The following is a 72,089-nucleotide window of genomic DNA, read 5'->3' as shown; positions in this document are numbered from 1 at the left end:
CAGAAAAACCTCCTACACCAAGTTCTCCTAGGGACCCATGGCTCACACCCTGCAGAAGATTCAGGGTGTGGTATGCAATGGCCTTGATTCACTAGGGCACTCTGGGTATGAGTGAGAGATTCACGATTCTAAAAAGAGGGCTGGAGAAGAGGCCTGCCTGGGAGAGTGTTTGTCTTGCGAGAATGCAAACATGGCTTTTAGACCCCCATTGAAAAGCCAGCATGGGTAGTGGGTTGTTCTAATCCTGGTGCTGGAAGTACAGAGGCAAGAAGATCCCTGCAGCTGACAAGCAATCATGCAAGATGAGCTAGTGAGCTCTGGTGTTAGTGAGAGACTCTGTCTCAGAAAACAAAAAGGATTTTGGAGGATTTTTATCTCACAGTGTTTTGTCTGGGCGTTCTCTGTTTTTTTTTTTTAATTTACATATCATATTATGGTTTCTGACTTTGTTTTTATGTGTGTGCCTCAATATCTATGTTTCTTCTGTTTTTTCTTTGGCTATTTTGTTTTCTGCTTGTTCATTTGTTTTGTCCTATTCTACCTTTTTTATTTTATTATTATTTTTTAGATGTCTGTTTGCATTCTAACTAGAGAGAGACTGAAAGGATGTGGATATGGGTGGGTGGGGGAAGTGAGGAGGATTTGGGAGGAGCTGAGGGAGGGGAACCCATAATCAGAATATAGTGTATGAAAAAAACCTTATTTCCAATTTAAATAAAAGAAAATAGGAAGTAATTGAAGAAGACATCCATCATCCATCTTGAACCTCCACAAGCACATGCACCCATCCATATATGCACATATCTGCCATGTACACACATATCTACATACATATACATACACCCATGTACACACATATGTGTATACTTATATCCGTGTTCACATGTATATGCATACATCTACATACACCCATGTACACACATACCTACCTGCACATGCATACACCCATGTACACATGTATCTGCATTCACACATATACATATACTCACAGAGAGAAGGGGAGAGAGATTCAAAGAAGAAAGCCAGTGCCATGTGATCAAATACCCCTGGACCACCACTCAGGAGGCATGAAAGTAAACACATGACATTCAAATACCAAACTTAGAAGTGACAAAAAAGAAAACAACTACCCAAGGGACAAATGAGACTAAAGTGTGTGCATGTTATTGAAAATGCAAATCCACTTGCTTTATTCTCTTAACCACACTGAGCTGAGACAATGGCCAGTAGAGGTTACCTCACTTGGGTTCAAACCTCACCGCCTTCAAGGCTCCACTGAACATCTGGTGACTGATGGGCACGCACAGAACAGAATGCATCAACATGGTTGCCCTGGGGATGCTTGAACTGCACAAAGCTGTCGGCATGGCTTCAGAGCATGTCTGTATCTAAGTCTAGTTCCTCTTCAGCGCTCTGGACAGCCACTGGCATGGGCAATTCCTGTAAATCTGATCTTGGAGCAGAAATCTGGGTGCTGAATGTGCAAGATGAAAAAGAGAGTGGGACCTCTCAAGCTGAAGCTGATGTCATGAGCAATCAAATGTCTAGTTTTCCTCCCCAAAGAATCTCTGTACTTTCCTGTCAGGTCTCTCACAGGATAATTTATACTCCCGTAAATACTTCCGTCATCCCTCACAATGATGCTGGACATCCCAACATCTTGGCATGCTTCTTATTAGCTTCATGAAAAGCCAAACGGGCTGTAGTGAACTACATATATGCTTGTCTGGGAGTACAATGCTTAGCTACCCTTACCCCTTTGTCTTTTTAAAATTATTTTTATTGATTTTTATTGAGCTCTACATTTTTCTATGCTCCCCTCCCTGCCTCTCCCCTTCTCTTCAATCCTCCCCCAAAGTCCCCATGTTCCCAATTTACTCAGGAGATCTTGTCTTTTTCTACTTCCCCTGTAGATTAGATCTATGTATGTCTCTCTTAGGGTCTTCATTGTTGTCTAGGTTCTCTGGGATTGTGATTAGTGGGCTGGTTTTCTTCTTTAGCTGTTCCCTCATACTGTCCCTCCTAGCCTCAGAAGCTCTAGCAATGGCTCAAGAGGGACCCACAGTTGAAAAGCTGAGACCTCTGTTGCTGATGGAGCTACTGGCACTGTCACCACCACCATCACCACAAACCAACAAACTCCTGTTCTATAACTGGAAGAATTCCGAGACCAAGCCAGAAGGACCCATGAGAGGCCAGTCGGGCTCTCAATGTGCCACAAAAATCTATGTTTGTCACGCAAATAAAAGAGTGCACTCAAGGAACACAGGTATTTTAATCATAATGATTTTTCTCATAGATCTGGCATCTGCTAACATAAACAGACAAACCAGTGACAAGATTTTGGAGTCCCTGGGAAGTCCTATGACCATGGTGCTACCGGTTAGTTTCTCACACATGACATTTCAAAAGCTATCTGATTGGAAGTAATTTCTGATAACCTTTATTAAAGTGTGATATAAGGCAAGGGTCAGAATAAAGCTTTAGCATTCTGACGTGATTAAAGTATAACCTTTGCTAATGCTGAGTAATTTACCATCAATTTCATTTCTTGTGCAATCAAGACATGAATTATTAAATTCAAGACCTCATGGGGAATAGAACAATAAGGTGCTGACCTAAAGAAGATTAAAATCTAGGTGAAAAAAATTGAATATGTAAGACAAAAGACTCAGCAAGATATGGTGCATGACAGATTCCACAGGAGCCAAGAGGAATTAGTAACAGTGGTGTCTGGGAGAAAAAAAAAAAAAGCAAAAATATCAAACAAATTCAGACACCTGCTTTTTCATCTCTCAGTAACACTGAACCCTTTCCATCCACACACACAAAGACATGTTTGTGTTCTTTATCGATTGGTTCCTGATTAATACAACATCAATCAATAATTCGTTTTCTGGCTTAATTCTAGTGCCTTGTCAAATAGCCAGACCTATGACTTCAACAACATAAGCAGGCCACTTAAACAGATTATGAACGAGATATTCTGGAGGCATTACAATCCCAGAAGACAAATCAAGACCTCAAGACAAAAGGCGCTTGACTTTATAAGACCTTAATCTTGCTGCCTTATATGTAGCTGACAGCATTCATGGGCAAAATGCAAGATGCTCTGAATGAAAATTTCATTCGTTGAATCTAACCTCAACGCTGAAAAATGCATAACATGAAGATAAACTCACTAGTCCGGGTCTAAACCAAAGGCCATTTGAAATTCAATTCTGCATGTAGTAAGTATTGGTGATTGAGAGAAGAAAATTCCTACACATGTAATACAACATTTTACAGCTTAGACTTGCCAACACTGTTGTTCCCTCCCGTAATGGCAGGACATTCTTAACTGTTACACCTGCTGCTAAAAGCGGAACTCTTGGAATGCACACGCCTCAGCCTTACCATGGGGCATCACTGTGTTATCCAAGTCCTCCCTAGGGAAATCACTGCTGGAGAACCTGGAGATGCTTAGCCCTCTTTCTCCTATTCTTCCCCCTTCTGGCTTCTCTCTTTTGCTTTCTCACACCAAAACCATCCAGTCCCCTCCTTCCAGATATATTGTTTTTAATTCCTGGCAAACTGTGTTCCATTAAGAAACCTCTAGATACGCATGAACCTAACCTGGCTCAGGCCATCAGGTGGGAAAGCCAAGGACAGAAATGACTGTGTATAACCTAGCCATTACATTTGCATAGATTCATTGGCAGAAAGCCTGTTCCTAATGTAATTGGACGTGACTCAACCACCAACGACTGACGAACACTCAACACTGGCTACACACAGGCTACTGTACCCACTGATGGGCACAAATGAGAGTAAAATATGGTGCCTCCACCTGTAGACACACTGGGACATTATTATGGAAGATTGTTTCCTTTTTCATTGTAAATTTTATTATAAAATTTTATGGAATTTAATATGATCTCAAATATCATTATGCCTCACTCTGGGTACAATTTAGGACATCTACACAGCTTTTATAAAGTTTTTTTACGATTTGCAAAATATATTCAATAAATATTATACCATCTGCAACAGGAATATCTCTTTCCATGAATGTAACTGTAATATTTCAATAATTATATATAGTAGTGATTTTATTTGTCTTTTGGCTTCAGCGCACCTCAGGAAAGTGACAGTTTTCCTACCTGTGACCTGAGCTTGTCACAGGTGTATTTGACTAATGCCCTCATCTGGGCTGAGACTCCACAGTAGATGGGAACCTATATTAAAGAGTAACCAGAATCTACTTGAGCATGACAGGTCATTAGTTGGGTGACTGTCTTTCTACTACAGACAATCTTTAAGTAATGTGTTCTTTCTTTTTTTTTCCTTTTTTTATCCAGTGTATTCAACAGAGTAAATATATAGTCTTAGTTCTAGTGTGGCAGATCTTGCCAGAAAGACTAACACAAGGAAAGACCAACAATCAAACAAGTCATGGATATGTGTCCCTTAGCCCATTAGTGTTGATCTTTGTGCCAACTCAGTTATTTTCACTTTTATTTCCTCAGTTATGTTCAAGGGTGTTTCTTCCATATAATAAATATTTCACTTACTGCATTTCCTTCTGTCTAAACCATTGTTCTAATTCTTAATGTTAGAAGCAACTTTTTTTTCTGGAAAATAGGAGAAGCAGCAGCTTAGAGTGCATGGTAGAGCATATGGCTTCTGACAGCCAATGGCACAGGCTCCTATCACAGGGCACGGGTCCCAAGAGGAAATGGGACGGTTCAGGGGAATGTTACACCAAGCCAGCCCTACTTTCTGCACAGAAAACCACAGACCTCCAACACAAGAAAGGGAAATTCCCCAACCTCTGTGCCAGTTTCCAAAGCTTAGAAGATGGCCAGCCATTCTACACCAGCTGCATTTTCAAAGACCTTTTCAAGCAGGCCTCACAGCTCTTGAATAAATCAGACCATCCTCAGTTCACAAAGGAAGGTGCTGAGTCATAAGGGCTTGGCTAGCCAGCTAGGGAAAGTCCCTTCGTGAGAGAGCTGAAGGCAGAGAGCAAAGATCCTGAATTCTTGTCCTGGACAGAGGAAAAGAGGCCACCCTGCTTCTTTATTGAGTCTGTCAAAGGAACAGAAAACCAATTGTGACTCCCCAGCTCCCACAAAAGAGCAGTTTGCTGCACTGCCAACAGCAGGATCAGAAGAAACCAAGCCTTGTGCTGAGAGCTTGCTGACCACGGTGCTGCGCTCCAAGGTGAGAGCACCCTGACAGGATGGCCAGGCCACAACAACTCAATTCCCTGCTTGGTGGGCAGTCGTCTAAGACAAGGCTTGCCAGTGGAAGGGGGAGTCAGTAGGTCAGCCATTCAGGCAGTGTTCAAGAAGAAGGTACCTTGCATTAAAGCCTTTTCTTGAGGGCAAATTAACTCTTACTTCTGAGTCACACATTTGGACTCTCTAGAGGCTTCCAAGCAATGTCAACACACCTAGTGACATAGTCTCAGTTGCTTAATGTAATTTTGACATAATATCCATGCAGAGTTGGGGCTATACTAATGATACCCATGAGACCATGAATTGGACAATGAATTCCCAGAAATATTCTTTAATGAAAAAAAAAAAAAAAGCCAAGGACCCAGTTTTTAAATGCTATTTCTTATTTCACGTCAAACAAAATAAGGAGGAGAAAGAAGTCCTGCCTGCTGCAAGTTTTTTATGGCACTAGCTTTCACGTGTCTACTTGGAAATTCACAGCAAAGAGTATGCAGCACCAGTTTTGGGAATGGAGCTAACTCTTTAAAAGCGCTTCATCTGAAGTGTCCAGATCATCCCAAGCAAAACAGCATCCATCCTCTCCTCCTCCGCAGCCTGAGACAGCATGGAAAGCTCCTGGTATTTGGCAGCTCTCCCTATCTCCCATTGGCTATAGACTGCATCTGCTGCCAGCAAGCAACCTCACCTCTACCCCACAGGAATACATTCCAAAGGGAATGTTGTGGTTTCCCTTAGGCTCCCAATAATCTAACTCTTGCATGCACACGATTTCCAGAAGGGCAGATATATGGGTGATACTACTTGCCTGCTTGCCTGCTTGCCTGCTTGCTTGCTTGCATGCTTGCTGGCTGGCTGGCTGACTGGCTGGCTGGCTGGCTGGCTTAGCCATTCAAGGCTACGGCTGCTGCTTCCCTTTGCTCAGTCCAGTCCCTCCTGTGCGATGCATTAATATAATCCATATTAACTCGTTGCCCATGCTCCAGGATAAGCGTCAGGATGGTAGCTCAAGAATGAAAAAGACAAACTCCTTGTTCTGGTTGAGCTTCTTTCCTAAGAGAGAATGACAATAGACAAACAATAAAAACAAAAAGAATCAAGTCATGCCAGCTGACAGTCCTGTTAAGGGCTTTATTAAAAATGAAAGTGGGTGACGTGAAAGAAACTTATGCTACACCAGGTAGGTGCCCAGGAATTTGACAGTTGAATTTTCTAAAGCAGAGCAATGAAGGCAGAAGACACAAAACATGGAATGACCTCAATGTTAGCATGGGCAGAGGACAAAAACACTTGGGGCTGTGGACAAAGTTCCATTATAACCCATCTCAGGCTGTCAGGGTACGGCAGAATTGGCCTAAGAGACAAACTTACCTTTGGGACACCTGAGGGAAAGCCAACTGTGGCCCTGTAGAGCATCTCATCCAGCCTCTCATTTCACAAGAGCTCAGAAACACAGCTGGATTTTCTTTCAGCCATGTGCCTCCAGGTAATAACAGCAAGCTCAGCAGGCAGGGTGGGGGCGCTGAGGATCTGGCAGATAGTCTGGCCTAGGCTAGCCTTCCTGAAACTTCTAAAAGCATGTGTTCCACAACAAAGAAAGATTGAGTTATCATAGAAGCTAATATAAATTGCTCGGGATTAGCTAAATTTTGCCGCAATAACAATTCCAAATCATACTGACCTCAAGCAATTCTTGATCCTTATCATCGATCAATAGAATGACTCTGTTATAATAGTTAAATCCCTATTTGAAGTGTTCCCCCAGAGGGAAGGAACAACTCTGCAGGGTCTCTCCCACCGGCACAAAACAGTACAACTTGGGGCTGACCTGTGTCACTTTGCTCAAAATTCATTGTCTGTATTTTCTTGCATGATCTTTCTCAAACTTAAGGGGACTAAAATACGCAGACCACACATGTAACTGCAAGAGAAAGCTGAAATGATAGTAGCAAGTATCCAAAGTGCTAGTATTAGTAATACCCAAAACTATACAGTGTGCTCTGTAATCTAGAGGCTAGGTCCAAAAGTGGAGAAACCCTCCATAGGTAAAGGGACAGTCCTAAAAAATCTAAAATGCATCCAGGAATAAAGCAACCAGAGAACATGATGAGGGCTATCCAAGAAGTCACTGATAATTGTTTTGACAATGGTGTAAGGAAGGGAAGACATAAAAGTAACTAAAGAGGAGCCATATGTGAAAAAAAATGCTGAGAGCCCAATGCCAGAGCGTTAGGTCCTAGACCTAAAGAACCTGTCCTAGTAGGAATAGGGTCTTTTGTTTGTCTGTTTGTCTGTTTATTTGCTTGCTTTATTTTGTTTTCTCTGTGTAGTCCTGGCTGTCCTGGAACTCACTCTGTAGACCAGGCTGGCCTCAAACTCAGAGATCCGCCTGCCTTTGTCTCCCGAGTGCCGGGATTAAAGGCGTGCGTGACCACTATCCAGAGAGGAATTCTTAAAGGTGTTTGAAGTGTAGAAAGTGAAAATCTTTGTTATTTTGGAAGACAAGTCCAATGGTGATGGCCTCAGTGAAGGTCTTATTTCTAGGAGATAATCTGCTCGCATCAAACCTTCTAGAGCCATTTCCTTGCCAGGTAAAACAGGCTAATTCAGCCCCACACATCTCCTAAAAACAGTTCAGTAGAACCTACTTTACCCCCTGATTTATAGACACCTACTTAGCTTTTGCCTTAGAAATAGGAGCATACAGGTTTGCCAACTGTAGACACCTCAGACATCTACAGCCCGTTCTCGTTGCCTGCTTCTCTTGGTCTTCTTGATTGTGTGCAATATGACTACAGGACCTGGTGCAGTCTTTAGAGAAGCAGCAAAACCACGAGTGCTCTCCAGCCAGAGCACCACCTCTGAAGCCAGAATTCACGTGAATATTGAGGGACCAAATGATCTTCTGTTCTCTCTTTTTCCTAGCGGAAACACGCATGTCGGAGGGACAGTGCTGTCTCCAAAGCCCACAGTGAGATGAGTTTAGAAACTCAGTCCAAGGACACAGCACTTCAAAGAAACCACACAGCAGTGTTCTGGTCACATGAACCCCAGGAATATGGTGGCTATTTTTAGATCTTCAAAATCTTCCCCCTTTTCCCAAATTTATCAGTCCTTTGGGATCTTCTTTACCCAAACACCCCAGCTTGAGGAAGTATCCCAAATTCACATGAACCACATGGACTTAATGGCAATAGATTGTTTCACCACTTTTCCGTGAAAATTGAAAAAAAAAAAAAAAAAAAAAAAGCTTTACAGCAAGATGCCCAAGCAGCCCCATGCCACTTGTCCCGCTGTATGAAACACTGGAATCCTTCCTTCTTAAGGAAGTTCTACCCAATGACCTCTTCCAGCACATAATTGAAGTGTGAGTTTTTCATAAGGCGTGTGCTAAGATGTTTCTCGTCTAAACCCATAAGAGATCTGAAGTCTCCTGTGATTGCCGGAGATTGCTATGCCACTTCTCAGAGTTCAAAAGCTAAGCAGTCGCATACCATGGGGCTTCGGAGACACACAGGGCCCATGTGCTTGCCAAGCTGAAATGCTTTCTCATTAGAACTGCACACAATCTGCAATTACTGGCCTGGGGAGGCTGTTTAGAGACTCCATATGCCTTTCCTTCACCTCTCAAAGGAGTCAGAGCTCCGAGGCCATCCCTACCCTCCTCCTGCCCCCTGCCCCCATCTGGTTCCACTTGGTCAAGGTTGTTTTAATCCTATTAAAATGTCACATCTGCGTGATAAACCTTTCCACTGGGACCCATGTATGGCCTTTGGAGGTACTTTTGTGCTGACTCATGAAATGCCCCCTGCTTGAGACGGAGGCTCAGTTCTGCTCCTGGCTGATGCTTATCCACTGGTTCTGCCCTGCTCCCCTCTTCTCACTCCACCTCATCCCTCGGGTTCTTCCTCACGGCCTCGGATTGCAGCTTTCCCAGGCCGTTGCTGCAAAGGAAATGTTCACTCATTCTCTTCTGGCAGCTCACTTTCTCCACTAAACCCTCCCAGCATGTCCACCTTCTCACCTCTGAAGCAATTACTCAAGGGCCATGTGCTACTCCAGAAAGCCACTCGAGACACCTCAAAGACATCCCTGTACGGTGAATCCTCTCTGCTAATGAGAACATGGGTATCCCTGGGTTAGTGGTATTAACTGTGCCAACAGATCAAAAAGGTTCACTCTTCTAAGGCATCAAGGGTCTCATGTCAAACGCTACTCTCTCTTCCTGAACCCAGATGCAGGATGGGACAAGGACAGGACAGCTACTATGAATCCTATTTTAGAGATGATTACACCAAGGATCATGGGGAAGTAATAACTTCCCTGAGAATGCATGCCAATTAGAGATGGGAGCAGGAAAAATATCTCAGCCTGTCTTCAGAGGTATTTTTTAATGGACAACTTTCTAAATGGCCCCCAGAGAAGGATGCTCTACTGGTCATTATTCTACCCGTTTTCTTTCTTCCTATGGGACAAAAGAACTCACCCATGAAGTAGAATGGTAGGAGCTGAGAGAGCAAGTAGCTCATCCTCCATTCAGCACAGAAGTCTGTTTCTTGAACTCCAAACCAGACTGCAGCATACAAGGAAGGCAGGCATGGTCCTATGCTAGTACTTCCCATGAGCATATCTGTAGACACTTGCCTTAAAAGAAGCAGTAACCATCTTGTCCTATTATGCCAGTATGAGGCTTAAAATACCCTCCATGAGGGATGGGAAGGCCACTGACTAGACCAACATGTCCAAATCTTAATGCCAGTGTTTACAGAGTTGAGATCTCTCTGGAATTCAGTTCTGTGGTAATATATCCATGGGCACAGAATGCCATCTCTATCACGTACACCCTGCATGTTTGGACTCTTTCTGCAGACTGCAATCCGCCCTCCCTCATTCCTTGCTGTACTGAACCATACGACAAGGATCTCAAAATCCCACAGCACCTCAGCTCCCAAGTGGTCAGAATTCCAGAAGCTTCCACACCCTCCCCGGTTGGCACTGGGTATTTCCTCACCCCTGACCTCCGCTTCACCTCACTCTCTCCTGGCACCCAGTACTCCATCCCTGATTACCCTTGCCCTTGGCTCAGTCTCACAGCCCCCAGGGTGTGAGGGTGAGGACTGCCCTGCATTGGAGCCCACACTTGTGTCGATGCCAAAGCAAAATTACTAAGTAGGTGATGTGTCTCCATACACCCACCACATGTACCCAATCTGTCCCACTCCTGGCTTAGTCCCTGGACAAATCCTGGCCCTGGTCCCTGAGGCACACTTGGAGACCTTGAGTAACATTTTATGGCTCGTGAAATGAGTTGCAAGTTCTCCAAACCCATTCCAATCCTTTCCACTAGCCAAGTCTGACCTTTGCACTCACTACACCTTCTACCAAACCCTGTCTCTCTCAAAAGAAGGTATCACCACCTCCTCTACGACCACTGCTCTTGGGCTAACCTCTTCACCTCCTAAGATTTCATATTCATCTATCAATTACAGTTCTCCAGGATCTCTTTCGGAAAATTTAGTTGAGAAAAAAAATGAGGCTTTTTTTGACAGTAACTAATTTAGGCAGCAGAACACTCTGTTTAACCTTGACGAGAGTTGGAATTGTAGCTACATCACCTATGGAAGTATATTTTGGCTGTGGAAGTAACTTTGTGGTAGATCAGTGCCTAGTCTGCCAAAGCCCTGGTTTGATCCATCTCTTGCAACAAGTAAAATAATCCTTCCTGGTGCATTCTCGACCTCTTAACAATAGTTGCTTACTTCTAGCTTCAGAAGGACTCATGCTGTGAAGATGCCTCTGTGGATTAACAAGCACACTCACATCTTTCTGGACCAAAGACTCCATCAGCCTCCAGAAGGATCCAGAAACGAGAGATTGCTACGAGTGCCAGGACATTTATGAATGAGATTTTTCTCACTGCCCTAACGAGAGGAAGTGAGTCATTCTACTGCCCACCAGCCAGAAACCCTTTTCTTCAGATCTGAAATATTTCACCATTCAACAGCTTTCATGTACAGTTGGGGAAGGGGAAGACAGTTACCCTTCTGGCGGGTATTCAAATAAACAGACATCTCACAGACGGCACTGAAACAGAGACGGAACGGTTTGGACAGAGCATTTCATACACCAGCCTGCTGTAGAAATCAAACTCAATTTACACATTAGGGCTTGAGCACTAACAGTCACTTTTATGGAGAGCCCCAAGCCCCTCTCTGCTCCTTTGAGAGCTGACACCACTCTTCACTACACACAGAAATGAAGACAGGGAGGCTCCATAGAAGCTGCAGATACTGCAGGTCCCACCCACATCTTGGTTCTGCGGCGGGGGGGGGGGGGGGGCACCCTTCTTCTTGGCTCCAAGTCAAACGCTTAGCCGCTTCTAGGAATTGCTTTCCTCTTTCTTTTACTTCATTCCTAGAGGTGGGACTCAAAGGGAATGTGAATCCCACATACCACGTCCCTGTATTTATGTGTATATTCAAAATGGTTTAGAAGAGAACTCACATTTCAATAAACAATGAAAAATTTCCGACAGCCACGTATTCACCATTGAATAGACTATCCCCACCTATCTCCCATAGCCAGGAAACAGATCAAATCCATTGATGTATCCCTAATCTGATATCCCAATGGAAGGGGAATGAAGGTGGGAGGTGAGACCCTGCATGGAGGAAAGTGGTCATGAAGGGGACTATTTTGAGGAGTATATATTGTCCTCAGCGGCTTCTTTAAGTTCTCAGGGCTTCCAGAAATGAGTGGATTTTATTGTCACCTGTGCCCACGCCCAGCTGTTCTGCCTACCACAGGACTGTTGGAATGGAAAGGGCAGCCATGGAGTGGAACGTCAGAAGCTGCCTTCCCTCCTTCAGGCTGTTTCTCACAGCCTTTCTCGGGCACTTGTCACATGGAAGGAAACTGAAGCGCATACCAGCCTTGCTGATTTCGTTGGTCTGCTCTGAGGCCTCCGTACTGATTTCTGAGATTCCCCAAACCTCTGGCACCAGAATCCATTGTGAGTCCTAATCCAGCTTTCCTAGCTTGCTGAAACAAGCTGAGCTGGTTTGAATTCGCTCTCCCCTCTTTCCAGCAATTTAACGCACTTGTCGGTACTGGTCTCAGGTGGTAAGTTTGCCCCTCCAGGCTCTGGCATTGAAATGCTGTTGCTACCTTCCTGGCAAAGGAGAGGAGGGTGCCAGGCTCTTCAAGGTTGAGCAAATTTTACTCACAATAACATTGTAGCCCTCCTTTCTCTATATATAGTCAGTGATGTGGCATCAGATCATCTCTCTGAAGACCAGAGAACTGTTTAAGGCCACACCAAGGGCTGTCATCTCCCTGTCCTTCCCTTGTCCCTCCTGTACCTAAGCCCTGTTTGCAACACCCTTTTATTTCTTTTTAAATGGGTGCTCTAGCCAGGAGGAACCACCTCTGAACAATTTTATTGTACCCTGGAATTAGCCAATCAAATGTTCTCTGAAATGTTGACACTTCCAGTTCTAGAAAGCTGACTCCCCAGATGGCAGTGAACACTGCCTGGTGCGGTTGAGCCTTTGCTCCTGGATGTTCCAGAAGCAGGTGGAACAGCAGAGTCAAACCTAAGTTCGGGCACTAGTGCTACCTCCGCCATCCCTGTGACTTGGAATCGCAGTTCTCTCCCCTGGGAAGAGGGCGAGCAAAGCTGACCTAATGAAATTTTTGTTTTACATGGTGAGGTACAGCAGATGGAGATGCATGTCTGCACAGAGCCGAGGGCCAGGCTTCAGCAGGTGCCCATTACACAGAGATGGTTAGCAACCTAGATGGGATTATTCCCAGCAATTTACATCACCAACTGAGGTTTTGTTTGAACACCATTCTAGATGAGTTATCCCAAGAGCATATCTAACCTTTCTGTAATTCTAGTCCATTTGTCTCCTGTCAGAATGAAAACGGCCACCGTCGTATTTCTATATGTTGCTGCATAATAAACTATACCTAATTTGAAAAGAAAAAAATTCTTCTCGTTCCTTAAAGAGCAATATTCTTTATATTTAAACCCTATGGTTATATAATTTCATGGTGCCAAAGATGAATTTTAGATGAAAGCTTGTTTGTCTAGGGAAAAGTTTTGCTGTCCAAGAAGAGGTTACTACACACAATATTCTCTGCAGTTTTAAACAGGAGATCAAATTTAGTTTGCTTGTTTTATTTTGTCACAGCCTTTAAAAAAAATTCCCTGACAAGCCTGAACATTCAAGTTATAACCTGAAATTTAATCTGGAAATATTTATTTTAAAAAATCTATAAGAACTTGAGGATTAATGTCAGTACACCAGTGCTCAGGACAAACAGAGGTTACTCTATTGACCCAGGGTTGGGTTGGCACAGCACATCAATGCCTGAGCAGTTCTGCATGCGCCCCACAGTACAGAGTCTGGAATGTTCTGAAGTCAGGCTCTCACTGACAGATCATTAGGGGAGTTCATATGGCCCATCAGGAAATTAGGAAATTTAGCATAGTGTGTTTTTTCCAGCTCAGCCATGTCATGAGTAAGGAGGACATCTTTCTTGCTGCATTAATGACAGGATATGAATCACCCTTGCTCTAGATGGCCACCCTGAGGAGCTCCCTTCTCCAATTTCAGGGAGTTACTCTACTACAGGCTTTCTTTCTCACCTCAGGGAGGCCCCGAAATGCTTCCCAATACTTAGAATGTCATAGTTCCCTCCTGTACCTTGGAGTGACTTGGCATGTAAGGAATCCATGTCCACCAGGCTGGGATTTTTAAACATCAAGCTCCCCAGAACAGGATATTATCAGAAATCTGTGAACATTTCCATGTCTCCTGCTCCTCCCACTGCCCACATAGCGTGAAGTTTACCATCCCTGTATCAATCGCCATGCGCAGTAGAAAAGCAAGAATTTTCCTGCCCATCATCAGCGAGCTGTCATTAGTAAATTACAATGAACTTGTGCTTACATTTTCTGTTACAGAGCTTCCTCCCACACCACCCCCAAACAACCTAGGTCACCTGGGCAAAGCTATGTGTTCATGGAGAAAAATAAATGAACAACCAAAAGCAGAGATTGAACATTAGTCAGTGTCTGAACATGCCAAATGCTTTCCTAAGGGCTCCTGGGGATATTCTCACTTCATTTAAAGAGAGCAGGCCTAAAACTAGTCCAGGCTTACAGCACATGACCTGTTCTAACCCATCACATTCTCCTTCTTGCAGCGGCCTCTGGGTAAGGCTGCTGATCTTAAGCTCAGACTCAATCAAAGGCAAAAAAAGAAGACAAGGGAATAAGAAAGTGCATAGGCCCCCAAACCAGTTTGTGCCACGGAGGGAGAGTTCTTCAGCCACCAGACCAGGACAAGTTCCATCCGTCCTTCAAAGGAAGCCTGTCCCCGAGCCAAAACTGAGAGCACATCCCTAGGATCCTTAGTTTATAGTTCTCAAATCCTGGGGGTTCTTCCACCGCAGGGAAATCCTATGAGCTACAAAGACACAGAGAAGGTGGGGGATTGAAAGAGGAAAGGGTCATCTTAAGAAGGGAGAAGAAAAGAACTGAAAAAAAAGAAAGGAGATGATACAGAAGAAAGGAAAATAAGGAATGAAATACTCTGAGCTATATTTGAAGTCATGGGATCATTTTCTTCTCTCCAAAGTGTAAGTAAAGTGGTGATTAACACTGAGCTGGAAATCATGCTTGATTTTATTCCTGGCCTTCTGTACAACTCAGCCCCTGAACACATGTGCACAGATGGGCATACACATGCATTGACACACACACACACACACACACACACACACACACATACACACACACACAAGTTCTTTTTTTTTTTACTTGTTCAGATGTCCTGGAATCTGGATTTGAATTATATCAAAATCATCAGAGAGCTCCCCTACCCTGCCTTCCCTCCACCCCCCATAACCCTGCTTGCTGCACAGGCCTGTATTTCATTGACATCATCTTTCGGAGTTCAAGTCAGCAGGTCTGGCTGGCAGCAAGATGCTCCGTGATTGATTTATCAGGATAGTTAGGGATAAAATGTGTGTGTCATTACACGAGCACAGGAGAAAAAGATTCGCGGTGCACAATGGGAGAGCCTGTCGGCAGATTCATGACGCAGCTCTCTTGTGGGGAGGAGCCATCTGTTAGCTTAAGTGAGTGTGTGAGATGCCTGTCCCGTTTCTAAGTATCCGTTGAAGAATGTGTCCGTCAGGACTGACTCACACTAGACCAAGCCAGGAGCACAAAAATCAAGCAGGGTCCTGTCTGCTCCCAATTTTTAAAAAAAATGTAACTGAGTTGTAACATCTTTTATAAAAACAAGTGATTAAGTGTGACTCTTAGACAAAAAAAAAATGAGCCCTCACTCCTGATTTCTGAAGCTATTAGTGGTCGAGCTCATTGGCACTCTGACAAGACAGCCTGGTTTTCTGTTCCTGTTCCATTACAAATCACATGCTATGACCTTGGGTGACTTACTCCAGCTCTCGGTGCTTTAATTGCCAAACTTTTGAGTATAGAAGGGGGTGAAGCCAAGATCCTCGAGTTCTTAAATCAGTTGAAATATGTGAATCTGTGCACACACACCAGTGTAGGACCAGCTCTGGCATGTAATGTAAACTTTGAACAGCTCGCTCTCATTCTACCACAATAAGACAGAGCAGGGGATATTCTGAGGATGAGAAGGAAGTGTAAAAAGGCACCCAGTCTGTTTTATGAGAACTGAGATCACTACCAGAAACAGGTTCTTATGAAGGGTGTGTGGTGAGACAGGAAGGCCTCAAAAAGTTTAAACTATAATGGAAGAATTGAATGACAAGCATTTGTTGGGTTAATATTTAGCAGCTTACTTTCTTCATCCATGGTTGAAAGTATTTCATTTTCAACAGAATCTCTATGCTATCCATTATTAGCTTATATGGTAGATAGAAATGAAAGAAAATCTTGACGATTAAGGTTTAATTACTCCACCAGGAGGATCAGGAGCGATGTTGGTAATGGGGTCGAAGGACGTAAACAAGTTCTCTAAGCAACTCTGCTCTTCTCCCTGCTCAACTGAGCTACATCTGTGGAAGGCCTTAGCTGAGTTTGCTAAGAGGGCGAAACCACACACTGCAAACCCCAGCGTATCCTTGAAGTGGTTCACTTAGCGAAGGGCTGGAGCTGCTGCGTCTGTTTCACAAGGGCACTGTCAGTGGCAGTGTGGGGGATGGGTTGGATGGGAGGGGCATGGACAAAGAGAAAGGCCAGGACATTTAATTCAAACATGATTTAAAAGATGTAACTAAGGACTGTGGCTTGGCCAAGAGGGGTGGAAGAGGGTGGTAGCTGGGTAGGAGGAAAAAAAAAAAAAACAATTGCCCAGATGTGGTGGCTACTTAGATACCCTTTAGGAGACAAAATGATCCTAAGACTCCATCTGAAACAACTGGTTGTGTCAGATTCAAAAGAAAAGTTCCTCAGCTTGAAGTCAGTGTGGAGCACAAGGGCAGTTGGGAAATGATAATGTTAATCAAGTCCCTGTGTATGACGCTGTCAAGAAAATTAAAACTGTCTTAAAGAATACAAACTAGAAACAAGCTTTCTTCTTTGGTTTGGGTGGGGAGGGGAGGCGGATTCAAGTGTATTTGGACATACAGACATTGAGAGCCTGTGTGATGACCAAATGAAGGTGGCCACAGGTGGTTGAGACCGAGCCCTAGAGTTTAAACAAAAGGGTGAAGTCTAACAAGCAGTCACAAACATGGCTGTCCTGCAGATTGTCTGGGAAGGCATGGTCAGGGAGAGCACATACCTCACATTAAAATCCCAGGATTTTAATGGGCAGGAGGGAAGGGCAGCCGACAGAGCCGTCTTGAGGGGAAGGGATATGAACAGGCAACCCAGCAAAGAGCTGCTCTCAAACTTGGAACCTCAGACTAAACTCTGACTCCAACATTCCCCACCCATATGCTTGAAACAAGAACACGCTCCTCCTTTGATCTCATGATAAACAGGGAAGTAAGCATTTGAAGAACGTGAAATATAGTATGGGCATTCTCAGACGCATGCCTGGCCAGCGCTTTCTCCCTCCCTCCCTCTCCTTTCAACAGAGTTCACCACTGACAGATAACTGTGTGTTTGATACAGCCTAGGTGTAGAGTGGTATGCCTTTCACCTCCACTGCTTCTCCAGCGTCGCTACCCCGGCTTGGGCTCCGGGCCAGCACATGCTGGCTGCACGCAATGTTCTCAGCATGCCACATTGCAAAGTATTAAGCTTCCGCTGCTCTGAAAACTTTTATAATCTCTTCAAAGAATCTCCCTTGAAATAGACTCTTGTGGTTTGCATGTTGGGGAAGACAGGGGGACACTCTCTTCTTAACTGTCTGAGAAATTCATCATCGCAGGAACCAGGTAGATTTGAACTTGGTCTCCACCCCTTGCTAACCACAAGACGTCAGATGATTAAATTTTAGTTGCCTATTTATTGGACTGTGTTGGCCCATGGGTTAGAGGCTATGGGTACAAAAACTGTTCCCTTTCTTTATTCTAGCAAGATAAAATTGTTTGGTTTCTTTCTAATATCTACACACACACACACACACACGCACACGCACACGCGCACACACACACACACACACACACTGACTGCAGCAATGAACCTCAGGGCGGCTCCTCCCACTTTTAGCCAAAGGTGTGGATCTGAGAAGCCCAAGGGTAATTCTGTGTGCTTTTACAATGACTTGTTCAGAAATAGGCTACAACTATGTGGAGAAATCCTCTGGCTTCTATGACAGAGCTACAGACAAGAGGAACCCACCCTAGACATTGCTCTGCATGGCTGCCATTCTGGAGCTACCATGGAGGGCTTGGTTCTGGCCTTAGAATGGAGCTGTTGCCAGGATAGAAGACAGAAACTCCTGACCGCACTTGCTATATTGAATAGCTACATCAACCAGCTCTACGTACTCTCTGAACTTATGCTTTCTACCGTGGAAGAGAACAATCTTTCCTATCATTTAAGCCAGCTTCCTCTGGAGAATACCATAACTGACAAGGTGGCAATGGCCCCTTTGTAGGATTATGATGAAAATTGTGATTCTGTGAGGAGCTTGGAACATAGGGATTACTTAAGTAGCCGGTGCCAAGATTCGATTGTATGATCCCTGCCTCTTCAACTCATCCCTGGTGTCCATTTGCAGATAGCTAGAACTGACACATTCAGTCTTATGCAGTTCACCTGGGGAACCGAGTCTGCAAACAGATCACATGACTTTACTGTACAACCCTGAGCTGGAGAACTACTGAATTCATAGTTTTGAGCTCGTACCACTTACTGCCCTGAGAACGTCCCCAGGTTATCTCTACAAATACATTCATTCCTGAGTAGAGGACAGCTACTATTAATATCCCATTTCATAGACGGCAAAACTTGGGCTAAAGAATGGATCTGAACGTAAGCCTGCCAGCCTTCAAAGGTTATACCTCTGTGCCATGCCTGATATTACTCCACTGTGCTATTGAATGTGGTAAGAATGCAGCTTATAGGCACAGGGAAAAATCCAGGAGAATCCTCAGTTGTCTCCAACAGTTCCTCCAGGTATAAAATCTCTGTCAATTGATACTTCTGCCAGATGAAGCCAGAGGACTGCAGAGAAGGGAGGTTATACAGACTCAACTGCGGAGTCGGGGCTCATCCTGAGAGAGGGGGCAGGAATGCCAGTGTTGCAGTAGGAAGGCAGAGCTGAGCCAGCAAATGCCAAGTTCCCGGGAAAGGAACAAAGATGAGTAAAATAAAGACAATGCATAGGTCTCCCGGGCAGGCAAAGCCATATGTGTTCTACTTTGCCTATTAAAAGGTAAGCGTACAGTCATTTCTGGTGCATGCATAAGTGTGTGTATGGGGGTGTGCACTAGCAAGAGCACTATGAACACACACAACCATAAACAATGAAAAAATAACACCCATAATGAAATACGCTTCAACAGGCATTCCCTTGATGATGAAATTACACATTTATTTATTTATAGATTTATTTATTACTTTGACACATTTTCCAAAATTTTCTTTTCAAAATGATTTTATGTACATCAATTTTATAATTAGAAAGGTAATTCAATTCCCAAAACGATGATGACGCGTGTATATACAGAGCTTCCTGTTTGCCAAACTTCTGGTTCAGGTCAGTCCTCCACTCTCACAGGCTCTCTTCTCTACTCTTTAAGGCATGCACCTCCTTTCTTCTTGTTCTTCACTTCTATTCCCTAAACTGGTGACTCCCATTCTGAGGACAAGAAAGCAGTCTAGAGACAGTCACTGGGATCTACAGCACCGGGATCTACAGACCACGAGGCCCTACCCGTGTCCTGTGAGGGGAATGGTTTACTGCAGGCAATGCCTCTGCAGTGACTCCTTCGTCAGTTCGTGGTGGAACTTGGGGGTCAAGGTGGTAAATAAACCATTCCAATGGGTAGCTTGAGGGGAAAGGAAAGAGTCTCTGAAAATGCAATAGAAATATTTTTGTATATCAGAAAATAGTAATTCAATACTTTCCAAGAAGAGGAAAGAAAGGGAAGGGAGGAAGGGAGGAGAGAGGGAAAGAGGCAGAGACGGAGGGAGGGAGGAAGAGAGAGAGGGAAAAGTGGCAATGGGAATCTTCCCTTCTTTGAAGGCAGAGGCAGAATTTGAAAAGAAACTATCTCAGGAGGCGGCACCAGCATTCCCCTTTGGACACTGTCTTTATGGAAACATCTGCAGGAAACAGCACATGACCACAGGTTAGCAGGAGACAGGGTGAAAATAAACTTGACACAAATGATATGGATTTCTGAAATGCAGACCATTTCAGCAGAGTTTATATGACATGTGACGATGGAAATTACCCTCCAGCTCCCCGTATCCTTAGTAAAGCCTACTGAAACTCAAGCATGAATGTGCACACATAGAGATACTTTTGCAGAAGAAAAATAACTTTATCAAAATCAAAACAGCTGAGCCTTTTGACACAAGATAGGACCCAGAATCCCAAGGATGGAGAGCATCTTTATATAGGATGCAACTGCTGAGTTGGCATGGGTGAGACCCAGGTACCCAACGATGAGGTCATTTTTACAGGGATTTACCTAACAGAAGCAGGAAGCCTAGTTCAGAAGTGATATCCATATAACACAGAAATGATTTATACCCAGACCCCAGATTTGCTCTCTGACCTCTATCTATGTGACCTTGGAGAAGCTATTTATCTTTTTGGATTCCTGGTTTTCTCATCAATAAACTGCTAAACCAGTATGTGGATGGACTTCTTTGGATCACAGAAGTCATAAATTCGATAATGAAGCTGACGCCTGTAGCAGAGGACCCAGAACATGTGTCCAATAAACGGAGCCTTTTACATGCTGCCTGCAGCTAAAATGTCTACTGACGCTGAGGGCACAAGGGAACAGCTGGCCACAGGCAACCTGCTTGGCCTCTGACTGTCAGGTGCACTGTCTGCAGATGAAAAACATCTGGCGCACTTCGATTAAGCCGCTGGGGTTTCGGCAACTAAAGTAAATATTGGCCTGGAGGAAATTTCGGGGAAATATGCATTCAGAAGGTCGCATTACTGCATGGCTGTGCACCCTGAATATTAAAGGGGAAGGTGAAACGTTCCAGCCTCTGTCCGAATCTGCCGTGATTAGTTGCAGTCTGGAAGCTACACAATCCCATTTTTCAAGGATTAAAGTTTCTCATTCCAAGTTCAACACACATGTTGCAGCTTTGCTTTCTGTCTCCCACCAGGATTTGTAGGAGAGAGCCTGAACTTAGGCTAAACAAATATATAACAAATCCAGGTCTCAATTCCAGCTGAAGGAAAACGTGAAAGTCTGCCTCCGTCAATCCAGCCCTCTGCCTCCAGCCGGGCCATAAATGTCCGTTGTTGTCCCTCGGCAGAAACAGAGGGTCTGTCTTCCATCTCTATGGGGAGGGGAGTGAGACGAGAAACGGACCCAGAGAAAAGAGCCAATTGTTTAAAAAACTGCAAGGCTGGATGTACTTGGAGTTCTCAAAAAGAAGTAATTGCTGAACACCAGATTTTCAGCTATCAAAGGGCCACTGTGAAGGAGCTGAACTTCATCCCACAAGTGGGCTTGACAACGTGATGAGAAATGTTTCCTAGGATTTTTTTCACCTATTCTGAAGAAAATAGCAAGAGCTGGGAGAGAGAGAGAGAGAGAGAGAGAGAGAGAGAGAGAGAGAGAGAGAGAGAGAGAGAGAGAGAGAGAGAGAGAGAGAGAGAGAGAGAGAGAGGGAGGGAAAATGGAAGGAAAAGGTTAACTGTCTCAGCTTTGGAGAGCATCAAACTGCGTGGTGAACAGAATCATCAAGTCAGCTTGATGAGAGCAGAACATTCAGGAAAGAATAAAAAAATGAATACATGAATTTGTAGCCACACAGTCATTTCTTAGTAAAAGAAAAATTTCCTATGCTTTGGATGCAAAAGAATTTCAACTGAAAAAGGAGGAAGAGGAGGGGGGGGAGAAGGAAGGGAGGGTGAGTAAGATTTCATGGCTGCAAGAATTTCAGATAGCTGCAACTGAACTTTTATTCACTGGGGGGGAAAAGGTGTCTATGGGTGAGCACAAAAAGGATTTGCTGCCGGGCGGTGGTGGCACACGCCTTTAATTCCAGCACTCGGGAGGCAGAGGCAGGCGGATCTCTGTGAGTTCGAGGCCAGCCTGGTCTACAAGAGCTAGTTCCAGGACAGGCTCTAAAAAAGCTGCAGAGAAACCCTGTCTCGAAAAACCAAGAAAAAAGAAAAAAAAAAAGGATTTGCTATTACATCACTCAACTCAGGCATTAGCAAATTTTAAAAAAACAGAAACAAGCTAACTTTTAATGGCAGCAGGATGCCAACTCCTCTGTCAGCTTGCTTCACCCTGCACCTCAGAACTGGGCAGCCAATTCAGGTTCCACTTCAGAGTAAAGATGCCCCACAATTTAAGGAAAGCCACACCACCTGTGATGTTTAATGAACAGAGTTGGAGAATACAGGCAGACTGCTCACCCCACAGCACCCCAACACACACACTTCCCCTATTGAGAAGACTCCTGACTGTCTAACCACCCCGGAGGCATGGCGCCACACTGAGAAGGTCACTTATGGGGCAGAAGACATGGTTTTCAGAAGATTCAGTAATTCCCTCTCTGGGTCCAGCAAAATCCGCGGAACAAGCAAGCTAAAAGAACGAAAGTCACGCTGAAAGTAAATTCTGAAACAATGGCTTTTATGTATGCTGAACAGAGGATTATTTGGCTATGTTTTGCTTTTAAAATGCTTGTGGGCAGTATGGTCCCATGAGCCACTTCTGTGGGTGTCCCCGGCAAGTTCAGTCAGTGGGAACAGTGGGAGATCTGCACCAGAAACTCTCTTTGCCATAAAGACTCCAAACCTCTTAGTCCCTTCTGACTCTGCATTGAAGATATATCCTTCAGCTGCCCCCCAAACAGGGGGTTGTCTCCCCAAAGTCCACTCCCCATCAACTAGTTGCTTATAGGAAGGACTTTGGAATGGGCACATTGGAATAAAGGGCTAGAGTCATGGTGGAAGCCAAAACTGGTTCCCTGGGATGGCAAGATGGTTCAGTAGGTAAAAGTGCTTGCCATTCAAATCTGACAATCTTCATTCACTCCCTGGGTCCCCTGGTGGGGAAAGAACTGCCTCTCCAATGTTGTTCCCTGGCCTCTGCATGTTTGCATTGGCATGTTCACACCCATGCGTGCACACATGCACATGCATGCACACACATACAGAGCATGCACACAATCATTTTTTAAAGGCTCTATGAGTGACTAGCGAGGAACAAAAGCCTTCTTGGGCCTCACAACCTGCCTGGCTGAGATCCTGCATGGGTAGACAGACAGCCAGAGTCAGGGCTGGCAGACGCTAAAGAGACTCAAGACTCAAATTTCCTAGTTCTCAGTTGTTTTGCTCAAGAGATTTGCTCAAGGCCAACTGATTCAGAGAATGAGAACGAGGCAGGGACGCTCACATACCTGTCACAGCTCTCGGGTTACAATGCAAACGGGGCAGAGTTAGGCAAACACCTGCATAACTTACCCCTCAGAACACATCAGAATAACCAGAGTCACAGAGTCGGCTTGTGAGAGGCAGAGATGTTTATCAATCTAATCCAGGAGCTCTTGATATTTGGGCAGCCAGTGACCATTCGTGGAAAAGTGATAAAATCGGTAAACCTCTTCTGTGGTGGAAAGGGTCTTTCTAAAGAAGGTACAGCATATTACAATCTACTTCAGTGGCTTTGCAAAATCTCCTAAGGTCTCTCTGGATCATGAGTAGAGGACATTTAACCCAGTGGCCTCCACCTCACTACTACCTTGTTGTGAAATGAGAAAGTAGGAAGCCTGACAGTTACAATAACACATCCTCATTTCAGGTTACCCTCATTCAGATATATAGCCAAGGCTAGCTCCATTGTCCCCCCCACATGCCATTCCTAAAGCCACCATGTTTCCTCAGATTTTCTAATCGTTATAGGAAATGTCTGCTCTCCTTACTTACATCTCACATCCAACATACACAAAATTCTGCATCTTCTGTGACTACTGAAGCCTCATGGAGCCTCAGATGGAAACGCTGAGAAACCTGGACAACTAAACAAAAACACATTTGTGTTTGCATGGGGGTTCTGGTGACAGCTGCCTGGACACTCAAAGGGATCCCCCCCACTGATCCCTGTCAGTCTGCTCTAGATACGGGGCATGACCCTGTGGAGATGTCAACCATCAGCCAACCACATGGACAGCCACCCTTCTCTGCCACTGACTGGGCCTCTTTTTGAAGTGGTTTCATCTTATTCTCATTAGTGTTCTGAAGAGAGCTCTGTCCTCCCACCCCCTCTCTCTTCAGAACACGGGTTGCTGTTCTTTCTAAATCAGTGGCAAGTCTTCCAAGTTGTCACGGGGCCAAGCCCCATCACCGGCCACACACCAACCCCCTGCCGCTAACTAATGTGTCCTCTTGAAATTCAGGCCCAAATGGTCAACAATTATGTGGCAAAAAGGCCCCTGGAAGTCTTTGGGTGTGCTCCTGTAGGATTTCAGGGCATGGAATCTGTGTTTATCAGTTGGCTAGGGGCGCTAATCAAATATTGCGATGTACCATTAGATCTTGGATCCCTTTTCTTCTTCGCTTTGCAACACCGAGTCCTTAGAGGCAAAGATTCTAGGAAAAAGTAGAACACCAGTTACATAAGTCCTTTCAAACCCAAGTACATGGGATGCTAATCGTTCCAGGACTAATCATTATCGAGCATGCTTTGGTCCTTGCTCAGAGCCAGTGGCAGGAGGCAGATCCCCAAAGTGTTAGCTGGACCTGTGCCAACAAGGGAAGACCATGTCAGAGACAACCTCAAAACACGTATAGTAACCGTCCTAAGCTACAATTACGGCTTTCAGGCCCATTCCCACTTCATCTGAACTCTCACCCATAGTTCCTCCCAGGCAGAAGGGTTGTACACAATATCTTCTGGGAATCACGTCTGGGATCCTATAGGAAGCACGTGTTGAGTTCCAGCATCTGAGTTGGCTCCTAAGTGCCACTGAATCCAGAAAGCTAAAAGAAAAGCATTGCTCCTCACCGCTTCGTAGCAGCTTCACGGGCAGAACTCTCTAAGATCATACAAATGTCTCTTGCTCTTATACTCATATTGTAGCTGGACCATATCCAGGCAAGGAGTAGAATGTTATGGCAGGAGCTCACCCAGCAATGGAGAGGACAGGGAACAGCCAATAGGCTTCCTCTGTATGTTTCTCTTTAAACATTCCTCAGGAGCACCGACCCTGGCCCAAGTGTGTGTGTGTGTGTGTGTGTGTGTGTGTGTGTGTGTTTGTATGTGTGTGTGTATGTGCGAGAGAGAGAGAGAGAGAGAGAGAGAGAGAGAGAGAGAGAGAGAGAGAGAGAGAGAGAAGGGAGGGAGAGAAAGAAGGGAGGGAGAGAGAGAAAGAGAGAAAGAGAGGAGGAGGGAGGGAGAGAGAAAAAAAGAAAGAGGGGGGGGGGGGGGGAGGGGAAGGGGGGGGGAGGGAAGAAGAGAGAGGGAGAAAGAGGAAGGGAGGAAGGGACGGAGGAGGAAAGGAGGGAGAGAGAGGGAAAGAGAGAGAGAAAGGGGGGGGGGGTCAGCACATAGTGTGTCAGTGCACATATGCCCTTCGAATGCACTTACACATTGACCAGAGCAAGGCATCAGCTGTCTTCCCTCACTGTTCTCCACCTTATTGCCTGACTCAGGGTTTTTCCGTAAACTAGCAGTTCACGGGTGTGGGCTAAGATGGCTGGCCAGAGAACTCTCGGGATCTGTTTGTCTCCATCCCAATGCTGCAATGACAGACATGCACAATCATGGCCACCATGGCATGTGGCTACCAGGGATCCATACTCAGCTCCCCACGCTTTCAGAGAAAGCATTCTTACCTATATGAGCCACCTCCACAGGCCCTGCCCTCGCTTTTGAAAGTCCTTTCCAAGCTGCTGTATCCTTCCAGAGAGTGCTCAAAAACCTACTTCAACTCATCAGTTGTACACCTTCGTTTACAACAGGCCCATCCCTTTCTCCTCCCCTACCTTGCCTGGGTAACTACCCTAGGTTTGGGGGTGATCCCTGTTTCTGCCCTTTCTCCTTTCAGAGACTTCCCTTTTAACATTAAGAACTTACTGTTCACCACGCCAGTGGCCATAAACCTATGAGAATAGGAAACAATTAAAAAGGTTTCCTTAAAAACACTCATATTTTCAGCATCATTTTTCATAACTATCTGAAAGGTAGGAGCAACTCGAGTGTCCATGAAATGGATGAATGAGTAAATAATATGTGGTCCCTATATGTAAGAAAATGCTGTCCACCCTTAGAACAGTATTCAGTCCTGACACATGATATAAGATAATTGAACCTTGGACATGATTTTCAAAGCAAAGCAAGCTAATCACAAAAAGACAAATACTAGATGACTTTGCTTACCTGAGACGCCTGAAAGAGTCAAAATCCCACAAACAGGAAGTAGAGTGGTAGTTTCCAGAAAAGCAGAAGTGGGAGAGGAGTTACTGGTTAATAGGTATAGAGTTTTGGATTAGGAAGATGGAAAGATCCGGAGATGGATGGTTGGATTGCTGGTGATGGTTGCGCAAACATATGTCTGTTTTACCTAACTGAACTGTTTAATTTTATGTTAAGTATACTTTGCCACAACTTAGAAACATTTAAGATTTAATTTTGGACAAAAAAAAAAAACAAAACAAAAAACATACAAAATGCCTTTCCTGATTGGAGCCCATGTGCTAAATGCCCACACTGAAACCAGAGATGGATCTCGCAGATTGGTCCCTCACTTACTCACTCCCCTGTTGTACTTAAAATGCTCTCAAGTTTCTAGTGGTTTCTAGAAGCCCAGGAGGCCATGGCGTGACTCTGAGACACAGCGTGTCCCCAGAGTCCCCAACAAGATGTGATCTTTCCCACTTGTTTCTGCTGGGATGATAAGCATTCACAGAGTAACACTCTGAGAAAGATTACATAAAAGCAATTTTCCATAGTGCTATTTCTAGATTTGTATGAGTCATTCATTACCTTCTGAAGGGCTTGCATTGCTAATGAAGGCTTTCAATGCACAATATGGCAAGAACCCTGAAAACTTCTTCTGGCATGAGGAATAAAGAAATTGCTGTTTCATACTAGAGTTCATCCAGAAGGGTTAGCAGCAAGCTTGATGAAGGAGCCAGCCACTTAGGCCGTGTGTAACCACAATGTGTCTCCTTGTCACACACAATGCTTCTAAGGGTTTATTATGCCCATTATAGGAAACACAACGGTATATATTTTTTTTCTTTTTCAGTGATATATTTCTTAAGTCCAGCTCATGTTGTGCTTACAATGGGATCCTTCTGTATGAACAAATATAATTAGGAAGGTCATCATTATAGTACCTATAAGTGTGCTTAGTGTTGAGAAGATCCCAAATGATCAATCTGAAAGTTGATCCAAATAGATTTGGGCCCTAGTCCAAAACTCCTCACTGATGGCTGTTGACAGTGCAGCCAACTACCAAAGGACTTAGACAAATTAGACAAATGTGTTGACCTTTCCACAGGCCTCTCACATAGAGTTAAAAATGCACACAAATGAGATGACTTTGAAAAACAGAGAAGTTATTAGCAAACAGTAAGAATTCCAAATAACCCCCATTTGGAAAGAAATGAGGAAACCGAGACACTCAATGATTCAGCCACTTGCCCAGGGTGACCCAGGGATGCTTTCTCCTCGTGTCATGTGGATGACATCTCATTCCCTCCTTTCACTCTTCCCTCTGGTAGCGCGGCCACCACTAGCACATCCCTCCCGGCATTATGCCTGACACTCATGCAAGTTATCCTGGACACGTTCTCTTCACATGCAATTCTTAGCTTCTCAGAACAAGAGACAGCACGAGGCATTCAGTCAGGTCGGTCCCAGAGAAGGTCATGGAGGTGCCAGAGATCACACGCCTAAGGAGGGCACAGCAAGTAGTAAATCTTTCTTCTCTCTCTCTCTCTCTCTCTCTCTCTCTCTCTCTCTCTCTCTCTCTCTCTCTCTCTCTCTCTCTCTCTCTCTCTTTGTGCAATCCATTACCTTTAGCTCAGTGGCATGGGTGCACATGGGAATCAGACAGCTTTGAGATAATAAATGAATGGTTTTTACGGTTTTTACGTGGAACCAACCACTGTATATTTGGTTTAAAGAGTGGCACAGAGTGTATAACTGAAAGCCATTGTTGGGATTAATAAAGGAAAGCAAACAAAAGGGACAAGACCCAGGACTTGAGGGTGCATTGTCCTTCTGATCACCTGTCTTTTTTACTTTTGTTTTGTTTATTTTTTTCGAGACAGGGTTTCTCTGTAGCTTTGGAGCCTATCCTGGACCTAGCTCTTGTAGACCAGGCTGGCCTCAAACTTACAGAGATCTCCCTGCCTCTGCCTCCTGAGGGCTGGAATTGAAGGCGTGCGCCACCGCCACCAGGCTCCCCTGTGTATTTTATACAGTCACACTTTGTGCAATTTGATGTGACAATCCTGATGAGTTCTTGGTCTTACATTGAAAATTGTGTATGGTGCCTGTGTGTATCCACATGTATGTCTGTTTGTACATGTGGGTTGGAGAAGAGGAAAGAGGGATGGAGGCAAAACCGTAAAGATAAAGACAAGATGTCACAAAGACAAAAAGCAGCTGTCGCTGCAGCTCCTACATTTCCAAGTCTCTCCATGTCGGCGAGCATTGTGTCACAGCAGAAGATAAAAATGATGTAAGAAAAGCAAATTCTGTTAGGAACTCCGGAACCACACATACACTCCCTCCCTGTAGCCAGGGAAACCTGCACAATGCTGTGCTGTCTCCATCCACCTCTGAGCAAGCAGGGCAGAGAAGAGCAGCTCACCATTGGATGAACCAGGAACAGTGGATATTATCCAGGCTAGACTGTCTTTGGGGGCTTGGCCCTGGGCCCTGTGATGCATCTCTGCAGTGAAGGCTGAGGATAAGGCTATGCTTGCCTGCTTACAAAAGTGTTGCCCACGACCAATAAAACTGTTGAGCCTTTCCAGGGGTCATGTGACATCTTGATGAAGACTGACATGAAGGGCATTCAGTCTAATAATGGAATAGGTTGCACTCCAAGATCGTCTCCAAACCTCTGTGCATCCAACAGAGCAGAACCGTTATTCTCCGTCTTCACTCGCCAAAGAAAATCAGAAATGGAGCCTGGCTGCTGGAGAAGCCATGGTCTCCTCCAAAGGCTGGTAGCATGTTGTGCAGCCTCAGAAAGGGCAGGCTCGGTACGGGCAGTGACAGGAGGATGTCACTTGTGTCCTGCTCTCCCTTTGTCTTACCCCTGCCCCTACTACTCTTTCATTTGAGGTCACGGGGCCTGAAATCATCAGAGCAAGGGTAAGAGAAAGAAAGTCGTCCAACCCTAGGCAAAACTAAATAAATAAATCGATCTTGAGTTGTGGTTCGAGTCTTACAAGGATCTGATTCCAAGAGCGTATTATATTCTCACGTGCAGAGCCATGCCTGACACACAGATGTTCAAAAGGATTTCTTATGTTGCACCGTTCACAAAAGCGTAATGTCACCAATGACACCAAAAGATAGCAGGGAAAGAGGATTTTTATTGTTGTTGATTTTTAATTTCGAAGCAGAGAAATGGACAAGACAAAGCTTGTCTTCGGCTGCTCATCCCAATGTACAATGTCCTTTGGCACGTTGGCACTCAGTGACTCGTCACATCCCAAGGTTCTCTTCCCTTGAAACCACTACAAACTTCAGAACCAACAGACTCTCAGAGCAGGTGGTTAAGGAGGAAGACGTCTCAAAACTGGACTAGGGATGAGAAAAGAAGTTGTTGGTCGTCATTGCTTTGTTCCTATACTGAGCTAAGGCAAACAAAAACAGTCCTGGAGAGGACAAGAAAACCAAGATGGAGGAGAAACCTCCGCACATTAACAAGATGGTTGTCTTCTGTCTTCCTTCACTAAGGAAAATCAGAGATGGGGCCTGGCTGCTAATGCAGCCCTGGTCTCTGCCCAGAGCCTGGTTGCTGCTCCACACCTGACCTTCACCTCTGAATGGAAGCCTGAAGGAACTTTATTTCCAAATTGTGGTGGCACACTCAGGTCCTCTCCAGCAAGTCCTGCAGACCATAGTTGAGTATAGCCTGCAGTTTAGTTCGGTCTGGCCCATGGGTTAAGAATAATAGCTATAGATATATAATTATATATAGTATATTATGTCATTCATATATATTAATGACAGGATTAGTGAAATAATATTTCATCACATTTAGAAAATACAAAAATTCAAATACTTCTGTACCCAGAAATAAAATTAGACTGGAACATAGCCCTACTGACATGTCCCCGGTTGACTGTGTGCTATGTTGGAAAAATTCAATATTTAAGAGACCCCGCAAAGCCTGAGTAAGAAAAGTTGTTCCTCCCTCTCCAGAAGTATAGGGTAAAAGAGAGAAAAAGAGGGTGTTTCAGGCCTGCGGGCACAGGCTTCTCCTCCAAGTACTAGGGATATTGGCAGGAAGGGTAGGTAGGTTGTAACTAAAAGTCCAACCAGAATGGCCTAAATGAGCCCTGTCTCTAGATTGAAAGAAAGAAAAACAGAGAGGCGGGGGGGAGGGGAGAGAGAGAAGGAAGGAAGGAAGGAAGGAAGGAAGGAAGGAAGGAAGGAAGGAAGAAAGAAAGAAAGAAAGAAAGAAAGATCAGGAATTTTACTTGGGAGTACAGTACTTGCCTAGCATGAACAGGTCTGAAGTTGGATCCCCTGTACACTGTAAAGAAAAACATAAAAGTACAAGGAACATTCCTGATGCATTTTCCCAGGACTACAGTGTTTTCCTCCAGAAGAGACTGGGAAGGCAGAGCACCCTGTGTCCCTGTTACTCTCGGATGCTCAGACCTGAGATAAGTAGCCTTGTCATGCAATTCTGACCCCTTATAATTTCCAAGGTCATGCAGCCATTAAACTCAGTGATCTGTGCACTTGCAGTCACCGCGTCCCTGTTGCTGGGGCCACCCTATTATCTCATGGTAAATAACAGACTGTCATCACACAAGGCTGTAATTACATCAGCTAAATGGTAAGGAAGGAGGAAGAAAAATGGGCCATGCTAGGGGCACTCGGCTGAGTAGTCTGTCAGACATTCCACACGCCTCCCAGGAGAGACCTCTAAACTCGCCTTACTGGCGAGATCTTTCCTGGATGAATTTCTTTTTATTTGTATTAAAGGTTTGAATGATGCCTGTTTGGGTCTTGTTCAGATCAAGGGCTGGGCAAGTGTAGATGTTAGGGAGATTGGTATATTTCTACTGACTTGCCATGCAGGGTTTATACCCCAGCGCTCAGGGCTTTGAAGAGTTTATAGGATATTTTTGGAAGAGCAAAGACAATGCAGGCTTGTTTGCCAACACCAAGTCCGATTCAGCCCTTTGTTGACACGCATCTGAGGGACCACATATCTGTGGGCTAGGGAGTCAGCACAATTGGCATTGTTCACAGCCCCTTTGTTGTGGCTGCCCCATGTGCATGGGGGGGGGGAGGTTCCATATTAAAATCATTCTCCACAGTGCCTGTGGTTGGATCTCTGGTTTTGCATCTGCATATTTGGTGCTTCTGGACTTAGCAGCCCGAAGAGTGATGATTGGGAAGTAAAGGAGCAAACACAGCCATGGATGCCACCACATCTTGATTCGACACAAAGTCTTCACGTTTTTTCACCTCCACACCTGGGCCGAGATTGTCTAACTGTGACTTTGCCTGCTCCTTGTGTTATCTGCTCAGGAAATCTTCTATTGAAACATTTTCTTCTATGTTGAAATTTCCTGGCTGCCCCCGCTCTCACCTGACCTTCAAGCAAAGCTGGAAGAAGTACGGATGTGCAAGATAGGATATTTCTTGGGATCATCTAGCTTTCAAGTTGTTCAGGATCCTAAAGAAAACACAAGGGCCCCACACAGCAGGAGCAGGGGTAGGCCATGAAGGAAGAAAGAAAGGTAGACAGAAATGAGAAAGAATCCCGTTCATTTATACCTCCACATTGATGTCCAGGACCTCCTTCCAGGGGAGGTCAGAGTCCTTGGGAAGATATCTGAGGAGAAGGTCATCTGGGTTTGAGTTAGTATAAGCCTGTGTCAAGTACAGGAAATGAAGTCAACATTAGAAACTTCCCAGCTAGATCTTAGGAGGCTTCTGCTTTTAACTTCAGAAAAGACAAAAGAGAAGTTCAGACAGATGAAGACTTTTTAAAATGTGAACTCGTTTACAATTTTACCTACACGATGATAAAGGCACAGAAGATCTCCATCCAAGTCAGCAACCCTTGCCTTTGCGTATCAGTGCAAGCTCACAATCATAGTTGATAACATAACTATTAAGAAGAGCACCACGTCTTTGTCCAGTGAGCCAACTGGAATGGACATCAGTGAGCTGACATTCCTGTCTTAGCAACATCAAAAAAAAAAATAACATAAAATGGGATTTTTCTTTTTCTTTCTTTCTTTCTGTTTTCATTTTGTTTTGTTTTGTTTTTTTGTTTTTCAAGACAGTGTTTCTCTACCTGGCTGTCCTGGAACTCACTCTGTAGACCAGGCTGTCCTCAAACTCACAAGATCCACCTGCCTGTACCTTCCACAAGCTGGGACTAAAGGTGTGTGCCACCATCACCCAGTCAGGGATTAGTTTCTTTAATGAAAATGCTTTCTTATGGAACCTTTATCATTAGGGGAAAAATACAACAACAGAAACCAAACCAAACAAAAAACCTCTCCCTGAATAACTCTAAAAGATAATTCCAGTTTGAAAGCAAATTCCGCTAAGATGAAAGATTATCACTTGACTGGATCTTGTTTCTGGAAAGAGGGAAAGAGAAAGAAACTGATGGTGGAGTGGGAAGGACACAAAGAGGGGGAAAGATGAGGAAAGGGGCAACAGGGAAGATGCACTTGAAACAAGGCTCCTTCTGGGTTTAGTTGATTCCAAATCAGCATTAAAGAAGAAAAAAAGGGAAACTGATCATACAAATACAAACCTGAAAAGAAAAAAGATTTTTAGCAACTCGAGTTATATATAACTATATTGTATATAAACTTCAGAAATAAGTAGAACCAAAAATATAAAGAAGAAAAATATAAATAATATAATTATTCTGATACTAAACACATCATTATTATCAGATTATTAGGTATTATAACAAAACTACAGAGGAATACCCTCTTGATGCTGTTGTTAAAATGCAAAATCCTTAACAGACTGAACTAGCATTGTAGGAATACAAGGCATCATTGCCCTGTGAGACACAGCCCAGCATCACACAGAGTGGTCTAACCTGCAAAAATCAATACATGCAATCATAGAAATCAACAAGCCATCCAACATGACTGCATCACCTCAACAACTGTACAGACAAAACTAATCAAGTACCACATTTATTTATCTTAGCCACTTGGTAGACTTGGAATACTGTTTGGCCAATAGCTTAAGCATATTTCTGGATAACTCATATCGTAAATTAACCCATTTCTATTAATCTTTGTATCACCATGTGGCTGATAGTAGTAGAAGCTATTTATAGAAAACTACAGTTAATCCAGGCAATGGTGATGTAAGCCTTTAGTTCCAGCACTCAAGAGGCAGAGACAGGCAGATCTCTGTGAGTTTGAGGTCAGCCTGGCCTTCAGAGTGAGTTCCAGGACAGGCTCTAAAGCTATAGAGAAACCATGTCTCTAAAAGCAAAAACAAAAAAGAAATATACAGCTGTTAACATACTCAATATTGAAAAGATAAGACTTTCTTCCCAAAGTTGGGCACAGAGAAAGTATGTCCCTGTCGCCTCTTGTATTCCACACCTTACTGGATGATTCAGCTGGTGCGATGAGGTGGCAAAGATATAGAAAGTATTTATAATGGAAAGCTAGAAATAAGACTGCTTATATAGAAAGAAAGTGTTTTTACCTTCATAAAGAATCTTTTCTAAACTTCTCAAAAAAATTATAGTCTGATGTGGGAAATCCTTCTGTATATGTGTTGCTTTTATTGATTAATGAATAATCAATTATCAATGCCTGTGATAGGGCAGAATAGAGCTAAGCAGGAAAACAAAACTGAATGCTGGAAGAAAGTAGGCAGAGTCAGTGAGAAGCCATGTAGCTCTGGAGACAGACAACATCAGAAGCTTGCTGGCAAGCCACAGCCACATGGCAATACAAAGATTAATAGAAATGGGTTAACTTAAGATATAAGAGTTATTCAGAAATACACTTAAGCTATTAGTCAAACAGTATTGCAAATAATATAGTTTCTGTGTGATTATTTTAAGTCAGAGTGGCCGGGAATGAACGAACAGCCTCCAATTACAATAGTCTGCAACTAATAAGTAAATTTGATGAGGTTTATAAGATTAATACCTTATTATAATGTCCATGTACAAATAATAAAAATGCTTACAATTAATTGTTAAAGAAGACTTACAAAATACCTAACTGAATGGCAGTCTACAGCATGTCCAGAAATTAGAAGACTCAATATTGTTAGGATGCTGATTCTTTCCATATTCACCTATAATTTAACTAAAAACCCAATAAAAATTCCAGAAGGCTATTGGGAAGAAACTGACAAACCAACTATGAAAGTTAAATGGAAAAACAAAGGCCCTCTTCTGTTCCATTTTCCTGCAGTCCTTACCCTAGCTGGCCTATGCTGGCTCTTGTTCTGGATTTTTCCCAGGAACCCCAGACATGTCAGCCTATGGACTCCACAGGTGTGTGAGAAACTGAGAAAGGGGACTTGAGAGTTGGTTCAGTTGCAGGAGATACAAAAGATGCTAGCAGAACCAGTCTCAGATGCCTTGGAACAAGAGCATCTCAGGGGAGTAGAACTGGACAAAGATGAGATAGTTGACTAGGAGGATTCTAGACTAGCAGAGGCCAGGCCTTGGCCTGAGGTGGTTCTCAAGGTCTTCAGATGTTCCTAGTGTCAGGAGGACATGGGCCTTGGGCATCGCTGAGCGAGCTTCAGGGACTCTGTCACCACTGGCTGAAGCTGGCTCTGAACTCCAGAAAGTGGAGTCTAGATCAGTTCCTATCAGGCTACCCCAGTGTGCTGACCCACCTGTGGAGCCAACCAATCAGGGATGGAGAAGAGCTAGCACACTGCCAGAGCCTGAGCACAGAAATACCACTAGCGGGGCCACTGAATTTTAGCTTCTGTGCTAGCGAGAATGGTCCCCTTGCTGACTTCATCTCAGAGGAACAAGGTAGCTTTTCCCAGGTCCCAAGGCAAAGCCCCTAAAGGGAACTGCCCTTAGAAGAGACTCCAGCCCTGCATCCATTGAATGAATTACCCACATTTCAGTCCATGTCCACCATGATGGCTGAACCCAAGGATTGGAGACTTGCCTCAAGTTCAAAGTGGCCATTGAGGCCAGATCCCCAGAAGGTAGCCAGTGCCTCCTAGAAAGTCATCCCTCCCATGGTCCCTTATGGCTGGAGGAGAATTCCAGAAATCAAGAGTTGATGGTTGTTAAAAGAGTCCCTTACCTTTGAGGATATCTCCGAGAAGACTTGGTGTGCTAAACCTTCTTGGATCTGGGAGCAGAATGCAGAGAATGAGGAACTTAAAGTTGAGAAGTTAAAGCAACTACCTGGCCTGTCATCCCAGAAGAGTCCCATACAGAGTCCTGGAGTCTTGGGAGAGCCTCTTCCTATACAGACACTAGGGCAGTGAAGCTGTGGTCAGAATAGCACCAGAGTCCCAGGCAGAGGTGCCGTTCACTCATGCAGAGTGTGGCCTGAACTTCCCTCAGCTGTCCCACCTCAGTGCCCACCAGCTGTGCTCTCCCCCAGGTTCTTCTTCCTTCCAGTGAGTGTGTGGTACAGGAAGACTGTCACACTCAGCTCCATCTTCGAGTTGCCCTTGTGGCCACGCACCTGTCATCTCTGCAGCCACCGCTTCAGCCAGAGCTCACCTGTGGCAAAGCCCTTGCTGATGCTATCCTCTGAGGACACCTTCCGATGGGCTGACTGTGACCAGGGCTTCCAGTGTCACTCCAGCCTCATGAAACACCTGCCGGCACCTGCCCTGGAATAAACTGTGATGCTAGACCCAGAAGATCAGACAGAAGGGCCAGAGATGGCAGTTGCCCTCTGCTTCCACTGATGACAGACCTTCCAATGGTGCTCCAACTTAATGCATCATCTGTGGGTAGGACAAGGGTAAGAACCATCAGTCCTTGGAGGAACCTGGCAGCCTTCGGTCCTTCCAGGAAAGCAAGCCTTATGTGTGTGGTGACTATGACAAGGCCTTCTGATGCAGCAAACACCTGGTGACCCTCAGCTGAGTCCATACTAGTGAACAACCCCTTTCCTGTCAGACCTGTAGAGACTGCTTCATCCAAAGTTCCCAGCTAGTCACCCCCAGCAGCTGACCACAGGTAAGAAGCTCCATGCCTGTCCCCCAGTGCAGCAAACTCTTGGGGAGACGCACGGGCCTCACTAGCCACCTGTTGACCTACAGTGACCTGTGACCTTACCATTGTGCCCGATGTAGGCAAAGCTTCCACCCTGCAAAGCCAGGGGAGTAGGGGTGGGGCTGCAAATGCAGCTGGAGCCATGAGGGCTTTAGCCAGAATGCCTATCACATCCACCAACACATCCACATGATTGTGACACCTGTGGTCACGGCTTCTGCAACAGCCAGCTCCAACTTGGCTCACCACTGCCATAGTTGCATTGGCAATCGTCCCTACTGATGTCCAATCTGCACTGCCACCTGGTCACACACAGCAGGACAGGACAACAGATATCAGCCCCCCCAGGAGCATCTGGAGTGTGACAAGAGCTTCAGTCACGGTTGCAACCTGCTGGTGTCCACAGGCGCCAGCGGGGGCCTTACTCCTACATGCAGCTACGATTCCTGCCTGCTGTGCCAGCTGTAAATCTGCCCTCCCCCCGCCCCCCCGAGATACTGTGACGGCCTCACTTGCGTTCCAACAACCTTGTCCCGTGTGCATCTCCCTGCGTGAATGAAATTCCCTATAATGTCCCCTTCACACATCTCCCCCTCATTCCTCCAGGTTTGGCCTCCTCACCTTTGACCTTTGACCTCTTTTCCTGACCTGGGGAATGTGTTTCTGATGTTCCAAGTAAAGCTTCCCTCCCAGAAAAAAAAAAGAAAGAAGAAAAAGAAAAGAGAGAACCTGAAGTAGTCAAACACTTGCAAAAAAAGATTAAAAAGGTAGAGGATCATGACTATCCAATATCAAGTCTTTCTATAAAGCAACTACAGTCAAAACACTGTGATTCCGGCAAACAGACGTATATAAGGGAGCTGAAGACAGTCAAGAAACAGGAATTCCTAGAAAATCATGAAAAAAATTAAAATGTGTGTCCCCATAAAAATTGTTTGTGAATGTTTGTAGCACAGTCAGGAATTAGAAACAACCCATGTGAGAAAACAAACTGAGAAATAAAGTGTGGTCCACACATAGCGAGAACTGTGGCTCAGCAGAAGGAGGGGATGAACCATTTATTACAGGCAGTGCACAGCTTTCAAAGAGAGAGAAGCAAGCACAGCACCCCTCTGTGGGAGCCCGTTTTATGACGTATGAAAGCAGCTGAAGCGCTTTCCTCTCAATGAAGTGGAATCAGGTCCACGGGCTCTGGACACTTGGTGGAGAGAAAAGATTGATTAGAAAGGGCATACAGGAACATGTGAGGTGACAGGAAGGTGCTGGCATGCAAAACTATAAATGCTTCTCATTTATTTATAGAATTGCGTGCCAAAAACGAGAAAATTAATTGCAAGTGGCTAATTACCCCATGAGCCTCTACACACACACACACACACACACACACACACACACACACACACTGTATATTTTTCCTTGTAAGCTATTTTCTCCCTCATGTATCTATTTCAGGGAAAATGACAGCAAAACACAGAATAAAAGCTATCAAGTCAGAGGAGCTTGACTCCTGATTTCTGTAAGGTATAAGAGAAGATTAAATTCAGAGCTATTGGATATCAATAAGATTTGTACAATTATTTTTTCGTGTCTGTAAGAAAAACCAATTAGCCTTAGATGGTCAGCAGTAAAAAAGAAGCACTAGAGATGCCAGTCAAGGTAACTCAAGAGACAAGTTGCTTCCAATAGGCAGTGAACAGAACAGTGGCTCCATGAAGACATGCTGGGGTCCTCCCCTCCGGAGGCTACGAGTGTTGGGTTACACAGCTGGAGTGCGGGGAGTGTGCTTTGGACAGCGGAGGAAGAAAATAAACTTAGCATCTGGAGAGGAGGGGCTTGACATGATCACATGCGTCCTATTCTAAGGATGTCTGAGGTCCCAGAGAAGCAAGGTGACATGGAGATGTGCTTCTATGATTATGCGGCCACAAGCCTGAGACTGCTGACAGCCACAGGGCTGGCAGCAGACGCTGCTACCTACTCATCTAACAGCCAGTCTGGGTCCCTCATTAGTAACAGACCCACCCTGCTCCAGGGACATAACTTAAACCCTGAGATCAACAGTCAAATTGTTGGCAAGTGTTTTGGCCACAGGTTCTCCAAATAACTGGATGGTTTTAATGGCTTGAAGATGTCTGCAACCATCTCCCATCTGTCATCCAGTTATCTTCATCGACAGAAGGGAGGGCTACTCTTCCAGTCGTTACCTCTCTGCAATAAGGCATCCTTGGACCCAGAGGGAGTGCATTAAGGATGGGAGAGTAAAAGTGACCAACGAAGTAACGTGGAGCCGCGGGAACAGTCCTGGCCTCCTCGCCTGTTTTGCATGCATAAAAAAAAGCAGGCCTCGTTTTGTCAATCCAACTTCATATTGCATTTCTGTAGACCCATAACTGAAAGCAATTCCCAGCTTACTCCAAGATCTAATTAACTTTATAAAAATGATACTGAAACTAGAGAAAGTTAAGAATGAGGAGTTGCTGATAGCATCAGTTTTCCTCTGGGTTAGCTTTCCAGAGAACGAATTTGCTGATCTCATAGGAGATGTCTTTCATTTTGATTTGCTAATCTCTGTTTTCTCTTTCAGTTAGACTGAAAACAGGCAGTCAGACAATGTATAGGTCACGTCTCTCTCTATCCCCTGAGTCATGTAAAGGGAGTACCTGCCTTTGTTATTTGTTCCAAGTCAGGGAAGGGTTACCTTAACAGACAAATTGCCCCTGTCCCCCAGACTCTGGTGTTAACCCCCAACAGGCTCAAAGAGCATTAAAGGTGTTGCCTCATTCGGCCCTGCAATTTTTTCATTTTGTTGTGACTGATTTTTAGACGTTCCAAAGAATATGGACATCTTTCCCCCCAGATCACTGTGAAAGACATAAATAACTCTATAAAACAGAGAAGCGCAAGCCCTTAAACTAAAAAGAGAAAAAAAAAAGTGCCACCCAGATGAAAGGAGAAACCATGAAGCTAGGAATACTTACTGGACATTAGAGACAGAGCAGGTGTATGGAGGAGCATGAGAAAGAGTGATGAAAGTTCTGGAAGAGGCTCTTGGGTTATGAGAGGCACAGAAACAACAGCCAATGCCAATGATGACTGTGCGTCTAGAGCTGCCTGGCTCTGTGCCTACTCACGAAGCCCCTGTCCACACCACTTCCCACAGGGTCCCGAGGGGACCGTTTGAGGATCTCTAAACTCTAAGACCACAGCCTTTCTAGGCAGAGGCCTGAGGCCGAGCATTTCCCAGATGCAGACTTCAAACCTAGCTTGATTCTTGAGTTTCTTTCTTTCCCATAATGCTTCTTAAAAGGAAAACTCAAGCTGATTAGAGAGATGGTTCAGCATCTAAGAGCACTTGCTTTTCTTGTAGAGGACCTAGGTTGGGTCCCCAGTACCTCCATGGTGACTCACAGCTGCCTGTAACTCCAGTTCCATAGCACCAAGAGATCTCATGACTTCTTCTGTGCATGCCAGACAAATACATGGTGCACTTACACACCTACATGCAGGCAAAACAATCATACAGATAAAATAAAATCAATAAGTCTTTAAAAAAAATAAGGTCAAGAGTGATAGAGGAAGCCCTCTGACCTTGACTTAAGGCTCAACCTCCCGATTTTTCGGCAGCCTTCCAAACCAGGTGGTGACAAGTGTCAAACACATGGGCCCACAGGTGACAATTGATTTGGTATCTCCAATAACCTGGACATGTGCACATCTTTTAGTCACCTGCTTGATAAAGTAACCATCTGAATTTGACAAGTCCTGAGAGCAGTCAACAGGGTCCAAGCCAACCTTTCTTTTCTCTGTCTATTCATTTGCTCCTTTGATGCTCTAAGCCAGCACCAAGCCCCTGGAGGCTAATTCTACTCACAAGAGAACAACAGTTCCCTCATTTATATGAATCAATGCACAGGGAAGAAAGGCAGAGGCTGCACATGCACACACCTTCTTCCACCATGACAGTCTGATTATACTTAGTTAGGGTCAGTTCTTTCCCTAAATGTAGCGAGCGGAACAATAATAAGAAAAATAGTGCTACTTTATTCTACAGATGTAAACTATGCTGATAATTAAACATATTTCTCAGCATCTCTGAGAATTGGAGTCGGCTTACATTTACACATGATTTACAGCTTACATATTACACGTGATAAAAGATGCAATTGCTTCAGTTATCAAATAAATAGGAAATGAATACAAACATTAAGAGACCACCAAGAAACAGGCATGCTCATCGTGAATTTGGGAGAACAAAACGCTGCAACAACGTCTATTGTGGGGAGCAGAGTAAACCCTGGGTGTGTGAGGTCCTCCATGAATGCATGTTGTTAACATGGCCACAGCCACGCCGAGGACCTTAACCTCAGATCCATAGGAAAAACAGCTAAGCCTTCCCTCTGGCTCATATGCAGATGTTGGCAGTGTGTGCAGAAAAAGTCTATCAACCTTCCGCCCACCCCTATCTGTAGATCCTGAAGACTGCTCTCCTACAAGAACTGTCCCTGTAAAGATTAGCTAGACCTGCCTTTTTACTCAGCTATATACCATAAACCCTTGCTCAATTCAGTTATATGCGATAACCCCCCCTCTCTGTTCAACCATACATTATAAACACACTGAGCTTCCGGGATTCTACAGTTTCTCCATCAGAAAGCCCTATGCACTTAATCCTATCCTTGCTATATGTCCCTGTGTCTAACATTTCTTCATTCCCTTGCTGTCCACTCCTAGAAATGGCAAGGACACAGCAATCTGGGGAGCAGAGTAACTAGAAGAATTGTAGAAAACCTTTCCACATAGACTCAAAATCCCCACTACTAGAAATGTGAGAGAGAGAGACATTTGAAGGAATGGAGAGATGGCTCAGCACTTAAAATTGTTTGCTGCTCCTACAGAGCAACAAACACCCACATCAGGAAGCTCACACCACCTGCCGCTCCAGCTCCTGGGGATATAAACCCCCTCTCCTTGGCCTCGGTGGGTACCTGTGCTCATGTACACTTATACACACACACACACACACACACACACACACACACTTAAAATTTCCAAGTTTAAAGGAGAAATGACACATGAATATACCCCATTAGTTTCCACAAATATGGTGGCACCTGCTTTAGTTTGTCCGCAACTTAGTTTACTGAAACTTGTGACTTTGGGTTCTGAAACTGGAGCAATACCTGGCAAAGTAGGACTGTTGTTTACTGGTAGCAAATAATCCTAAATTCCATCACCTTGAAATGGCATATAACTGCTATCTCTATTTCTCTGAGTTGGGAATCTGGATACAGCTTAGGCAGAACTCTGTCGCATGCTGCTGCCACCACCCCTAAAGCAGCAGCCAAGGTATCAGAGGAGGCTGAAGTCTCAGCCAGTGGAAGAAGATAGGTGGTTTCCCAGTCCACTCAGGAGCTTGCTTGCAAGGTTAAGTCCCTCAAAGGCTATTGGAACATTTGATCAGAGGCTTTTGTTATTTGCTAGCCAAAGCTGCCCTCCATTTCTCGCCACAGCCACTTGCTCCATCAAAGTCACAATATGATTGTGTGAAAGACAGGAGTCACAATGTTTGATGACCTGAGCAAGGACGTGGTACACCTTCAATGTTGCCGTATTGCATTGGCTGAAAAGACTGGAGGGAAGAGGAGAACGCACTCTAACTGCAAAGAGACTAGCTGCCAGATTAGAAACAAAGTCCTGGTACCGTAAAAGGCCAGTGCATCGGGATCAGCATCACAACACCTGGAATAAACTCAGCACCCGATACATCTTTGTCTTACAATTTGCATCCTCTCAACACACAGCCATCTACCACCAGCTTCTCCCCAGAACAAAGGCTAGCCTTCTCAAGGGAGACCATGCTTCTTGGGACAACTCTCTATCCATAGCTTCCAGGGCCATGGGCACCCTCCTAAAATGACCACCGTTGGGGAAGGTCAAAGCTTGACATCTTCAGAAGGAGCGCATGGTTCACTTGTTTCCTTTTGATTGTGACTATTATTATTATCTCTTCACCATGTTTATGTCTGGTGTCCGAAGACGCCAGAGAGAGCCTAAGAGCACCTAGAACTACAGCTAAAAATGCAGTGGCCCACCATGCAGGTGCTGGGAATCAAACCCAGGTCCTCAGCAAGAGAAGCAAGTGGTCTTAACTGCTAAGCCATCTCCCTAGTCCCTCCTCCTTCACTTGTATTTCCTCTCAGTCCAGATATGACTCACCAGCCCAGGATTATTTTTAATCATCACCCATGCTCCTTGGAAATCGGTTTGGATTCTCCTCTTTAAGGGGCTGTGAGAGTAACTGAGCTTGCAAGGCAACCAGTGCTTAAATCATCCTGCTGCCGTAAAGACTGTCTTACTCCAGGCCCATCCTTCCTTCTACGGAGGGGCAGATTCTTTTCTTCTCCAGGAAGTTGCTGGCATGGTGGCAGGACTGCTCCCAAAGCTTTGGGTTAGCTCTCAGGGAAGCAGTGGAGGGAGAGAAAGACCCCAAGCATAGCTAGCTCCAGTCATCCCTTTGTACTTGCAAAGCTTGAAGGAGGAAGCTGAAGGTTTGTTTTGGTTTGTTTTGTTTTGTTTTGGTTTGGTTTGGTTTGGTTTTGTAGCTTGTTTGTTTGTTGTTTCTTTGTTTTAAACAGTAGATTTCTGAAGCAACACCCTGGGGACAAGGACCACTAAGGCAGGGTATAATTGTTACCCATTTAAAGTGCCCTGCAAATCAGAGGATGAAGCAAAAGGTCACCTGTCAGGCCACATTGTCCCTGTTGTTAAACTAATGGCATTTTAAGGTAGCTAGCTTTATAAACTCAAGTGGACCTCTCTGGCTGGGCTACAGGCCCCAGATAGGAGGAAACTTCTCCCTCAAAACTATTTGCCTCTCAGACACTAAGCCTAAAGACCCTTCTCTCTGTCCCTTTTCACACTTTGTCAACTTCGCTTCTCCTGGAGTTTATACCCACTTCCAATGGAGCAGGACATTTAAGGTCTGTAAAGACCAAGGGTGAATCTCCTGTGATCAGGGAAGGCCTCAAGTAGAGGGATTGGGACACCAGCCCTGCCACAAAAGCCTTGACATACAGTTTGTCCTGCCTGCAGAGTGTGATGGAACCAGAGCCCAGCAGACTCCTCATCAAAGAGGCCAGAGAGACTTAATCCAGCAACTGTGGGAGCAGATGCAGGTCCCACAGCCACACATTAGATGGAGCTCAGGGAGCCCTGCTGAAAAGGGGGAGGAAGGGAGGAGCCAGAGGGGTCAGGGACACCAGGAGAACATGGCCCACAAAATCAATTGATTGGTACTCACAGGGCCTCACAGCAATTAGGGAGCCTGTAGGGGTCTGACCTAGGCCCTCTGCATATATGTTATGACTGAGGAACTTAGCATTCTTCTGAGGTTCCTAACAGTTGGAGCGGGGCTGTCACTGACTCTTTCCCTGCTTGTGGCACGTTTTCCCCTCCCGCTAGGTTGTCTCATCCAGCCTTCGGCCTGATCTTATTGTAGCACATGATGCTGTGTTTGGTTGAAGCCCCTTGGGGAGCTGCTCTTTTCTGAGGGGAAGTGGAGGGGGCAGATCTGGGGGTGAAGGGAGGTGTCATGGGAGAGATTAGGGTGAGGGGAGGAAGGGAAAACTGCAGTCAGGATGAAATGTATGAGAGGATAAAAATAATAAAAACAATTTAAAGATCAAAGGCAAAATTAAAGTCAAGCATCTACTTTTACCCAGCAGTCACATGACTCCCTAGGGGGAGGAACGGCACCAGGAAACATCTGCTATGGCACAGAAAGGGTCCCTGGCTCTTTTCTCCCCCTTGGGTTCAGATTCTGAAAAGAGTCCTTTGCTACCCTCTCAATCCATGGCTGCCACGCCACAGGGTTGAGGAAAGCAAAGAACTCACTCCACACACAAGTACTTTCAGTTTTCTAGAAGCCAGATGTATTTGTCTGTGGAGAAGAAGAGTGTCTTTCCTATCCCTTCACCAGGGGTCCCGCCTCCCTTCAAGAGGGCACAGCAGGCCACTCTTCATGAACACTTGGGTGTTCTCTCTTTAGGCTCTGTGTTGGTCTCCTCACCTGAGGAGGCTCCTTTCAGTTTGAGGACTGCCACCAACCCAGCAGGGAAATCTCAGCTTGTCCTCCTCTGGGGAGTCCAGAATTTTCCTTAATGTTTCTGGTGATGTTTCCAGTCAACTGTCCCAAGGACCAAGGATGGGCTCTGGGGTAAAAGGGACACACCAGCCTCCATGAACAAAGAAGGGCCATACAGCCGTTCTTTCATGGGTTTATTTAGGGGAGGAGATGAAATAAAAGGCAGTGTCTGAGAAGACCAAGAGTTAGAGCTAGGGAAAGGCAGCAGATGCTGTCAAAGATCCTCTTTCAAGTTCCTGTGTGCTCAGAATCTGCAGATGTATGTTGGCAGGGCTACAGTCAGAGTGAGTCGGGAGGCAGGGATTCACACATCTGGAAAGCATTTGCAAGGGGCAGAGTTCAGAAGTGCTCTACCTCAGCTGCCTTCGGAGCAGGCCGGCCGAGCAGACTGATGCAGGCTGTAGGGCTGGCTGATCCCAGAGGAGTCTATGGGGTCACTTACCTAAGGCAAGGGTTCTCCTCACTATCAGCCCAAGCCCATGGCGAAGTTGAAAGGATCATATGATGAGAGACAGGGCCTGGGGAAAGACTGGAGCAGAGAAGAGACAGCAACTCGAACTTCGAGAAGTCTGGCCGCAAGTCAAGAAACAAAATGTACTTGGATTGAATCCAGTGCATGAGTTAACTTGAGAGCAAAGAACAGCATTCAGGGGAGGGGACAAAGGCTACTCCACTGCATAGTAACACACAGGGGTCATGCTCACACCACACTGGCTTTTCTCAGAAATCTCTGTACATTTCGCCTTCGTTTATTTCAAGAATGCAGAAGGTTCTCTTTATCCGGAGGGAATTACTTGCTCTCTTTGAAGAATTTATGGGGTTCTGCAGAACAAGAGAGAGAACAGGTCCCCAAATTATGGGTTATCACAACAATGCCCTTCAGTCTCTTGCTGTCCAACATGAGGTGTGAGCCTGCCTCCCAGAAGGGCCAGGTCACCTTAAGGGTTTAACTCCCCTCAGAGAAAAAGTTTCAGGGGGAAGTCATGTCCCAGTTCAAAGGTCCTGCCCCACTCAACAGTACAAATGATACGGCTTACAGCTGCTCATTGGGTTTAGCTTGGGGCTAAGCCTCATATTCCTGTGTTTGGTAGTGTGACCCCTCGAAGTGTGATAATGACTTAAAGATGCTGGGGATTAACCGTATTGGTTACTGTGCTCCAGAGCCTCAGAAGAATCGGGGTCTGTCTAGGGAGAGAACACAGGCAATAAAAAGAAGATGCGTTATAAACTACATCACAAAATATAGTGTACAACGGTTAGGAGATAAAACAAGTCTAGACGGATGTCCTCGGGCTCCTTACCCTCTGATCTTCCTATCCTGATGAATGTGAGTGTCTCACAGCCCAAGCCAGAAACCAGCATGTCTCCTGCTTCATCGCCTGCTCATCCAATACAGCCATTGGATACTATTGCTAGTATGCCCTTAGCATCTCTTCATGGGGCTGTCCCCAACCTCAACTCCCCACCCTCAGTGTACCGAATAGAATCAGTGCCGCTGGTGACCGAGAGTTAGTCTCCCACCATTAGCATGGACCTGTCTGAGTCATGGTCTATACTGATTGATGCCATACTCACGAGGTCTCAGAACTTTGACTCAACCCTACCAAGAACCAACTGGTCGCAGGCACCCTCCGGACTCTGCTTTTCTGATTCCCTCTGAGATATCATGCTGGCTTCAGACACTGAGGAAGAGATACATTTAAATCCAGATGCCAGACTCATCATGTCTAAGGTAAGCCTATCATTGTCCTTGTGTTATCCAGTGCCCTTTTCCCACAGCAATTCTAACTAAAACTAGCACTTTAATAGGACACCCCCGTGCACATACAGCAAGCAAGTAGCCAAGAAAAGGGCCCATCTAGATTTCCTGCATAAGCATGTGTCCATAATGTATGTCCAAGCATCATACATGTTTGCAAGTAAACACACACACACACACCTTCCGAGAGAGAGAGAGAGAGAGAGAGAGAGAGAGAGAGAGAGAGAGAGAGAGAAACATTGCTACTGAAGTTCGGAGAACCTTGAATGGCACTCAGCTCCACGCTGAAAGCCGAGTCTTGTGTGTCCTGGTTAAATAATAGAAAAGCCTGGGAAGCTTTGGAGAACCAGTGCAGTCCAAGAGACTGTCGCATCTGGGCACTACTGGGTTTTCTGTTCTTAGTAGGGTATTAAGGTGTATATAGGGGTCCAATACTAAATTGTTGGCCCTTTCCTGGACTCCAGTTTCAAAGAGATCAATATAAATTAGCAGTGACAGGCAGGACACAAGGAGCACATGAGTCAAATCAGAGCACCCAACGATTTCATGGGTGATGGTACCTAAACCTCCAGTTGGATCCTCGTGACAGCATGTCTCATGCCCACCCTCTCGCGATGTTCCTAGTTGCTTCCCTGTGTTCACTTTCTTTCTATGTTCCAGTCTTCTGGCTGTAGTGAGAAGCGGCGGGGCTGCGTCCCGCCACCCGGCTGCCGGCTAGCTTTACACCCGAAATAATTACACGGAAACTGTATTCTTTTAAAACACTGCCTGGCCCATAGTTTCAGCCTCTTATTGGTTAATTCTCACATCTTCCTTTAACCCATATTTAGTAATTTGGGTAGCACCACGAGTTGTGGCTTACCAGGAGAGATCTTAACCTGCGTCCATCTCGGAGAGGAGCAGCATGGAGACTCACCACGCGACTGCCTGAAGCGTCTCTCCCTAACTCTACTTCCTTGTTCCCACAATTCTGTTCTGTCTACTCCACCTACCTAATTTTCTGTTCTTAAAGGGCCAAGGCAGTTTTCTTTATTAATTAACCAATGAAAGAAACATAGACAGATAACTCTCCTCCATCATTTCCCCTTTTTCTGTTTCGGGACGCAGCCCCGCCGCTTCACACTACAGATTGGCGCTCCAACGTGGTGACTAAATCCACTCAGGTTTTTAACCTGAAAAAGCTTTAAATAAAGGAGAGAGAGAGTTTAACACGGCTTTTTGCTGTTTGCCTGGACATGCTGTAGAGAGATCTCCTGTTTCCGCAATAGCGGCACAAAAAAAAAAAAAAAAAAAAAAAAAAAAAAAAAAAAAAAAAGCTTCCTGCGCTGTGCCGCCAGTGCAAACTCTGGCTATAAAGCATTTCAGTGGCTTTTATGGACTGGATGTTTGTGTGCCCGCTGGGGATCGGAAAGAAGGTTCTCTGAGACCATGCTCTGAGGCAGGAGTGGCTCCGGCTCTGCTCCGCCACGCTGAATTGTGCTGACCTCAGGCAGGAACTATCGTAATTACCATGATAACAGCGCAGTTAAGGTTTGGACTTGGCTGTAAACAGGCAGTACCGTATTACCCCTACCTGGCGCAACTTAAGTTTTTAAGAAGTGGTTAACCTTTTAAGAAGTGCTCCTGGATAGTAAAAAATTACAGATTCACAATAGAAAAGATTCAGACATAGAAGGCCTTTAAATGGCTCACGTAGGTTTAAAAGAGAGAAAAAGAAAATATAGAGAATAAAGTTAATGCCTTAAAAAAAAGGTTAAAGTCTTTAAAGAGACAGAATAAAGTAAAGTGATAGAGTGAAAATAAGCCACGTAAAAATGGAAAATTCACAGAGAGTCTGGATTATGTATTTTGTTGTGTTTTCTTTGATTTTTTTGACTGTAAAGGAGCTAAGTACAGAGAGACATTTCATTATATGGGCTGCCAGGCTAGACCAGAATGGACATCTTAACGGTATGACTTCAGGATTTGGATCTAAGAACATGATGCTTTGGAAAAGAGTTTCTTCTTTTGTTTTCACAGAGGACGAGACTCTGTGGATTGCTTCTATCCCAATATGGTATGATAGACCACGCCCTCCTGAAAGGTTGCTGTGAACATCTTCAAAAAATTACTTCACTCAACTGCCAACTGAGAGGAACCTAGCACACAGGTTATACCATAAAAGACCTAAATAACAGCGCCCCCATTCAGCAGGAAGCAGTTTGGAGAGAAATAACTGCGCCCATTTTCCCAAATATTGCTTATAAATGTTCTTTTACATTTAAAGGGGGAGATGATATAGATATGAATAATTTGCATTGGTATAGATTTTAAGGACAATTTGTTATATGTATATGTATTTCTGATCTTGATTAAGCTATTTTGATTGTGTAGTTCATTTTAAAAACTGTAATGTATAATTAGGAAATATAGGTTGTTAATGGATAATCATTGATAATAGTTAAGCTTGTAGTCATGTTATTAGATTTTCTAGATATGTAGAGATATATTTCAGTTAGATAGACATTCTTCATATCTTTCAAAGACTGCAGAATATGGCATTTAATGTTTTTAATAACTTAGGGTTTTTCATGACAATGAGACATGTCTGCTCCTGGTAGCACCAGTCTACTTCGAGAGGAAGATGGGCATCGAAGAGGCTACTTATGGAGTTTGTTAGCCATTTGGGCAAGAAACTGCTCTTGCCTGGACTGTTCCATAAACTGGACACAAAGAACCCGCAGAGAGAGGACTGCTGAACTTGCCTAAAGGTGAGATGGTCTTTCGGGGTTCAGATTCATGAAAGAGTCTGCAAGACGTTCTGCAGGACACAGCAGAAAGTGACTGAACTGTCTTTGGAATTTCCTGCTTCATGGAAATGTCTGCTGGATACTATGGGCCTGTAGGCTGAAGATGGATGCCCCAACGGTACAGAGGAACTTTGGGTGACTGTCCAGGCAGCGAGTTGTCTCTGTCATTTCTAGAGTTTTATAAGTTACTTATTTCTTGTTTACTTAGGTAGCATTATATCCTTCTGGAGTCTTTGATGGAGTTGAAGAATAAATAGATAGTTATAGCTTTCCTTAGTTATGATAAAAGATAAAATAGATTTAAATATTGTAACTGTAATACTTGCTTGATAACTGTTTTGTTATATGTAATTTTGCTATGTTAAAGTTGAAGCCTTTCTTTTTTGTTTAAACAGAAAAAGGGGAAATGATGGAGGAGAGTTATCTGTCTATGTTTCTTTCATTGGTTAATTAATAAAGAAAACTGCCTTGGCCCTTTAAGAGACAGAGAGTTAGGTAGGTGGAGTAGACAGAACAGAATTGTGGGAACAAGGAAGTAGAGTGGGAGAGACGCTTCAGGCAGTCGCCATAGGAGTCTCCATGCTGCTCCTCTCCGAGATGGACGCAGGTTAAGATCTCTCCTGGTAAGCCACACCTCGTGGTGCTACACAGACTAAATATGGATTAAAGGAAGATGTGAGAATTAGCCTATAAGAGGCTACAGATAATGGGCCAGGCAGTGTTTTAAAAGAATACAGTTTCCGTGTAATTATTTCGGGTGTAAAGCTAGCCAGCGGCGGGTGGGATGGAGAAGAGGCTCTCTGATCTTCCATCACTGTGAAGCCTTGCCTCCTGCACACCTTCCTGTCCTCCTGGGCCATCAGCTCCACAAGTACCTGAAGAGCCTTCCTCCTTTCCATTTTTGTAACACTGATCCCTCCAAGGATTCCTTTGGCTGCCACACACGGAGCTGATGGGTCAAGTTTATGGACACCATTATTGCCAGGATCTCTTCCCTTCATTGTCTGGAAGCCTGTCTCCACTTAAGCCCTAATCCCTTTTACCACTCTTGACCTAGTTCCCATTATTTTATATTTTTCCATATTAAGTCAAATAAGTCACTTGTCAGCCTGCATTTACCTTATTGGCTCCAGCTCTTCTATTGTGACTCAAATGAGTGCCTGGTGGAATCGGGGGTGGGAGTCCCCACGCCAATTCCAGGGACTTATCCATATTCGCATCTTGTGGACTAGATGGAAAACTTCTTTGAAAGAGTCACTAGTGTTTTTGAACTAGACAAAGGGGTGCCATAACTCACTGCTACCCTGCTCTTGGCAACCTTCAAAAGGAAGAGTGCCTTTAAATACATCAAATGTGGAAAACACGCAACTAAGCCCTTCCTCTACAGCTGCGAAGGACACTCATTCCTTCATGCAAATCTGCTAACCATGGATAAACATGTATTGCAGATAAGACAGAAGAAGAGATTGAGCGAGAGAAGGAAGGCAAGCCTTGATGGCCTTCCTCCCTCCTTGCCTTCAGTCCTAGAGAACCCACTGTGTGTGTGACTGAAAAGATAAAAAGGCCCCACTTTGGAAAATATTAATTCTTGAAACATGTGTAGCATGATCAGGAGTCTAAACAAAGATACTATTCAGGGTAAACAACCCGCAGGCTTGCCCCCACCCCTTCCCGGGTATGTTTGTGAAAGAATCACCTGGGTTTGATGCTCAAAGGCTTTGAAATACGCCGAGCTTTGAAAGGGTCTCAGAGCTGCTTTGATTTGCTGGAGCTTGCCCATCTGTCACCTAGGGGAACCTTTGGATGACTGAGAAGTGTTCGCAGGGGTTAGTCCTAGCCTCTCTTTTGCCTCAAAATCAATATTTTTGCCTCAAAATCTATTGTACTGCTGTCCAGTTGGGCCGCATGTGAGGCGCTCCAGGATCACCCCCCAAAAGCAGAGGTGAAAGACTCTACTAATTTGTGACCCCTGACTAAAGAGAAATGGCAGTGACTTTTCCAGTTTGTACTGGATTTTTTTTTAATTCAATCCATTCACAAAGAGTTCCCACTCTCAATAAAATATCATCAAAATCTAAATATCTGTAATAGAGACAGCAAAAACATGGTGTGCATTTTTATGCATTCTATCAACACAGTCATCTGGCAGGTGGTGATGGTTGCTGTGCACATTTGTAGGTGAAAGCCTTCGGTTTTTTGTGAATAGCCTATCTGGAGCTAGAACATCTAAGAAGGCCAGAATAAACAGATGTCAACCTCAATACAAAGGCTACATTTTCAGTTTTGCCACAGGATTTTTCTCAAGTAGACACAGAAAAATGGACATCAAAATGACTATATTCATACTCAGGCAGAGAAAATGGTAAAACTTCTCAACACATATATTCCCCATATAGCCACAACCCAACAAGGAAGATGTGGAGTGTTTAATATGCTGCTGTGTAAACATTGTGTTTCTCTTTGATATGTGCTTTGCCAATCTCATTAAAATAATTAATATGTTTAATATTTTGTGGTGATTCCAAAACCAGAATATATGGAAGCTATCCTTAAAGATTATGTGTCTGTCTTGCTTAGTGTTTCAGTTTCTGTAAAGAAACACCATGACCACAGCAACTCCTATAAAGGAAAACATTTAATTTGGGTGATTTGCTTACAATTCAGAGGTTCAGTCCATTATCATCATGGTGGGAGATGGCAGCATGCAGGCAGACATGGTGCTAGAGAATGAGCTGGGAGGTCTACATCTTGACCTGCAGGCAACAGGAAGTGAACTGTCTACCACACTGAGTGTGCAAAGGAGACCTCAAAGCCCACTCCCACAGTGACACACTTCTTTCAACAAGACCTAACCTCCTCCATCAAAGCTATATCTCCTAATAGTACCATTACTTTTAAAGGCCATTTTGTTTCAAACTTCACATGGGTCTTAAACAGGATTCTAAGATAATATGTACTTTAAAGAATGAATTCTTAGATGCATTTTTTTATTTCTTTAAGATAAATTTATAAAAGCAAAGTATACATTTCTTACACATTACCATTGAGGCATAAACAGGAATTTTCATTGTATTAAAATGTGCTTTTTTGAGGCAAAGAGAGACTAACCAAATCAACAAAATAAGAAACAAAAAGGGGGACATAACAGATTCTGAGGAAATCCAGAGAATCATTAGGTCATACTTCAAAAACCTATACTCCACAAAATTAGAAAATCTAAAAGAAAGGAACAAATTTCTTGATAGACACCAGTTACCAAAGTTAAATCAAGATCAGATAAATAATTTAAATAGACGGATAATCACTAAGAAAGTAGAAGCAGTCATTAAAAGTCTCCCCCCACCCAATAAAAGGCCAGGGCCAGGTGGTTTTAATACAGAATTCTACCAACCTTTCAAAGAAGAGCTAATACCAATACTCACCAAATTATTCCACAAAATAGAAGCAGAAGGAACATTGCCAAATTCTTTCTATGAAGCCACAGTTACCCTGATACCCAAACCACACAAAGATTCAAAAGAAAGAGAATTACAGGCCAGTTTCAGTCATGAACATTGATGCAAAAATACTCAATAAAACACAGGCAAACCAAATCCAAGAACACATCAAAAAGATCATCCACTATAATCAAATAGGCTTCATCCCTCCGGAATGCAGTTATGGTTCAACATACAAAAATATGTCAGTGAAATCCCTCATATAAACAAACTGAAAGAAAAATGCATAATTATCTCATTAAATGCTGAAAAAGCCTTTGACAAAATCTAACACCTCTTCATGATAAAAGGTCTTGAAGAGATCAGGGATACAATGGACATACCTAAATATAATTAAAGCAATTTACAGCAAGCTGAGGCCAACATCAAATTAAATGAAAAGAAACTCAAAGCAATTCCACTAAAATCAAGAATAAGATAAGGTTTTCCACTCTCTCCACATCGATTCAATATAAACTTGAAGTTCTAGCGACACCAATAAGACAACTAAAGGAAATCAAGGGGCTACAGATTAGAAAGGAAGAGGTCAAAGTATCTTTATTTTCAGATGACTCTGAAAAACTCCACCAGGGAACTCCAAAAAACACCTTTAGTCAAACAGCTGAATACAGAATTATCTTATTAGTAGCCCTCTTATATACAAATGATAAATGGGATGAGAAAGAAATCAGGGAATCAACACCCTTTATAATAACCTCAAATAATATAAAATACCTTGGTGTAACTCTACCCAAGCAAGCAAAATACCTGTATGACAAAACTTCAAAAGTCTTTAAAGAAAGACTTTTTGGGAGAAGATATCAGAAGATGAAAAAAATCTCCCACACTCATATCTAGGTAGGATTAACATAGTAATAATGGCGATCTAACCAAAAACAATACAGAATTTAATCACAGATTCAATGTAATCTCCATTAAAATCCCAAAACAATTCTTTACAGACCTTGGAAAAACAATATTCAACTTCATGTGGAAAAACACAAAACCCAGGGTAGCAAAAGCATCCTGTACAGTAAAAGCTCTTTCGGAGGTATCATTATCTATGATTTCAAGCTCTACTACAGAGCTATAGTAATAATAAGAACACATAGTATTGGCATAAAAAACAGACAGATGGATCGATGGGATTGAATTGAAAACCCAGACATAAATTTACACACCTATAGACATCTGATTTTTGACAAAAAAGCCAAAATTATACAATGGAAAAAGGAAAGCATCTTCAACAAATGGTGCTGGTCTATCTGTATGTTGGTATGTAGAAGAGTGCAAATAGATCCATATCTATCCCCATGCACAAAACTCAAGTCCAAGTGCATCAAAGACCTCAACATAAATCCAGATATTCTGAACCTGATAGAAGAGAAAGTGTAAAGTAGCCTTGAGCCCATTGGCTTAGGAGATAACTTCCTCAATAGGATACCAATAACACAGACACTAAGATCAACACTTAATAAATGAGACCTCATGAAATTGAAAAGTTTCCATAAGGCAAAGGACACCATCAACAAGACAAAATGGCAGCCTACAGAGTGGGAAAATATCTTCACCAACCCAATATTCAACAGAGGGCTGATTTTTAAAATATAAAAAGAACTCAAGAAACTAGACATTAGTAAACCAAATAATTCAATTTAAAAAATGGGGTACAGTTCGAAACAGAGAATTTTCAACAAAGAATCACAAATGGCCATGAAACACTTAAAGAATTGTTCAACACCCTTAACCATCAGGGAAATGCAAATCAAAACGACACTGAGATTCCATCTTACACCTCTCAGAATAGCTAAGCTCAAAAACATAAGCAACAGTTGATGCTGGAGAGGATGTGGAGCAAGGGGAACACTCCTTCACTGCTGGTGGGAGTGCAAACTTGTACATCCTCTTTGGAACTCAGTGTGGCAGTTTCTCAGAAAACTGGAACTCAATCTACAACAAAACTCAGCTATACCACTCTTGGGCATATACCCAAAGGATGTTCAATCATACCACAAGGACACTTGGCTAGCTATGTTCATAGCAGCTTTATTTGTAACAGCAAGAACCTGGAAACAACCTAGATGTTCCTCAACTGAGGAATGGATAAAGAAAACAAGGACACCAGGAAATTTGATGGCAAATGAATGGAACTAGAAAAAATCATCTTGAGTGAGCTAACCCTGACCAAGAAAAACAAACATGATCCATACTCACTTATAAGTGAATATTAGCTATAAAATAAAGACCCAGAGAGACTAGGTAACAAGAAGATTCATGCAGGGATGCCCGGAACTCCCTGAGAAGAGGAAATAGAAGAGATTTTGAGAATGGACTGAGGGCAGATAGGAATGGGACCAGGAGTGATCAGATTGTCAGGGGGATGATAGGGAAAAGTACTGAAAGAGACTACTGGAAGTGGGGTGCATTTCAGGATCAGGTAAAAACCTGGCACAACAAGGGGATCTTGCAGAAATCTACAAGGATGTCCCCAGCTAAGACTCCTAACAATAGCAGAAATATAACCTAAACTGGCCACCTCTGTGACCAGGCAAGACTTCAAGTGGAGAAAACAGGAAACCAACCCAGGCCACATAACCTTAGACCTACAGTCTGCCCTGCCTGTGGGATATTATGGGTTAAAAGTAGGCTAGAGATTGAGGGATTAGCCAACCAATGACTGGTCTAGCCTAAAACCCATGCCAGGAGAGTAAGCCCACCCCTGACGCTGCCTGAAGCACCAGGACCCACAGGCTGGATGATCCAGACACTTCAGATAGAACCAAACACAACTGGGGGTGGGGAGGATGTCAATGTCATGATGCCTAATGCTATTCTGCTATATACATAGACTGACACTAGCCCAAGTGTCATCAGAGAGGCTTCACCCAGGAACTGATAGACACAGATGCAGACCCACAGCCAAACATTAGGCAGAGCTTGGTGAATCCTGCTGAAGAGGGAGAGAAAGAATTGTAGGAGTAGGAGAACCTGAGGACATCACAGAATCAATCAGTCATAGAGACTGAACCGACAACCAGGGAGCCTGCATGGGACTGACCTGGGCACTCTGCATGTATGTTACAGTTGTGTAGCTTGCTCCCACTGTGGGACACCTAACAGTGGGAACAGGGGCTGTCTCTAACACTTTTACTGGCTTTTGAGACCCTACTTTCATACTGGGCTGTCTTGTCCAGCCTTAATACATGGGAGGTTCTTAGTCTTACTGCAACTTGATATGACATGCTTTGTTGATATCCATGGGCAACCTGCCCTTTTCTAAACAGAAACAGAAGAGGAGTGTATTTGGGGGGCAGACAGAAGAAGTATGGGGGAGAGAGACTGGGAGAAGAGGAGGGAAGGGGAAATGTGCCTGAGATGTAAATAAATAAATAAATAAGATACACAAAAAATAATGTCATTTTTGTCACGCCATTTAGGCATTAGCATTTTATCATCTTTGTTAACAAGATTCCGCTGATGTGGATTGGGAAGATACCCCAGTCCTTAAAGGGCTTGTAAGCATGAGAGCTTGAGGTCAAACACCAGAACTCATGGTACATTAAAAAAAAAAGGCAGTGCACCCCTAGGAATCATGGGCCAGCATAACTGAACTAGCCAGCCGTTAATCACACAGAGGCCCTATCTCAGAAAACAGGGTAGATGACTCATGGGTGTGATGCTGAGATGCTCAAGGTTATTCTGACTAATATGTGCATGTGCACCCACACACATGTGAATGCACACATATAGGAGATATCATGATCTCACTGATAATTTATTTGCTCTCTGTTATTTATGCAGACAGAATACTCACCCTAAATCCCTACCAGTGGACCCTATGTAGCCCAGGGTGGCTTCAAATTCAAAACTATCCTCACCAAACCTCTCACATTCAGGGGAGAAGAGGCAGGTGCCACCTCACCCAGCACCACAGCTCATTTTCCTTCCAGTGCTTATCATATGATTATTTTCCAGAATAAGGTGTTATGTACTTCTCCCGTTATTTCCATTAGCATTTAACTTCTTAGTTGCAGATCATTCAAACTTTCCTTTATTGATTCTTCGTACTGACGCCATATTTAAAAAAAAAATAAGCTCTCTTCACATAGTATTTTTCTTAGCAGAAGGTATATTTTATTTCTTACAACTTATTAAGCCACCTGTCACAACTACTAAATGTCATATTTGCAAAACATTCTGTCAATTCACATCTCATTAAAAGCCATCTCCATCTCATACGAAAGCTGTGTATAAGCTTCTTGTGTTTACTCCTGGACCCGTTGCTGCTCTGTTCCATGGACTTTTTTTCTGAGTTCCACGTGACTATTGTCAGTTTCAAGTTCTATAATTCTATAAATCTTATTCATATCTCAGAGGGAAATTTTCCCTTCATTATTATCAACTGTGTGTGTGCATGAATGTATTTAGGAATTATCCTCCACACACCTTCCAAATTCTGTTTAGAATTGTGGTGCACCATTAGAACAATTGAAAGAATTGGCCGTTTTATGGTTTACTCCCAGGACAAGTAAGTTGTGTCTGTGCATCCTGGTTTTATTTGAATTCTCTCTGTTGGTGCATGTTCTAATGTCTGCTGCTACATGAATGGGATCTTCTTGCTCTGTTGATCTGAAACTTAGATTTATAGACGATAGCATCTGCACTGCCGTGGCCTGCAGATTCTCTCTCATCCCTGCGCAGCTTGATTAGCAAACACCACCCCGCGGCAGGTGTCAGCGCCTTCTGCCCGGGCTACGACTTTCCTTGTAGCTTCCTAATGGACCCTCCCAGCTCCCCAGTTACCCTTTTAGTCCATTGCATGAGTTTCACATATGATCAAATACCATCAATCCCCTACGTAAAACTCTCCAGGGATTTCCCATGATAGCCTGGCTAATAAGACTCTACAAGATCCAGCTCAACCTGTCTTTGTAGCCTCTACCTTCTTCTCTCTCCTCACACTGTGTAGGCTCCCCCACCCTGCCGCTTGTTATTTTCCACATAATCACTTTCTCCTCAGAGCTTTCTCATAAGGATCTTCTTCTGTTTTATCCTTCCAAGCTCACCTTAAAGGCTATCTGTTCAGCGAGGTCATCCCTGCCCTCCATGTTTTAAGATATTTACCATAAAATTCATTTATTGATCCATGTGCTGATTTATTTGGCATCTGCCCTAGGCCTATCTTTTCTCACCCTTACCTTAAAGGCAAAATTTCGAAACAGAATAATTTCTACTTGGAGCAACATTGAATTGCCAAGGACTACCGGAGCAACCGCTACTGTAGGAGGTACACAATTAAAAGCAGCGGAGTAAAGAAATCAGCAATAAAACCTCCGATCCTCTGACTTTTCAGGTGCATTGCTTGTTGGGAGCAGTGACGTCACAGCTCGGCAGCTCTGTGTTTGAATCTCAGCGTCAGTCATTACTGGAGTCCTTGAGAAAAAAAAAAAAATTCAAAGTCCTAGAATATCACTTTCTCTCACCAAGAAAGAAGGTGATTTGCAACTGCCTCATAAAACTGGCTTGGGAACTAAAGGAGAAAGCATATTCAAAGCAGTAGCATAATGCTATGCACATAGTAGGTACTCAAGTACATAGTAGGTACTCAAGGCACATTAGTTCTTCTCCCAACCCTGAGTTGGTTTTACTTACTAACCAGCATCTTTACTTATGTTGCCTTTTACAACTGGAGAGCTGGTAATCCAGTGCTCAGAAAACCTTATTATTAGATTAAATTAAAAGTTCAAATTGGGGAGGGGAGGCTAGGGAAGTGGCTCAGTAGGTAAAGGCCTTGCTTAATGAGTATGAGGACCAAAGTTCAAATTCCCAGCACCCACCTAAATGTCAAGCAGACCTAACAGCCACCTGTAATCTCAACTCTAGGAAGAAAGAGACAGGGGCCCCAGAGCAAAGTGGCTAGCTAGATTAACCAGATTAGTGAGCTTTGGGTTCATAAGAAATTGCCTCAATACCTAATGCAGAGAGTAGTTAAGAAAGAAATCAACTACCAACTTCTGCTACACACACACCCATACACCCCTCACGCCTACAAGCCCGCCTGGCTGCACGCAGGAATGCGCGCAAGCGAACCCTCACACACGTTGCTACAGTGGTTCCAAACTTTCCTAATGCTTCAACCCTTTAACACAGTTCTCGCACGCTGTGCTGACCCCAACCATAAAAGTATTTTGTTGCTGCTTCATAACCGTAATTTTTCTACTGTTAAGAACTGCAATGTAAATATCTGATAAAAAGGATGTCTGGTATGTGGTCCTTGTGAAAGGGTCATTTGATTCCTAAGGAGTCACAGTCACAACCCAAAGGTTGACAACCACTGCTCATTATAGCTAATCTTGGACGTCAATTTGACACACCTAGGGAAGAAGAGCCCTTGGGAAGGAATTTACTCAACTGGTTTGGCCTGTGTGCGTGTCCGTGAGGTATTTTGCTGATTGCTAAGGAGGCAGGCCCAGACCACCATAGATGGTCAATCTCTAAGCAAGTGAACCTGGGCTCTATCAAAAAGGTAGCTGGGCATGTGCCTATGAGCAAGCCAGTAAACAGTGTTTCCTCCATGGCCTCTGCTTCAGCTACCTTCTCCCAATTGCTGCCTTTACTTCCTAATAAACCCTTCCCTCCCCCAATTAGTGTTTAGTCATGGCAACAACAACAAAAAAGCACAAGCTAGAACATACAATTGAACATGCATTCAGGCGTGAACACCACATATAAATACACACAAAAAAGGTTCAAATTAGGTGCCAAACAGGAAGTGATACCAGCGAACAGAACAGACATTTCAAACAAGTTATTCTCCACCTTCAGTTAAAACACAAAATCCGGGACAAGGACAATGGAACAAGCCGACAGATAACTGTCATGATGCCACAAGCCAACTTAGTATGGGTCTGTGAGCTTACCATTGAAGTAGGGGAAATATTGTCACAGAATTCATTGAGGTTATAGAAGAAAGCATTAAGCTTAATCCCCAAAGGAAGATGTAAGATTCAAATCAGTTAATGATTGTGGTATCATAGAGCAATCTCTCCCGATTTCCACGAACACCCCCACATCAGGGAAATTCTACAAGGTCTGAATTATATGTAAGTCTTCAAAACACAGTAGTGGTTTAGTCTTTTTAAAAAAAAAAAAAAGGAATGAAATGAATAGTTTGACCTTGACTATCAAACAACGCTATTGATTCTTCTATACTTTCCTTTGAAGTCTATAATTGAGAAGTCATTTCATTTTAATGAAATTCTATTAGTAATGCATGTAAAGTTTAAGTTCACAGATGTGACTTCCCCTAAATTTTAAGAGGGACAGACTGGTCACCAGAAAGACTAACAAACTTGATGTACAGCTCTCAGAATCAGAGGTGGCCCAAACTGGGATTAGTGTCCACTCTGCTTGAAGTCCTTACTGGAAAGGAGCGGATACAAAATTACAGCTCGCCATGCTGAAAAGAAGGTGCATAGGCACAACCATCTGCTTCTTGTTTTTCAGATAGTCAGGCACAGATAGGCAGCACAGGAGTAGAACCAGCCCGTCCCAGGTGGAATTAGTACCAAGCAAGGGCAGCAATTGAGAGCTGGGTATCGCGAGTACACTGTACAGAAAGGGAGAATGGGGTATCAGAAGTAACAGTGGGGTGTCAGGGGCAGACTGTGCAGAGAGTGGGGTATCAGGAGTAACTTTGCAGAGAGCGATAGTGGGGAAACTGTGTAATTGGAATTTCTCCTCCCCACTTTACTAGTTGTGTGAGCTTGGGAAAGAGATGTTACCATTCTGTTCTTCCATCTTCTTGTCTAGAAACTGGGGGTGGCGATAGCAGTAGGGAATAAGTGAAGTACCGAGGGAAATGTGTGCTGTTGACATGAGCACGGCCATGTTAAGAACCCCAATGCCTCAGCCTAATGCAGTGGCAAAGCCTTTTCCCGAGTGGGGCTCAGAGGGTGCCAAAGCCTTCCTTAGGTCCAAGTGCAAATGTTGATAGCTTGTACCGAAAATGCCTACCACTGTTTTCGCCCTCCAGAAGACAACAACAGCCTGAAGATTGTTCCACCTACAGAGTCTGCTCTCCAGAGATGGGCTACACCTGTCTTCTTGTTCAGCTGTATGCAACAACCCCGCCTCTGTGTTCAGTTGTATATAATAAACAAACTGAGCTCCTGGGCTGTTGCAGCTTCTCCCTCCAAGAGCCCAGGCAGCCCCGTGGCAGATCTTCTGTAAGTCAATCCCTGGAGCCCTGCAGAGCACAGCAAAGACCAGCTCCTACATCATGGGCTTGTCATGAGGATCAGTGTGGGAAGATTTGCAAGGGATTCAAGAAGCTTAATAAAGCCTGTACGCACCTCAGTGGTAATTCAAGGAAGAGTGCCAGCACTCTTGTTTCATGTCCTAGGTATGAAGGGATGAGACTGACCCCACCCTCTCCTCTCCATGGGGGGTGATGGATAAGGCTCCTTGGTGTCTTATCTGATGAAGTAAAAATATCTGAGTCAGCCACTCACATTTCTCAATTAAAAAAAAAAATAAAACATAGGCTTTGGCCGTATTTATCAGGATCCTTCCTACAGAGAAACAGAACTGATAAAACTGGAGCCAGACAGACAGACAGCTGTTCTTTTGCACAGGTTCCCTGACTGTAGATTAGACCAAACTCGGGCCAAAAATAACAAGGAAATAAATTTTTCAGTACTTAAATGTATTCGGGCATTTTTCCTCCTTGTCATCAGCCATTAAGTGATACAGAACGGCAGCTATCTGGAATGCCATACAGTTAGCATCCCTTAAATAGGAGCATTACAGCATCACCACCAAGTCCAGAGGCAGGGGACCATTCTGAAAATAAGTTCTGGTGCATCCCATGAGAACTCATAAAGACACTCAACAGTGGGGGAAATGAAACAGCCGTTTGACTGTCTTCTTTTACAATGACTCAGGATTATTTTAAAGCTGTGGTTTTGTTGTTATTATTGTTGTTGTTTATTAAATAAAACTAAGGGTGGTGAGGGTAAGAGAAATTGTGGTTCCAGAACCTATCACCCAAGGAGAGTACTAAAGAGCCCTTCAAGGAAATCACAGTGGTCGTGGCTCTCCCAATACCCAAGGCAAAGTCTCCTTCTCTGAGAGCAGAACTCCAGCGAATGAGAACAAAGACATCTCCAGCCTGTTCACCACAACCATCCTGATGAGGAGCCATAAGACAACGGCAGGAAGAGTGTGGAAAACAAAACTTTACATGTCAAAGAAGGAAAAAAATGCATACTGAACATTTTTCTTTGGGATATACCATTGAGAAAAAAAATTGTCTTTAACCTCCTATGGCTTCCTGCGGCTCAGCCACAGAAATCTAATTGAGGGAGCAAAATCCACAAAAAGCCACTGTCTGCCCTGACTGTGGCATCTTATCATCAAATGCCTTTGACTCCCTTACAAGAAACAATTATGGGGGCCCACTGTTATGTAGGCTACACCCCCTAAATGTTTTCCTTGTTGCTGACTAGCTCCCTGCCCCCATTATCTCCAGCAAACACTGGACACAGACATCTTGCCGAACATGGAATTCCACTGGCTTCCAGAATGGCAGCTGGTGTGTGGACGGGATGACCTAGTGTGTTTTTTCTTCTACTCGCAGAAGATAAACCTGCAGCCTGTATAGCAAAGGATGGCTACTTCTTCTGGAATAATCTTAAAGCACAGACCTCAGAGTCTATTTTTTTAAGCTTTGGATTCAGTGAAGAGGTTGGCATTGAAATTGTTCACCGCCATCACTGTTTGTTGGTGAGTTTATCTGTGCTCTGTACCTTCTGACATTTGCTTAGGTTGAAAACCTAACTCAGTTTGTCTGTACAAAGCTCTCTTCCATCAGGATTCCTAGAGTTTTGTGGCCCCTGTCCTCTGACTATTGGCAGAGGGAAGCATGTTGGCAAAATACAGAGTGCGGGATTGGGAAGTATGCTTAACAGTCAAGGCCCTCGAGAAGGAAAGGAAGACAAGGTGACCTGGAGTCCCCCACCTAGTCTCCCATGAAATGACTTTGTTCAGGGTCCTATTATTCTTCCTCTCCTCTGGGGATGGAAGATCTTCCCTCACTCATCCTAAACATGCAGCAGTGTCCAGACCGTGTATAAATAATCTCTGATCTATCATAATATCTATATTTATACAGCACTTAACTTGTACTATTTCAGTCTTAATTTAGTGATTTAATTTTTTTGTCTAACACTTACTGAGATCTTTTGTTAATATTCAAAGTGATAGAAACATATGTTATTATTAATGTTAAATTATTTTAATTAAATAACTATTTTTTAACTAAAAATAATTAAATGTACAATGTAAGACTCTGACTATCAGCATATTCTGCTTTAGGGGACATTGTGGACTTACCCTATGTAATTGACATAAAAAACTATGTTAAAAACACAACATGATATACCACAGGAAACATTTATATGCAGACACAAAGCTGAAAAGCTTCAGAAAACCAATTCAAGGCTTATTTTTCCTCATATATGAGCAATGTCCTGAGTTGGCATAAAAAAAAAAAACTAATCCTGGTAAAAGTTCAATTCAGAGGACAGAACTGAATTAACCAGTGTTCCAGCAACAATAAAAAGGATAATAACCAAGTGATGACTTACGCCAGCGTCAGGCCGGGACGTCTCCCTGACATTAGAACGTGTATTTGTTACCGTTGCTGGGACTCACTCAGCATGCAGTCAGCGGAGCAGAGCACCCTGTCCAGGCTGGGTAAATAATCGTTAGTGGCAGTGATTGGGCTGACAAGACCTTCCCTGTGCCTGTGTCATCCACCTGAGTTCCCCGGGAAATCTTACCACGAGCACATCTTTCCATGGCCTGCTTTTCTACTCAGAACAACACATTGATGCTGATGATGTGATTATAAGCAGCAGCCGCCCCTTGTCCTGGGAGGCTCTAATGGAGCCTTAGAAGAGTTGGTCTGTCCCAGGATAAGAGTTAACTCTGAATACAGGAGAATTTTTCTTAAGACTAACAGTGCTACTTGGCTGTATGTTATCCATGGGACCTCTAGGTCACAATTTAACAGTTTAACCCCTGGTTCATCTCCAGAACAATTTTCAAAGGTGAGTCTTGTGTGGGTTGCATCCATGGAGTTAAGAAGAAACTCTGAAAGACTTCAAAGGATGGGTTAAGAGCAAAGGTTTCTTGGGGAAAATGAAGACTTGCACTGTAGGAAACGGAGGAAGCCCTGAGTGGGTGTGTGTTGTTGACATGCGCACAGCCATGGCAAGGACTCAGATCCATTGGGGAAAAATGGCAAAGCCTCAGCCCTGTCTCCTACCCCATGAGGCTCAGAGAGAAATAGCAAACCATTCCTTCATAGTTCAAGTGCAAGTGTTGACAGCGTGTGTAGAATATGTCCACCATAGCTTCCTCTCCTAGTGATATTTGCAGCCTGAAGATTGCTCCCCTATGGAGACTGCCCCTACTGAAATCTGCTAAGCCTGTCTCCTCGATACAGCTGTATACCAGATACCCTCCTCTTTCTTTATCTGTATGGAGCAATCCCAACTCCTCAAGTTCAGCTCTATGCAGTAACCCTAGCCTCTCTGTTCAACTGTAGGTAATAAACAAACATATTGAGCTTCCATAGTGCCACAGTTTCTTGATCAGAAAGTCTAGTCCACACAAATTGTGTGCGTGTGTGTGTGTGTGTGTGTCTTCACTCTGTCAATGCACTAGTCAGGTCCAAGTCCCTGGAACTATGTAGAGACTCAGCATTGCACGGCAAGGTTTATCCTCATCCCTGTGGAGAGGCGGACCAAGGCACTCTTGCTGGACATACAGAGTAGCTAACATTCCAGCTAGCTCTCCTTACATTCCTTCTTAGGGTATTTTGAGATAGTGGTCATAGAACTGACAATATAAGATCCTGGGTTCCAGGAAAGTCCTAGCTTAGACATCAGATGAGAGAAGTCAAGCTTGGGCCACCACCAGTACATGGTGTCACATCGTTAAAGCAACTCAGCATAGAGTCCTAAGGTCATTTGCTCATACCTGCTCCCTACATTTTAATATGTCATGGGAACACATGAAAAACTGGCAATTAAGTTGTACAAATTCAGATTCTCTGCTTCCCTAAGTCTTAGCACAATACAACCTTATCAGAATGACGGCATGATAACCAGCTTCAAGTAAGACATTTTACTCTTCAGGAACATTCTCTCCTCTTAAAAGGAAACTTACATATTCCCTATGTGAGAGGCCCTTCTATGTGCTGTGATTACCATTAATGAATAAAGAAACTGCCTTGGCCTTTTGATAGGGCAGAACTTAGGTAGGTGGGGGAAACCGGACTGAATGCTGGGAGGAAGAAGGCAGAGAGTGAGAGACGCCATGGAGCCGCCAGAGACAGATGCTGGGAATTTTACCCAGTAAGGCACTGCTACGTGGCGATACATAGATTAATGAAGATGGGTTAAATTAATATAAAAGTTAGCCAATAGGAAGTTGGAGCTAATAGGCCAAGCAAGCAGTGTTTTAACTAATATAGTTTCTGTGTGATTATTTAGGGTCAAAGCTAGCTGGGCAGCCAGGAACGAATAAGCAGCTCTCTCTTCCAATATATTCCTCTACGTAGCAATACTAAATCCCTTCCTCTCTGTAATTTTTCATCTGCTATCCTAGCACCAATACTCCTGGGTAAAAACTGTGGCGATTACGTTTGCCACCAGAGACCCCAGCTCTACCCTGTTGTCTCTCTCTCTACTCAGGTTCCAAAGTTCCTGTGTCTCAACTTTGCCGTGCTAGGCTCTCTGCCTGGCATTCTTTGACCAGCAAAACATACTGGCTTCTGGTCCCATTTTCTTCTAAGAAGTTGTGATTCAGAACATGTACAAACTGGCCTTAGTATATATTTCAAATATCTAGTATGCAGCAAAATGAAGGCGGAGGGCCAATTCTGAACAATCAGAAACAGTATTTCTGAGAAAAATCACACATCTCTTACTTTCTGTCTGAGGTCAGTTTTACACTTAGAGGGGGTTTAGCTTGCTCCCGGGTCCAAACCAACAAAATTGGAACTGCAACAGCTATGAGCCCTTCTGACACATCTGAAGTAGTCCTGTGGGGAAGCTCCTATCAGGCTTCCGTCCTGGCCTATAACTTTTAGCTCTCCCATTATGTATGTTACCTTCGCCTTGTTGCATGTCTTGTCAGAACAGACAGATTCATTTTCTTCACGGAATAACTTGCAAAGAAAAAAGTCTGTGGTGCATATGTACTCCGAGGGTGGCCTAGAACCCTCATCTTAGCTTCATAAGGCTCACCTAGTAAGCACTTACTTGTTTATTTATAAAGTTAAAAATATGAACTAGCACTTAAGATCCAAAGGTCTCAGTTTGGTGCTGGGTTCTGTCTGCTTTGTTACCCTAAACTTTTTTTCTTTGTTCTTCTCCATAGTGGAGAAGGATTGAAACTTAAAAGGAAGTGGAAAAGGCATATTCCACAAGGGATTACCAAACACTGCAGATCTTGGCAACCCTTCACTGTCGGGGGGAGGGGAAGGAAAAACAACTTTTTCAAAAGAGGAAAATTATATACGTACTGAAATAACTTATCAACTGATTAAACACCAAGATAAGGTACATGATTCTTCAATCCCACTAGCAAACTCACCGCTATCCAGCTCCGCACTGCTGTCTTACCGGCCTTTCAATGTTCCTTCAACAGAGGCTTCTAAGGTTTCTAAAATAGTTTGTTTGAGCCTGAGCCCAAATCAACAAAGTCCTCTCTTGTAGTCCCCACCTCTCAAGGCAAGTCCTGCGGGGGCTCAAGGCCTGACAGCCAGATGTGGGCCTGACACGGAAAACACAGTGTGAGCTGCAGAGCCCACACAGAGGAACGTCTGTGGCCTCCGAGAATCAAGCAGGTACCTGTCTGTGCCTGCTGTGGTCTCCTGGAGTGGGGAACTTGAGCAAGTCACCCCAAGTCGCAGCTGCCGCATGTCCTTAGCCAAACAAGCAAAAGTCACAAGGCACCTTTGAGACAACGCAGGTAGCACGCCAAGGATAATGCGACGTGATGAGCAGGATCGGCTTTAAAGAGCAGCTTCGCATAGTGACAGCAAGGGAGCTTTGACGCTCACTGTGGACCCAAGTCTTCCAAGTCAGTTCTGCACGATTAGTCTTCTTGGCCCCTTTGAAAGGCAGGAGAATTAGTAAGTGACCATCAGAGCACGGTAATAAACAGAGTCTCTATCCATGGTTCGGAGTCAGTAAAGGGCAGAGATGGAAATGTCAGCATAAACCCTAAGTCCCCCGCTTGTGTCACGGGTTTCTTAGAGTCGAGCGTGGTAGTGGCACCTGGAATGCAAGCATTGAGGCGGCTGAGGCAGGAGGACCAGAAGTTTGAGGCCATCCTAGGCTACGTAGAAGCCTGTCTCTAATTAATTTATAAAGGGTTCTTGATTGTTCGTCCACTCTTTGTTTGTTAGAGGGGGGTTTAGGTTTGGCTTTGATTTCTAGGGTTTTGTTGTTTGTTTTTTGAGACCAGGCCCTACTCTGTAGCCCAGGCTGGCCTCAAACTAACGGCCATCTTCCTGCCTCAGCCTCATGGGATCTGGGATTGTGCCTGACTTTATTACCTCTTGTAAGTGATTTCAAGATTCATCATGAGAGAATCAGATTATTTGCACTGTTTTTCAAATCAGCTTAGGAATTTGGTTCTTTCATGATGGGTTGCCCAAGGATCCAGACTAATTTATCTTCTCAAATATCCTATCATTTTTTTTTAAATTCTAGTCACCATAGGACACATGGGATCTTAATTTTTTACAGCATCATCAAAGTATCTGGATAGTTTAAGTATGATGTGATGGATTGTCCAAACGAACTACTTAGATCCCCAATGGACTGTGGGAGCTGGCACATACAAAAGAAATACATGTATCAGGAAGAGCCACTGCCTTGCTCCAACATAAATCAGGGTAGATTGCAAACCTTATGTCCTTCACACACCCTCATTATACCACACACCCTCACATACACACTTGCTCCTGCATACACACACACACACACACACACACACACACACAGTCTTTCCCTCCACATACCTTCCCAGCCAGACACAGGGATCTCTACAGGCTAACGGACATAATGATTCAGTTAAAATGTCTAAGAATAAATACACAGTGCTGTTGACTGCTTCAAAACAATTCAGAGTAGTAGTCATAGTAGCTGTTTATACTGCTGCAAGCTCAGACCTGGCTAATACCATTTTGTATCTAAATAAGGCACATTCCTCGGAGATTCCTATTTTAATTAGCATCTTTTATCCCCCGAGTCGGGACTGGCTAATTTTTCTATCATGAGTTGTATTTACATCTGGAGCCATGCCTCCACAACTGAGTCATCCGGGAGTCATTCCAGCCACAGCTTCCATAAGCCACCTGTACAGTTTTCCCCGGTGACAGGGAAACCAGGGACCTTCCCAGGCCTCCTGCTGTGTGGATGACGGGAAAGCACAACAACGTGAGATGCAAAGTGATGGGAATTATAGAAGAGGAGAAAAAGGATCTACACGCCCTTGCGTACAACTCACTAACAAAGCGCGTGCATATCATGCTGGAGGTCCTGGGTTCAAACCCAGCTCTAAGTCAGATACAGTGGTGGTGGGCTGGAGTCCCAGCTACTTGGCAGGCTCAATTCTGAGGAGCATTCGAAGCCATGAACTCAAGACCAGCCTGGGTAACAGAGTGAGTCTCTATTAGACAACAACAACAAAACTCACTTGTAGCTTAAACACACACACACACACACACACACACACACACACACACACACACACACTGCTCTCTATATAGCCCAGATCTCTTTCCTTTTCGTCCTCAAGTAATTCCCAATATTTTATTGGACTTTTATCTAAATAAAAATAGCAAAGTATAGGCATTTCCATTTAACATACCTGAATTTTTCTCTCTAAACAAACTTCCAGGTTCAACGCCCTATCTATCCTGCCATGCAGTATCAAAATTGTTTAAATTCTTGGGACCTTGCAGTAAGAACGGAGATGCTCTCATATCTCTTAATCTAGAAAGCTGCGTGAAGGATGAGGTCAATAATGCAAAGTCCTGGCCATCTCTGCCTGTCCCCCTGGATCACCTCCCACCCCTGCCTTCAAGAACAAGATTATCTGAACCATTCTATCGACACCCCGTGTTCAATGAACACACTTGTGAAATGCCAGCTTTCCATCTCGCTGTGGGTAAATGGATACCTGGTACATGTACAGAACACTCAGTCAAGAATACGGTCACTCGTAAGAACAGCAGCACTGACATCAGGGAGTCACATAATAGACAACGTGCTCCGAAGGACAGAACTCTTTTCCACAGCGTATTCATTTACCAACTTCCTCCATGCCAATTTCTCAAGGCAGCCAAGAACATCTGTGACCCACAGGCTTCATGTTTCCTTTAATGGGGTACTAATTGTTTTCAAATAAATGTCCCCAGTGTGGACGCTCTCTATGGAAAATAGAAGTGGGTAGAGGGATAGCAAGCCTAGCCTATCACTCCAATGTCTAAAATGTCACAATTGAGAAGTTGACAAGAAGATGAGATGCGTTTAATAGTCAATGGAAATTTTTAACAAGTGTTAAAGTTCCTCTTTGAATTTAAAAAGTATGGATTAGGAAACTTTTGCCTCCTCTCCCAACCCCCCAAAATTACCACTCACTTATAACAGGGAGTGTTACTCCTTAAAATGGAGTGATTTTCTTACACACTCCACACACACACACACAACACTAACACAGACTTCCAGGCACTTCTGGTGCTTGCGGGACGCTGACTCTGGTCTTGATACAAAGTATTTTCTGCGTTAAAGGGCTCTTTAATTTTGTTGCCCTTTTTCCCAATCTTTTTTTAGGGCTTTAAAATGAGGTGTTTTAACAGCGCCACCTTGTGGTTATGAGCCATTTCAAATTTATACAACCAGCATAGCTTCCTTCTCAGGAATCTGGTTCTTTGAAACTTTGCTTTGACTTTGTTATTGTCGTTGCTTCTTTCCTTCCAGTTAATATTCAAGAGTCACGCTTGGTCATTAGTGCTACTGAGGATAATGACTTCATTCAAATAAAATAGACCCTTTAAAAAAATAAAAGAACTAATTTTTTAAAAGTCCTAATAAAAGGACAGTAGCACCTGCACACTTAGGGATATGCCCCTTGTCAAGCAAGGGACTGGGGTGAAGGTACAGATTAGAGCTGTGTGTAAAGACATCATGGAGGAGAGAAGGACCACCGAGGGGGGGATTCAGTTGAAAGCATTCCAGCTAAAGTTCCTTTTACATCTGCCATGGTTTTCTGGGCTGGAGCTGCTTTGAAAGCCACAGAGCTCAGAATGTCAGGCAACTGATTCCAAGGCACAAAGAGGGAAATATTAACACCATTGATATTCTCCTCACAGCAGCGGGAACCGCAGCCAGGTGCTAAAGGAATTGGTTGCTTATGAAGAAATAATCAAATATCCTTCCTTCTTCCCCTCTCATTTCTGCAGCCTCGCACAATTCCCAGCCTCCCTTTCTCTGAGGAAAAAAGAGTGCTTGCTACCTGGGAAGAAGAATGGTGTGAACTATTTACCTCTTCCCACCCAAAATCACTTCAATTCCAGACTGAGTTTTCCTGATCCACCGGAAACTCAGTCCAGCGATGGGCATGGATAGTTGAGCATTGAGACAGGCAATCTTGTGTATCTTTTTTTTGAGATTTAGAACATTAAATCCACTGAAAGCCCAATCCAGCTTTTGTAAGTCCTCGGCTCTTAGAAATCTGAAACATACCAGGAGGTGAACTCACACGGTACAAATGAAAGAGGAGAGGACAGGGAGCTTGGGGAAGCAGTGGCAAGAGAAGATTCAGTCACCTATCTATTCAGCAGCACCCAGGCCACTGCAGGGCTGTCCCTGAATGGAGGCCTTGGAGAAGGTGACCTGCTTTAAAGGGTGAGCTGAGTTACACTCATAATTATGTGCGTGCATGCATGCACACAAGCCCAAGGGCAAATATCCAGCTGTTGGCATACATATTGGGTTTCGCCTAAAGCGCTAGACTTGACCTCCTCTGGAAAAAAAAATAATTGCTTTGTACTTTCTCAAACCTGGACAAGATAGCCACAACGGGGGAGTCAGATTAAGCACTTGAAGGTCACAATTTGGAGAAGGAGTTTAACAGAGGCAAGAGCATCGCCTTGACAGAGGACAGCTGAGGAAATCACGTGCTTGAAGATGATGAGGATGAGATGGTGGAGGAGCCACAGGACGTCCTGAGTGGGCCATAGAAATTGAAAAAAAAAGTGTCATCTCATGAGTGAAGGTTCTGGAAGTTTTCCAAGTCTGTCAACTGTCCCAGCTGGGCTTTCCGGGCCTGACAGACTCCCAGCCAGACTGGCAGAACTATGACTTAGAAGCAAATTCCTGTTCCTTCCTGGTGACCCTGCTTTACTTTCCAGTAAAGCCCCCATGGGGTACAATTGTTCCTTTATCTGCACAGGAAGGGAATTTGTGATTCCTTCTGGAAACTGGAAAGTGCCAGGCCCACTCTCCTGTATGCTGGCTCAGAGTCTGAGGACACTCAGGCCTGGAAGGAAGCCCAGTCCTGTGGAGACAGACCGCCATGCAAGAGCGGCTCTCACCATCAGGCTGGGTAAAGATTTTAATTCTTTAAGATCCGAGAGCCTTGCAGTGATCACCAAGCAGAACTTGCCATGCGTTCCTATGAAGTTTGGGCCAACAAAAGGTGACCCACTGGCCAAAATCGGGTCCTCACCTGTGTTTACAACTGAGCCGTTTCAGGAGTGTGTGTCTGTGCTCATTACTTTAGTTTCCTGTACTCTGGTTTCACTCCATGGCAGAGGTGAGCAGCTGCACCAGAAGGCCTGTGGCCGCAAAGCCTACATTGTTTGCTCTGGGCCTCCACAGGAAAAGCGTGCTGACCTCCAGTTCAACAGAGAGGCCATTCAGGAAAGGCGGTGTGGTGTCCTGAAGGACCCTGAGAAGGGACTCAAAGGCCTGAATTCTGGCTTTCCCTCCAACAGAAACCAGCTCGCGAATAACCAAATGTCTCTTCCAGTGTCACATCATACAATAATTCTATGAATTGAGCTTCCAATGCCAAATTGATTACCTGATACTTTTCATTAAAAAAAAAAAAAACATTGTGACTCAAACATTGAATATTTAAAATAATTGCAATGGAATTGATACCTTATACTTATAAAACATAAATAAATATGAAAAGATAAAGAGACAGTTCCTTGGTTAAGAGCACTATCTGCTCTTTGAGAAAACAAATGTTTGGTTTTTAGCAGGCATCCATGTAGGATAGCCTACAGCATCTATGACTCCAGCTTCAGGGGATCTGATCCCTCCTCTGGTACAGACACACACATAAACATATAAATAATTTTTTAAAAAGAAAAATCTATATATACACACACATAGGTCTAGAGGCACTCATACACAGACAGCCTGAAGTACTCAGAGCCCCCTGATACACCCACGCTTCATGCACTGTCCCTCTACAGAGACACAAGTGCCTTCTGGGGCCTCACCATCTGTGGCGCTACGATCAAAACATCACTATTCAGTTACCGGCTAAGCACAGCTGTAGAATTATGG

General features: G+C 44.0%; 1 long non-coding RNA gene across 3 annotated transcripts; it reads right to left on the bottom strand.

The window, feature by feature from the left end:
• Nucleotides 1–23,343: 23,343 nt before the first annotated feature.
• Nucleotides 23,344–44,972, bottom strand: LOC119809179. Of its 3 annotated transcripts, XR_005284636.2 has the most exons (5): nt 44,841–44,972; nt 35,755–35,984; nt 35,327–35,374; nt 24,365–24,427; nt 23,344–23,856 (listed from the first exon to the last, which is right to left on the bottom strand). It is a non-coding gene; the product is annotated as an uncharacterized LOC119809179 (long non-coding RNA). The 3 variants fall into 3 exon arrangements; XR_005284634.2 differs by having other exon boundaries at nt 23,344–24,427; nt 35,717–35,984; XR_005284635.2 differs by having other exon boundaries at nt 23,344–24,427.
• Nucleotides 44,973–72,089: the final 27,117 nt, after the last annotated feature.

Source organism: Arvicola amphibius, chromosome 3, assembly GCF_903992535.2.
Source record: "Arvicola amphibius chromosome 3, mArvAmp1.2, whole genome shotgun sequence".
In the NCBI taxonomy this organism is placed as follows: domain Eukaryota; kingdom Metazoa; phylum Chordata; class Mammalia; order Rodentia; family Cricetidae; genus Arvicola; species Arvicola amphibius.
Note: the sequence above shows the minus strand (reverse complement) of the source record. Positions and strands in the feature narration are given on the sequence as shown.